The sequence below is a fragment of the Manacus vitellinus genome, unplaced genomic scaffold (assembly GCF_001715985.3).
Source record: "Manacus vitellinus isolate BGI_N305 unplaced genomic scaffold, ASM171598v3 scaffold_50_pilon, whole genome shotgun sequence".
Lineage (NCBI taxonomy): Eukaryota > Metazoa > Chordata > Aves > Passeriformes > Pipridae > Manacus > Manacus vitellinus.
Window position 1 is genome coordinate 707808 of NW_021940612.1, and position 72089 is coordinate 779896.

General features: G+C 40.1%; 1 protein-coding gene and 1 long non-coding RNA gene across 2 annotated transcripts; one reads left to right on the forward strand and one right to left on the reverse strand.

The window, feature by feature from the left end:
* Nucleotides 1-4302: 4302 nt before the first annotated feature.
* SH3GL2 (SH3 domain containing GRB2 like 2, endophilin A1) lies at nucleotides 4303-23667 on the forward strand. Its single transcript, XM_029962926.1, has 8 exons — nucleotides 4303-4370; nucleotides 6560-6632; nucleotides 10831-10974; nucleotides 12818-12951; nucleotides 14025-14183; nucleotides 16396-16499; nucleotides 19688-19818; nucleotides 22178-23667. Exons 1-8 carry the CDS (start codon nucleotides 4362-4364, stop codon nucleotides 22375-22377), a joined length of 954 nt encoding a protein of 317 aa, XP_029818786.1. The 5' UTR covers nucleotides 4303-4361; the 3' UTR covers nucleotides 22378-23667.
* Nucleotides 18909-33891, reverse strand: LOC108641098. Its single transcript, XR_001921756.2, has 3 exons — nucleotides 33761-33891; nucleotides 33193-33266; nucleotides 18909-21110 (listed from the first exon to the last, which is right to left on the reverse strand). It is a non-coding gene; the product is annotated as an uncharacterized LOC108641098 (long non-coding RNA).
* Nucleotides 33892-72089: the final 38198 nt, after the last annotated feature.

Genomic DNA, 72089 nt, shown 5'->3' on the forward strand with positions numbered 1-72089 from the left:
AACTCGATGATCCTTGTGGGTCCTTTCCAACTCAGCATATTCTGTGAAACCTTCACCATGTGTACACAGACTTCTTTCCATTAAAATGTGTATTTCTCACTACTTTGTTTTGAAAGTCTTTCTTGTGTTTGCAAAGCTCACAAGGCATCACAGCGTTTTAGAGCCTGTTTGAGAATCCTTAACAAACCTGAAGATATTTCTGTCACTGTGCTTCCTGACAGTGACAGGCAAAAGTCAAAAAGGTAAAAATGGCATGGAAGAATTATAGAAACCTATGGAGGAGATGCTGAGTACTCAGGAATGAGAAATCATCTGCATGACTTGCATTTAATGAGCATGAACTACAGGGACTGTTATTTTTCTGCATTGTGAATTTGTAAGCTTTATTCATTACTGTTTCCCATAGCTGTCATATTAATAAATATTTTCTTTCTACCACCCCATCCACTGTGTGACGATTTGATAGGACTATACTGTCAACAGCCTTCTTTTTAGGGAAAGAAATGTTATGCTGTGAAAATGTATTTGGAGCTATGAATGCATTCAATAAGGAGACTATTACTTTTCAGCCTTACTGTGGTATGACTGCTTTGCAAACAACATTCAATTTGTGTCATAGAGAAAGACAATGTATTGTGGTGGTAATCTATTTAAAGCTGTTTTTCCACTTCTGTATAGAAGCAAAGCTGCCATTTATACATGCTGCCAAACAAGTATTTAATTAAATTAATTGAGCTGCAAACTCAGGTGACTTCTAGCATAGTTTAATGCTGATCTTACTGCATTTTCAAGTTTGGGTAGTCTCATAGGTTTTCTGGTAGCAGTTGTTTGACCTCTGAATTATTCAGAGCTCTGGTACAATGCAGCATCAGAGTACTGAAGCAGATTATTCTCGTGGAATAGATATCTAATGCATGTTTGATTTATATTGGCATCTTATGAGTAGTGAGAGACGACAGCATCAGAGTCATATCTTTAGAGGACTGGTGTATAAGATATTGTACAAGTGATCGTCATGTATTCTATAAAAAACAACTGGAATTTTCAGGATATTCACAGTGATTGCACAGGCATATTTTGTCCTCCGTGACATGCTGCACCATGACACAGCAGTACACCAAAAAAAAAAAGTTTAATTGCACAAATATATGAAAAATTGAACAAATGGTTTCATAACTAAGACCTAACAAGTTTTGTTGTTTCACATGAAATCCATCTACCAAACCCCATTCCTGTCACTATGGCTTATATTCCAGCTCCTGTCAGCATTTACCAAAAAACTTTTTAATATTAACTGCCAGGAAAAAAAAAGTTTATTTTTTTCCTAAGTGTAGGAATCATGCCAATTTTGTTGTTCTACTGAAACCATTCTGATCAGCAGATGCTAAATTCATATTCTGCCTGAGTGGAAATGGAGTCTTTATAAAATTCAAATTTGCTTTAAGGAACATAGCATTGGTTTTCAGTCAAATAAAATATGGAGATCCCAATAGTAAAACATGACATTGTTAGGGTAGAAAAGTCTGTATATTTTTTGATTCACACAAATGACATTCTCTCCTCCCTTAAAAGGCCTTTCATTCTGTTGTAAAGCAAGAACTAGAATGTTAAAACCTTGAAATGACTTGACAAAGGAGATTTTCAGTTCCTGGTTAACAGTAGCTGTTAGCCTGGTGATGTTCTTGACTGCTTCTGAAATGGTTAGCACAAGAGCAGATCCTGAGCTCGTGTAAGCTGGCATAGCTTTATGACCTGTGATAATCAAATCTGACAATCTTAGGTACTGATGGAGTGGTAGCCTTAGTATAATGCTTTAACAGTTGATTTGGAGGATGAATATAAAAAGACTGAAAAATATCTCTAAATTTAGTCAACATAATGATGACATAGATGTGGCCTCTGTTGCAAGTGCTTAGGCTGCCTTTCTCAGGCTCACTGGTCCCACCTGACCACTTTAGATTATGGCCTTGCAAAGGAGGTTTGCTATCCTCTTTGAGCAGATTACCCCCTACTGTCCTAAAGGGCAAGAACTTGTAAGGGTTTAACTTTTTTTTTTCCCTTAAATTTGAATTCTTGATTTGAGTTCTCATCTGTGCATGAGTGTCTGTGGCCTTTAGGGAAAAAAAATCAAAACCAAAGAGTATTTGAATTTTCAAGTGGGATTTTTGTTCAGCTGTGCTTTTCCTGAGGTCTGTCAGTGCTTTTCCAAACCAGATTTTTGTCTGCATAATGGAAGGGAAGATAGTTCGTTGGCAGTCTGTGGTGTAACTATCCTGAAGGAAGAGTCTTCTCCAGCTCCAGAAGAGCTGAAGACTTAACAGCTCATCTCTCTCCTTTGACTCACCCTGGTTGTCTGTAACAGTACTTGACACAGAGTTTTACAAATTAATTTTCTGCTTAGCACATAGTTTTGTTAGTCACCTTGGGTGAGTGACTCGTGGTGGTGATTGTGAGCTAGTATTGACAAAGTGACCAAAAACTGAAAGCACGTTTAGAAGAGAGGGTTGACCTGCCTTTTTGACTTCGCAGTGACAACTCCAGCAGACTGTAAGGCTGCAGTTTTAAGATTGTCGTATGTTCCTCAGTTAGAGTAATGATGAATATGAAGGGAATGAGCAATTGTTATGGTTTATAGATGTGAATTGGGACGTTTAGGCATCTCTGGGAATAAAAAGTTATCTTTTTGCAAATCCTCATTAACTATGAAAATATCTCAAAGTGATGAAATGTAAAGCTACAGTCAAAGAGGGCTGGGAGATTAACTACCTTTGGGTACTTTGTATCCTCAGAGTTGAACTACAGTTATAAAAAAATCTATTTTCAATATTTAACTACTAGCATATTAGCCTACTGTTGTTTTTTGTGGTAGAATGCTGCTGTGCAGATTTAGCCATGTCATCTGTAGTAGGATGTCCATTTGCAGAAGATTGATTCATGAAACTGAAAATAAATAGTACCTTTTAGAGCACTGAATCTGTCCCTTGTCCAATGCAGAATGGCTCCTAACAGTACCTTGTTTGACTTCTCATGGGGCTTCACTAGTCCTGGTAAGGCACAAGTGCAGTAATAGAGACCACACAAGCTCATCTGCATTCACAGTATTGATGTTTCACTAACGCACCATTTGGGCTACTAATTTGCAGGATGCTGACAGAAAACAAACAGCTGATAGCTATTTCCTATTGCACAGAATAATTACAGCCTGCATTAGTAAGTGCTTGGCTATGATGCACTTCCAGCTTTGTTGTAGTGAACTGGAGTGAATTTAAAATTATTCAAATGTTTGGATTTTATTAATGTCGTGTGAGTGATTGACTGTGGGTATTCTTCCTCTTTATACTAAAAAAGAATCTATAGAAATGAGTTACCACAGTCATTGAATCCAAGAGGAAAAAAAATTTCTTTTGTTTCTCCTTGTTTATTACTGGAGTCACTTCACTGAAATCAGTAGTTAAAAAGTCATATGTATGATTAATTTCCTACGAGGCATACCATCCCAGTAAAAGATTAGTACAGTCACTGGATCATATGCACCTGACTTAGTTGTGGAATTACACCACTAAAAGACTTTGTGATTGACAATGAAATTGCTGAAGTCCATTTTAAATGGTGTCTCATAGCAGTTATCGTTCAAAGCTGTTACTGTCAATATTACTGACTGTAAAGGGAGACATGGTCCATTGTGTTCCACTGGATTAGAGAAATGAAGCAGTAGCACAGGATAATTTTCCAATTAGTTTTCAAACTGAGTATTTTATAAAAAAACCAGAGTATTTGCTAAAGACACAACACCAAACATCCCTTTCATTCTCTCTAGATATGTCAGTTGGGTATTTTATATATAAGTCATGTTACCCTCCAGCTCCTGCTTGAGTGTGTGAATGTAAGGATTTTTTTAAATCAGTCTTTCTCTGTCTGTCTGTCTCTCTCTCTCTCTCTCTCTCTCTCTATTTATAAACTCTTGATTTTTGCTGGTGAAGGTCTGCTTGCGGGTTGAGTCTGTATTGGAAAGTTCTCAGGCATGGATGCCTCTTGAGTTAGGCCTCGGAAGCTTCTAGGTGCTCTGTGCTTAGGTGTGGTTTTTATTCTTGGTCAAAAATTGTGTCTCTGAGGCTTAGGTAGTAATATATTATTTCTGATTGTTTAACTTAAAAGTGTGTTTGAAATGAGTTTTTCAGAAAGAATAATAAGTCTTACTGTCGTAGTGACTTAACAGAAGAAAACCCAACATTTCTCTAAGAAAATGCTGTAACTAAATTTTTCATTTGTTGCTGAATCTGTTGTACTTTTTTTAATTGCAGAAAGTGAGTGAAAAAGTAGGAGGTGCAGAAGGAACCAAACTAGATGATGATTTCAAAGAAATGGAAAGGGTAAGTCTAAATACAGATGCATATATTCATTATTACCATGCATTTTTTCTTTCAGGAATTTCAAAGTTTTTGTCCCTAAATCACTCAAAAAATTTTTGAAAGACTTAACTTTTATTCAGCAGAATGGAGCTTTCCATTTCCTATTTCTGCTTCTTTTCTAACTAAGGCATGTGTAGTGTATGGCATTCTTTATAACACACATATTACATTCAGAGATTGAGGCTGATGTCAGCTACAAATTAGCTTCAGTTAAACCACTGCAGGGGATCTCTGGAAACTGAGTCTATCTACAAGATGGTCGTTTCAGTGGCAAAGGGTGCTAGCAATTCTCAGATCCTTGAGTGACAGGTCAGGAGGAGCAAAAGCTGTCTGCTGAAGTGTATTGACAGCAGCACTGGAATAGTCATTCACAGGTTCAGATCCTGTTAGGCAGCCTCCGCTGGCAAAATGCCTCAGGTTAGGTGGGCCTAACTCCCCATAGGAGGCTGCTTGGTGAGCCTGATAGTGGTAGCACTGAGTGTTTCGGTGGAGGGAAACAAAAATAAAAAAAACCACAGCTGTATGGGGCAGTGATAATATTTCAGCGGACAGAATTAGTAGGGGCAGATTTTTTTCTGGCTTCAACTTTGAAAGGTACTATCAAATCTTGTAACACAAGCTAGTGCTAGGTGATTTATAGGGTATGTATCTGATATAAAACTGATTAAGAGAGCGGCTGTTTATCTGTACATTTATATAGTGAGACTAGGAAAAAAACCTTGGATGGGAAATAAAGGAGAAGGGCATATCCTTTGTACTTCTTACAGAGAAAGTACCGAGTTGGTTTCCCCCCTCCCACTCAACTTCCCTTTGTATATGCTGCAAGTATAGGCACTCCCACTGGAAGATGTTAATGAAGATTCAGAAAACTGGTGTAAAGTTTAGAGTGGAAAAGAGGACATTGTCGGGGTGAGTCCCACATAAAGCTTGTGGGTGGCATGGGTTGGCAGCCCAGGAGATAGCACTGAGACCTGAGAAGGGAACAGAATAAATTCATCAGTTGCCTCCACACTCCCCACCTGGCCCTCTGTCCATTGCCAGCTTTCCTGCAGGCAGTGGACATGATCCTTCTGCCCATTCCTAGCCTTCTGTTCCCTCACCCTCACTCTCCTCTGCAGCCTTCTAGCCATTTCTGGGTTCCCTACCAGGCAGTTCAGCTACTTATTCACCTAGGTCTGGCAGACTTGTCCTGCTTCTTTGTGTAAAGCATAGAGCAAGACCTGGCAGATGGCAGTGGCAACAGGAAACAGGAAAGACGTCAGTCACAGTGTGGTGCAACCAACCTACCTTAGGTGTTCTTTTTTTAAAATAGGAACTTGCCATTATGGTGAAGGAGTTCTCTCTGTGGGACACAAGCTACCCTGCAGAGAAATGCAATGTGTCCTTATAAATACAGACCACACAACAGGTTACAGGGATTCCCCAATCTGCCAAAGCAGCATTTTTTCTCTGAGACCTGATACTGAGAGGGAGAGTAGTTGCATACTTTGCTACATTCACTTTAGAAAGCAGATAGGGAGTGCTTTGTAAGAAAGCAAGAATTCTTATTACAGAAGAAAGTAGAAGAAAGTAATGCTGTTTGGTTCTAAGTATTTTAAAATCCTAACTACGGGAGTCAGCCAAGGGACAATAAACGGTCAGTGCATCCATGCTGATAGGTTTCTTGAAACTGAAAACTGAATGAATACCTAGTCTTCTCCATCACAGTTTTACCAGACCTTGCTCTCCAACCATAGTTGACTGACTTCTGCTTTCCTCTCATTTTGCCAGTTATTAGGGGATCAAAGATGGCCAGTTCCCCAAAAAGTTGTCAGTGACTGTTCTATCAAAAACTTTTCCCTATTGTGGATGGTTCCCAGGGTGATGTAAAGAATCAACACTGTACAGTGAGTTGTATCAAATTTCTAACACACCCTGAGATGCTCTGTACTAATGGCTTTGAGAATGGATCTGCTAGAAACTGAAATGGTGTACTCATGCTTTAGTAGTTTTTTAGGGATTATCATCATTCTCATACCAGGCTGTTCTCAGGGACATAAAAATAAATTATAAGAAGAATTAAAAGAATTTATAAGAATAAAAAGAGAGAAAAATATCTTCCTTTTGTCTAACTTTTCATGTTTCTTTTTGTTTAACACTCTCTCCTTCAGAAAGTGGATGTTACCAGCAGGGCAGTTGTGGAAATAATGGCAAAAACAATAGAGTATCTTCAGCCCAATCCAGGTAATGTAATTTCACAGTCTTACAGTACTTGCAGCACTTTTTGAAAGTACTCTTTCTCACCAGTACAAAAGTCTGACAGTGTAAAATCTCACCAGTCCTCACTGATGCAATTAAGGTTAACACAAGATTGGTGAAGTTATTGTGAAATAACAGAGATGAGTACAGATTTCTGTGTCATGGGTATGGGCACAGGGCAGGCCAATCAGCCCACAGGTGGGGATCAGGAGAGACACAGTAAGACTGTGTGAGGCATCTCTTACTGTCTCAGTCATTCACCATGTGAAGGTAAAGGACCAGGCAGTCCTTGCAGACCATGAAATAAAGGCAAAGTTCTGAAGCAACTTCCTCCATGGCACAGGAAGAGATAGCACTTTTCATCTGGTCCTCTGGTGATTTCCCTTATTAGAGTTAGTAGAAAAGGAAGGGTGCAAAAGAGTTGTTGATACCATACTGGTGAAAAGGAGAGAAATGGGTATAGTCAGAGATGACTCAATTGAACCTTCAAAATAGAAATCAATGAGTGTTTTCCGTGGGGAAATGAAAGAATTGGTTTGTGATAGGGCTGATGGAGAGCTACATGTTCCTCTTTTGCCAAAGATCCTCACAAGGAGGGGTGATCTGGACCTGTAATAAATATGTAAACTATTAAATTGAAGAGTATGAAGATTTCTGTAGCAATCTAGGAACTACTGTAAGTCAACGCGAGTATCACTGAGGGGCAATGGAGTTAACTTGTGCAAAATCAAGGTGAAGGTTAAAATTAGGCCCTCTAGCTACCATAAGTATCTTAGAGTGTCATGGAAGTACAGACCAAATTCACTCATTCACACTAAGGAATATATATTCCTAATAGCTGGAAACAAACTTGAGCTGGTGTGAAATATTTCAGCTCCAGTGTGGTATACTGAAGGACTATTGCTGGTATAGATTAGTTGATGATATTTTTATCTTAGATTACAGAAAAAAAGGGGAAATAATAACTCAATGACGCTGACAGTGAATTGGAAATAGAAAAAGAGAAGGATGATTAGTGTTTACAAGTTCAAGAACTGCTAGAGAGAAAATAATGATGACTAGAATGGTTTCTATGTCAACATATGAAATTCTGTTTATGACACGAGTCCACAGCTTCACTGCTCATTGTCAACAAGTACTCTGCAGGAAAAACAATAGGACTGACAAACATTATGGAGCTAGCGATAAAATTGTGAACTACTGTCAAGCTGCTGTTTTGCAACACTGTGTAGACTGAGTAATAAGCTTTGGCTGTTTGGTGCTTCTCTGACTGCCTTCCTGACACATCTGAGTGGTTAGGATTGCTGTGAATCACGAAACAGGCTCCCATCAAAAGCAGGCAGCAAAATTTCTGGAAGTAGCTAAGTGTATGAATTCAGGCACTTCAGGCTGATGTAGATTCGCAGTGCTGCAGGAAAGAACAGTTTCCATAGTCCAGCTACATATCCCTTCGTCTGCTTGTGGCACATGCAAGTAGAATCAGAAAATTAAAATCATAATAGGCAGGAGGAAGATTTACTTTCATACATAGAAAATGAAATCATGTTATTCATTTCATCAAACAAATCCTTTAACAGCAGTATTTAACAGAAGATTAGAAGTTTACTTGTGTTTGATGGGGAGAAAAGAGATTGGGATGTAGCACACATTCCTTGAAAAGGAAGATGTGCCCTGAAAACACGAATAGGCATGGATAACATAGGACTGTGGTTCTAGAGATCAACTGGCTTCATGGTGTTTTGAAATATCAACAAAAGAAGTATGCATCATGGTCTAACTTCATAAAACAGTTAATTAATGCTGGAATGGAGAAGGAAAAGGATATTAAAGACAAAGGTGAAAGCTATTGAAAGAGATGTTGGGCTGAGATTAGTGCAAATGAAAAAGATAGCTTTGTGACTCCCCAGTTATGAAAAAAAAAAAAAGCTGAAGGAAACCTGAAAATTACTGAAGTTGAACATGATGAAGACTTAAAGGCTTTCCATGCAGATGTATGTGACCATATTTCAAGCAGAAGATATGCAGGATGAACAAGATTGAAAGTACAAAGAATGAGTGATTGAATTCTCTGTTTAAGTTTCTTTCAAAAGCTTTTGGCAGCATTCTTATGATTCACTGTGGTTCTGCTAATACTTAATATTAAGGGAAATCATTAGTGACACCATGAAAGTAAATGTAAAGGAGAGGGAGTGTAACTGGGAAAATAATCAACCACTCAGATCACTTGCATGTGATGCTTTGTACATCTTTGCCTGTCCTTGCTCAGGTTGAAATATAACGTAGAGAAGACAGCACATGGCACTAGCACAATAAAACAATAGAACTGAAAATCTCAAGGTGGGATTTTGAAATTGGCTGAGGACAAACTTACTTTTGCTCCTGTGGAAGTTACTGGAACCAACTTTAGAAGAAAAAAAGAGGAATGAGACCACTGGTAGATGTATTCTAGATTCCTACTAAATTATTATTATTTTAATGTAATCATGATTAAATTATTAGATAAATCATTCAAACATACATTTTTCATGCTTATATTTCTTCTCTTTAGGATATGTTTCTTGCCCTTCCCTTATTATCCTTTCACCTCTTTCATTCTTTTCCATACGTTTTGCTTTCTACTCTTACCTTGCTGTCCAGAATATAGACACTTCATCTTTTTATATTCCCTCTCACATTTTTTCTTTTATTTCTGAAAGTACTCCCATTTGTTCCTGATTTATTCAGCTTACTGCCTCCATTCCCCTGACTAATTTTGTTTGTGCATTAGTGTCGTTTGTGCTTCTGTATTTTCTCATTGCCACCATCATTTCAATACCATTTTTAAAGGCCAGACACTTCATTAAAATGCAGTTTCTTATACTGAACAGTCAGCGAGTCTGCTGACTGCAGTTTTGTAGTGGGTAGAAAGAGAAGGTGTCAGAAAATTCACATGTTGAAAAACATGATCTGATGGCAGTCAAGGGTAGTGAAAAAACTAAAAAAACCCATAATTACTATATGTTAAAAATATATTTTCCTTTCATAGCTGCTTCTCAGACAAAATAAGTTCTATGAGACTTGTCTGATTTTCCTATGTCTGTTTCCATGTCTGTATCTGTGCATACATTTATAAGCCACAAAGTGAAACATACAACAAGAACTATCTCTTGATGTGCACTTTTAACAATAAATGGAAAGAAAAACATTTATTGATTCCAGTTCTAGTGTTTTGTTTTGTTGCACAAATGTGTGCAAGGTTCAGTTTTGACCAATGAAATCGGCACACAACAGTGTGAGCTACTAATATTTTGTAAACAGAAATACTAACTCTCAAGAGCACCTAACAACCTCAGGCCTTTGCAAGTGGAAAGGTAGAGGCATTCATAGCTGTCCTCCTCTAGCACGGACAATAATGTAGTTAAGAAACATCCTCTGAGTTAGCTTGCTGGCAATGGGATTTAGCTGGCAAAATTTGAACTTAAGTAGTGTTAATTAATTCACTCTCTGCAGGCCTTTCAGATTCTGTAATTGCAAAAATTCACTAAAGTACATCATCAAACAAATCACTTCTTTTGTGTGTGCTGTCTTTGTTTTCATCAATTATGATAATTGTGTCGTTTCTTTTGATCTGCAGTTGAAAGTCATATTGAAGTAAGAGTTTCCCCAAACCTCCATAAAAAGCAAAAAGGGTTTCAAAGGTTGTTGGACATCATGTTTGGGGACATAGATTTTATTTAATGTTCTACAACAGAAAATCTTCCAAACATTTAAAAATGGGGGGCACCACAGTTTACTGTTGAGTGTACCTAGTCTGAACCTCTTCTTGAGAGCAAGGCTGTCTCAATCTCTATCTCATTGGCTACCTACGGATTTTAAGATTAAGAATTTGGAGATATCTTACAGATTTTCTTGCCTGTCGTGTGTCAGACATGCTGTCGTGGAAGTGTTTCTAGGCCTACTTCTGTCCAAGTCATTTCAAGGGAAGCTTTGACTTCAGGTGCTGGACAGAGACTCCTCTCTACCCTACCAGCAAAAACAAAATGGCAATATTTCATTCCTTCATTCCAAGGGCTTAGTCCTAAACTTAGAAAATGTCTTTCAAATACATTTTAGGTAGCTCAGATAAGTTTAAACACAGGAGTGCATTCATGACTGTGTAAGCAAACAACTGCATGTTTGTGATATTGTCACTTGCCTTCTTTAGCTTCCAGAGCTAAACTCAGCATGATCAACACTATGTCAAAAATTCGAGGCCAGGAGAAGGGACCAGGCTACCCTCAGGCAGAAGCCTTGCTGGCAGATGCAATGCTGAAATTTGGCCGAGAACTTGGCGAAGAATGCAACTTCGGTAACTTTTTTACTTCCTTTTCCCTTATAGTGCAGTAAACATGATAGTAAAATTTCATATAACTTTCATTATTAAAGGTCTGTGCTCTAATAGAGGATGAACTTCTGCAAGAATCATTAGAATTCTGCTTCATCAAACTGTTCCTTTAAGGTCGGTCAAGGCCTGTTTAAGTACCTTTTGCAGATTTGGATTAGAGAAATTTTTCGCATGAATGAAAGTCAGATTGTTTGCATTCAGACCCATATCCATATAAGTTAACCCTCTGTCATAGGTAGTTGTACTGGAATGGAAGATGTGCATGTACAGACACTGTATTATTGTCAATGCATAGACACAATAAAGCCCTTTTGTCCTCAGAATCCTTATACTAACTGTTATTTTCTTAATAACAGACAAGGAATAAAAGCTAATAGATTTTTAATAGGCTTTGGCCTTTTTTCTGACCAAATTCCACATTTTAAGGCACTAGTGAATACTCTTGTCTTATCTGTCAATTGCTCCTCCCTCCAAGCCCAAATAAGTTTACAACTGAGTTACAAATGTTAAACTGGCTCTTAACATTATGTTCTTCAGCAGTAGACCTATAATTAGAAGTGATGACATTCACAACAGTATACTTTGTCTTTCTGTGGTGTTTTTTTGGCTTCTGTGTTTCCATTTCTCTATAGGTCATATAGGACCCTCAAATACTACTGTGAAAGTTCTATTTTCTATTTGAATCTTCATAGAATTGTTTTCCTGTCATAAAGACATCTACAATAGAAAAAGTACTTTCTTACTTGTTTTATGTGATTTACTAGTTAGCTTGACAGATGTAGGTAGATTTGTGCTAAAGACTACTGTTTGAAGTTTTTTTAATCGGTTGTCTCTCATTTGCTAAATTTCAAACACATTTTTAAAAGGAAGATCAGGAACTAACACAACTTCTACAAATTGCTGTATGCTCCTTGATAACTGCACTAGCAGGCAGTAGCATAGATACGGCAATTATTTTCACATTCTTAACTAATAACAGCTATTATGGCTGCTTGTCCCTTGTCCAGTCTGACAGACTCTCTCATTTTGCAGTGCATTCCTGGCATCCCCTGCTTGAGAAACAAAGCTCCTTCTGATTTCTCACATTTTTTGTTTTTAGACTCTTTGTATTCTTTGAAAGTGGATATTTTTTTCCTCCAACCTACACCTCAAACCAGGAGGGTATGTTCGAGCTTCTTGCTTTTGTTTTTGTGCAGAGGAATTAAAACAGAGTGGTAGCCCTCAAGTTAATCTTGGAGGAAATCTCACAAGGCTACTAAAGTTACTGAAGTTTATGAGCTTGAGACACCTACACTTCAGTAGTCTATGTAATAGACCTCTGAAGTGTAGTAGTACTGTGAAGTCTATAGTTTCATAAAATAAAACTTTGATTAAAAAAAAATAAATCTTTGAAATTAAGAATTTTTACATTTGATACTATTACCAGCCTTACCGATAGAAATGGGGAGACCTAAACTTGAATTAGAACTATTTTTTAATGTACTCTGGTGATGGCAACACTGGAGCAACTACAGATGATTCTATTCTAGCATGTTTCAATAGAGTGAGGAATGAACAAATAATGAGGGATATGGAGGAGACTATCTTGACACAACATGGAACCTCAAATTCAGCTGTATTACAAGGCATGAAGTCTTGGTGGCTGCAGAACTGTAAAATGCCCTTTCACTCAGTGCATCGTTTTCTGTTTCTTTCCTAACTTAAGACTTAAAATGAAATACTAACTGAAGTTTCCATAACTCAGTTTCATTCTACAGTGACTCAAGACTAAGTTATTTTGAGATAAAGTGTGTATCTTTTCTTTCAGGACCAGCGCTTGCTGATGTGGGAGAAGCTATGAAGGAGCTTTCTGAGGTCAAGGACTCTTTAGACATGGAAGTGAAGCAAAACTTCATTGACCCACTTCAGAATCTCCACGACAAAGATCTAAGAGAAATACAGGTGTTGACCGCAATGCAGCATTTTAACAATGCCAAATGTGTGGACTGCGTATATGTTCAGAATTTCCATTACTGGTGTAGTTTAAAATGGGCATTCAGATTTGCAGATGACCTGATTTTAGTCTCTTCTGGCTTGAATTCTATTTTTCAGTTCTGTCTCTCTAGTTGGTGGTTTAGAAAGGGAAAGATCCAAATTCTAATGTTTTTTGATAGTGGCATCATCAAGGTTATGCAGGCATGAACACACTATTCTAATCTTACCATTTGAAAGCTCATTTCACTACATAGGTGTAGAGGTGTTTACATTCCATTCTGTAGTGTATGGCAGATGCTTGTATGTGTAGTAGCTGCTATTCTGACCTTAGTAAGGCTTTCATACTGTTGACTATATGTGGATGAAAGATGTTTTGAGTCCTTTGATATAGTTTACAAAGTTGATAAAGTTATGTATATCATAATAGATGACAAATTGATTCTTCTGAGGGACAGTAAACACCTAAACTAATCATGCTTTTACTGGTAGCATTAACTTTTGGCCATCTTGACATGGCAGTTGCTAAACAGATTAATGTGAATGTTACATCACTTAACAATCTAGAAAATCTTTAATATAAGATAACTTTCAGATAATTTGGTGGCCTGATAGAGATGATAAAAATATTTTCTGTGTTACTTTGTTTATGAGAGCTGTTACACAGGCAAAAATATAATAAATTGTGCTTTTAAAATGATTTTCTCCTAAACATCTAGGGAAAAAACATAGTATTTAGGAAATTCTGCATCGGAGTTAAAAAGCTAGAAATCTGCATATCTTTTATACAGATGGAAATTGCAGTTGTCCATTCTATGTGGACTTTTTTTAGTGTTGGTCAGTCATTTAGACCATCGCTTCTTAAGTGATACATAAAACCACCTAATTCATGATTCTGTTTCTCCCCTGTGGAGAATGGCTGATATACAGGAAACAGCACATGCTTGGAAGTGTGTGTGAACCACCTGCTTACAGTGCAGTATCAGGAGAGTTGGGGAACATCCTTTTGTTCTGTGCTTGTGTTTGCATTTTTTGTTTTTTAGCATCACCTGAAGAAAATGGAGGGTCGACGCCTGGATTTTGATTACAAGAAGAAAAGACAGGGCAAGCTCCCTGATGAAGAGCTTCGTCAGGCTCTGGAGAAATTTGATGAATCAAAAGAAATTGCTGAATCAAGCATGTTCAACCTTCTGGAGATGGATGTGAGATACCCCTGTTAATCTTTGACCAGAGTCTTAGATATTAGAAGAACTTTCCTCCTTGTTGGACAAAGAGGCTCAGAAGCTGTAGTAAAGTGCAGCATGTTCATATAGGACTAATTTTTTAGGTATTTTATAGGTAACTGAGCTAAAAAATATAAATCCTCTACAACATTGTTATGCTTCCTAACTGCAGAGTGTCACTTACTAAACCAAAATGTCTTTCTTTTTAGAATTATATAAATGTAAGTAATGACTTTTACTTAGTTATGGTTATAGAGTCTGAGCCAAGGCTTTTGCTCAACTGTTTGGGCTCCTGAGAGGATTGGTAAAGGTGAGAAATGAACTCACAGTCCCATGGTCTTTGCTGTAATCAGATGCAACAGTAAATAGGAAAACCAAAGTTAATTTGACTGTTTATATCTGACTCTGCAGCATATGTTTTGCTTATAGACTGGTTAGAATTGAGCATTTATAAGGTTTATCTAATCTTCTATTTATAATTAATGTTGAAATTGTAAAATTAAGTGAGAAGAAACATTTAGCTGTTTTGGAGGAAAAAACATGTCAGGTGAAGTCTGTCTTAACAGAATATATAGTCAAAGGAAACTCAGTGTAAGTATTTCCGTTGATGTAAATTATTGGATTTGTTTTAAGTTTAAATACACACACATGGCTGGGCTTCGCGAATGAAGATTTGGGAAGGGCTCTACCCACGTTTGTTGCAAGCGCGTTGGTGGCCGAAAAGGCCAATATGAGACAGACATGTCCGGTTGCAGAAGGCACAGCAGAAAGACTCCTTAGGTGGTATATTCTGCAAGGCACGATTCTTTCTGTGTTGCCTTTTCTCCTCAAGAGTGATCCTGCGTGTGTTCTCAAAGGCATCAGCAGCATTATAGATGGTGTGTCTCCAGGCTTCCCGATTGGAGGCCAGAGTAGACCAGTTATGTTGATCAATATGGCCAAAGCTGAGATGTTGTTTCAGGGAGTCCTTGTATCTCCTCTTCGGGGCTCCTCTCATGCAGCAGCCAGGGACAAGTTCACCATAGAGCAAGATCTTAGGGAGGCGATGGTCCTTCATCCTTGAGACATGTCCTGCCCAACACAGCTGTGTTCTCATCAACATGGCCTCAATACTTGTGACTGCTGCTTGTTCTAGAACAGATGTATTGGTCACATAATCTGACCAGTGGATGTTTAGAATTGAGCGGAGACAGCGCTGATGGAAGCGTTGTAGGAGTCGCAGGTGGTGGCAGTAGATGACCCATGATTCAGATCTGTATAGGAGAGTAGACAGCACAATGGCTCTGTAAACACTGATCTTTGTGCTTTTTTTCAGGTGTTTATTTCGCCAAACTCTTTTATGAAGCTTTCCAAAAGCACTGTATGCCTTTGCTAACCTCTAAGTTTAAATACACACCTAATCCAATTCTACATTCTGTCACCGGATTGCTGTAGAGCAGCCATAACAAACCTGAAATATTTGCATATAGAAATTAATATTTGCATAAAAGTGAAATATAGATGTGCTGAAATGAAAAAAGTATTAAAGGTTTGTAGTTCTAATCCTTGTAGTAACATCCATCCCCATGCAGCCAGACAGTGCTGGCCTGCATTACACCATTGCAGCCTCGTGTTTTATGGAAACTGTTGGCAATTGCATTGCCCACACAAGTGTTTTGGATGTTTTTTGCCTCATGAAGTAGAATGCTATCTGCCTTCACAACAAATATTCTGCATCCAAGTGTATGTAGTATCATCCTGTTTTGATCTGCTTCACAGGCCAGAATACAACAGAAGCATAACCATAGTCCTTACGGTTTTGTGCCCCTCAGAGGCAGGGTGGGAGAAGGTGTATTATACTCTCATTACAGCCTCATTTACTTTCATAGTGTTCCCAAATCTTCATTCACGAAGCCTAGCCATGATGATGTTGTTTCTGAATGTGGTAGGTCTGTAGGCTGCTGTTCATGCAAATCAGCCATGGAGAGATGATCGGCAGAGAAGAGTTGCTGTTACCATTCCAGATCAGGTCATAACCAGACATGGTAATGAATAAAGACTGATGTGTAACTATTTATTATTAACTACAAAGACAAATCAAGTTTTTAGAGAGATAAGTAAAACTGCCTTTGCAGTGGACAGTGGTCTTTGCTCGCTATTGCTTAGCTGTTAATATTCACCTAACATCTGATGTTTGAATGTCAATCCTCAGATTGAACAAGTGAGCCAGCTTTCTGCTCTTGTCCAAGCCCAGCTGGAGTACCACAAACAGGCCACACAAATCTTACAGCGAGTTACTTCTAAGCTGGAAGATAGGTAATGCACTTTTTGTAAGTTTATTAAATAGATTTTTTGTTAGTTTTGCAGAGGCAGAAAACCTGTGAGTAGAATGCAGCGCTGTTATCTTTCTCAGTTTGGTATTTGTATGTTTATGAAAGCAAGGGCCATTGCAAGCTGGGCAATTGCAAGCTGGGGTTTATATGTTTTGGAAATGCATCTACTTCTGAATATGACTCAGTCAGGACTGAGTTCAGGAAAGCACCTCAGCTCAGTAAAGCTGTTAAATGTAATTTAACTGGAAGTAAGTGTTTATAAATATTGAATTCCATGAGACTTACGACTTTGGATTCCTTACTGTTTGTGCATGTATTCACAAAGTACTCATTCTGAGAGGATATTAATAATTGCTTCTGAAAAAGAGTATCTTGTTGCATTCTTGTCTACCTGAAGACCCTCCTAAGCCAGGTAGTGAGATTGTCCTTATTTGCCACCTTCTTAAATACTCCTTTTTCCAGTTTTATTATAAGATCAAACTTGATACAAGACTTTAATGAGTTTACCTCTTCCCTGCTTTTCTCTAAAAGCATATGCCATTAGAATTGAAATAATATCTTCCTAATAGAGTTTTATAATTTTTAGTTTAGAATTTTTGTTTTCATCAAAAGAGATTGATCAGCTTCCCAGACATACATCCTTCTTCAAGGAAATTTAACATACAGGAAATATTTCCTTAGTCCATATGGTTCTCGAAGACTCTTAGTAAAGGCTGGATATAATTCCCAAGACAAGATAATGTTCACATACTGTGTGAACCTGATTATGCATGATTCTTTGCTGTTTTCTGATGTCATTAGTGTAGATCAAATTACTGGTACTGCTGCGTCTGTCAGTGTTTATTTTCTCTGAGCATACATTCTGAAAACCTCATTCGGTTCTAAGTGTTAAAATTATGATTCGGAGCAGCACTTGTTTTGGTAGGTAGGCTGCCCAGCTGACTGTTTCAGGATATAGTTTGCAGTACTTTCTAAACAACTAACAAAACAATTTTCAGCACTTCTAAATTAATACTGCAATTCATTTACTTTACAAAAGTATTAAAAAATCCTCGGGAGCAGGTGGGTTGTTTTGTAGTCCATAAATTATGCCATTAAGTGAACTTACCTCTCTCTGCAATAGATTTCTCTTCCTGTATCAGTTGAGATCATCCTTTTCCCTTTTGAATAATTTTAGATTTTCAAGGATCTTGCATCAGATTGCTATTATAGTTCAGCTGAAGTACATATTTTGCATAAGCTTACTGTGCATCCCTAATTGCAAAAAGTCTACTGGATAAATCATCCTTTGTTCACACCACTGGACACAAATTAGAGCTCTGTGATATGCTCATGCCAGAGATGAGGCAGGAATGTAGAGCTGTCACTATTTGAACTACTACTCTTTTCCTGATGGTGATACGCAGGTGGAAAGGAAATGCATGGCCCCTGGATTTTGGGGTTTGTTTTTTGACTATATGGAACAGAAAATAAATAATGCTTTACTTTTAAGTTGAACAAATTTTTTACTATTCACTCTCAGTGATGTCTACAGCAGATATTGCCCATTTTGTAAATACTTTTTAAAAAAAGATGGGAATGGAACCTGTTCATGCTGTTGTTTGGCATGGACAATGTCTTTTAACTATCAACATTGTCCTGTGTAAAATATTCACCAAAGAATGAAAGAAAGTAAGAGTTAGATTGCAAAAACCATGAAAAGTTTAAAAATGCACTTGTATTCTGTTTTCTCTGGGCTGTTTAAATTAGACTTCAAGACTTTCTTCAGGAACTGCAAGTGCAAGAATTTTCATTTTTCTCCTAAACATTAATGGAAGATATAAACTTCCTTTAAATACCATGTTTCCAGGAACTGGGATTTTAGAATTTTGGCAACCATTAGGAAACTTGCAGTAAAATTAATAAAAACTGGAAGATCAGCAAAAGCTATTACTTTTAAACTCCCCAATTCACCAAGCAGAAGGTGGATGCAGTTTTCACTATATAGTATCATGACAGAGTGGCTGGGAAGAAGGAATGGTTTCCATGGAGATGTTTCTTTTCTTAAGAAACATGGCCAATGCTGAGCTTTTGGGTAGTTTTTAGCAAGCCACTGGAACTGTCACTTTATAGTTCATAAGCAGAAAAAGATGGTGTTTGTTTCATGGAAGTATTAAGTGTAACAGAACTTGTTTAAATATATTTTTCTCCAAAGCTTTACTGGCTTGAAAATGTAAATTTTGTTAATGAGTGAAACACAGCAAAACCTTTTTATTTAAGGATATTTTGACAGCTTCAATTATTTATGTTTTTAATATGGTTATGAGTTTGGTTATTTTTTTATGTAGAAGAAAAGCAGTCTCTGGGGACTGAGTGATACTAATAATATTGTTATTAGGATCAAAACCTGTTAAGTCTTTTCAATAGATAAATCAAAATGTGCTATCAACAGCAAGTCTAGGGCAGATCTAGAAAAGATTAGAGAAACCAATTTGTCTTTTAAATCTAGAGGTCTTGACTCAAGTATTCTTCCATATGTGGTATTAGAAATATATGTTGTTCTACTTAAGCTGTTCATCCATTGCCTGGATTTTACACGGAAATCTAAAATGTACCCTTTCCTAGAAATTCTAGATATCTCAATTAAAAGAATAAGTTGAAATGAATGATATATAAAATTTTTGAAAGTCAGGAAGACTGGAGTTTTGTCCCTTTGTGAAACAGGTATTCCAGACTGCAAATTAACCAAGCTTTCAACTGAAGTCAGTACATTCCCACAGTCTTCTCCCAAAATGACAAGAGTTGGCACCAACGAGCTGAATAGTTAATGCTTGCCAGGGATAGAAGCAAAATTCTTGCTAAAGTGGGGACAGAGATGTTTATAAAGCCCTTTTGTAAGCATTGATAATCATGTACCAAGTTTTTCTCCATAGAAGCTCTTTGTTATTGTGAGACAAAAGGAAGACAGGCAAAATACTAGGTTTCTGGAAGGAAAGAAAAATTAGCAGCCTCACACCAGCTGTTTTTTGGTAATTTAAATTATTGTTGTAAACAAAATACACTACTCCAAATGACAAAAATTGTTTAGTGTGGATGATTGGTTGATGAGAACTTCAGCCATGGAAATAAAGATGTTTGGTGTGTCTCATCTGCTAACAAGATACTAACTCTTGACATTTAATGTTTTGGTAGAATAAAAGAGGCATCATCTCAGCCCAGGCGAGAATACCAGCCCAAACCCCGTATGAGCCTGGATTTCACAACTGGTGACAATGCACAGCACAATGGAGGAATATCCCATGCCACCACACCCAAACCGTCAGGTAATGGCAGTAACAATGTGAGCAAAAAAGCCATCTGTGTTTGAAGTTTTGTATCAGTGCAGAAGTTGCATGCTTTCTTCTGGAGATTAGTTGTGAGGGAAGATGAAAATGGGGATAGCATAGGAGAGAACTGTTTGAACTGTTGTTTCTTTGTAAAGTGTTCACATCTCCAGGCAGGAGAACAGGAACGGACCGTCCACTGCTTCAAATGTGTCTTTGGGTCGAAAAGGTCTTTTGTAGTAGAAGGTTACCTTGTAATACAGATGTTTACAAAACAGCCATTTAGAAAACCAAAATAACAACTGAAAGTTTTACATGAAGATGCAGAAACCTGAAGCCCACCAGACCTCCATAACCTTATCCTGCTTTTCAGAACCAGGTATTACAACACAATGAGCCTGAAAGTAAAAATCACTGAAAAGAAAAACTCAGCCATCTGAGCTATTTTTTTTGTCCAGCTGGGAGCAGCACAATCAAGATGAAGAATTTACATGAGCGTGCATAATTAATATATTTAATAACTGTTTTTTCATATATATATATTATTTCATATGTATATATACATACCTACTAAGAAAGCCTTATTATTTGTTTCATACCGTAAGGATCTGTTATCCCATGTTATGGTGAGGGTGGTCCTCTGTCCAGACCCTCATGTCAGTTATTCCACTTTACTTCAGTGACAATTGCTAGCATATTCCACCTTGCAAGACTGGATTTTTTTCACTAGGTATTTAATCAGGATTTCCTTCCTTTTCATCCCATCCAGATGTGAATGTTTGATGTTCTCCCAGATACAGACAGTAACAGTCTCTCCATTTGCCACCTGCAACTAGAAATTATCTTACACAATCTTCTAGCAATCTCCTCACTATGCAATCAAGGAAAAGGATACAATAGAGATTCCTTGTTCATAAGTGTGGCTTGACTCTTGCATGCTGAAGCTCTCCTCATTCCACAGTAATTTTATTGTTCACTCTTTTTTGTAGCCGCATGAACACTTGTCTGTGCTAAGGCAGTGCAGACTGATGTTCCTATGTCTCTTCAGCATTCATATTTTTCTCTTCAGAGAGCAGTATTTAGCATTTTCTTCAATAGGGCTTTTTTTTATTTGTTTTTTGAAGTGCTTGTTGGTTTCAGAGAAATGCTTTCTTCTTTGAAAATTCTTGAATGCATGTTTGGGGTGGTTCATTTAAAGAGTTTATTTGCTAATTCTTCTAAATTTCAGCTGGTAACAATGAGGATACCAAATACATGTTGTATAGCTTGTTGGTGTCAGCACAATAGTCTTCCTGACAAAGAAACCAAAATATACTGTGAGTGATATGTAAAGAAAAGAAGTAAGGTTTTATTACAGAATTTAATAAATTAAATCTGGTATTTGAAAAACTTGCTCTGTTGAGATCTATAGAAATGAAATATTTTTGTCCTAAAATAGCTTAAGCATGGGTCTTCTAGCCAGAGTGAGTGTTTGAAATGAATATGCAAAAAATTTGAATCTGAAAGTTATTCATCTTGAAGCCAGTATACATGGAAAAGTAGAACTGTCATTTTGATGGAGTGGCATATGTTGTTTCATTCAGACCACTGGAAGTGTATGAACTTTTACTGTGGAAAGTCAGGTAGGGATATGATATCTTACAATTTAGTGCTACTAAATGCTAAATATTTTAACTAGTAACAGTTTTGCTTTTGGTAGGCTTGAGGCTATAGAGACTTCAGGGGGAGGGAGGATATTTGTTAATTTTGTATAATGTATGAATATCTCATTAACTAATGACTTATAATAATATCCATTAGCCATCTTAAACAGTTTATGGTCAGATGTTCATGAACTAGCATATTAGAAAGCTGTCAATTTCAAATTTGTTCTGAATCTATCCTGCTGGCCCTGCAATCAAGTGTTTTATGAGAAAAGGTCTTTGGAAATGTCTTATTAAAATTCAGAGGATTTCGAGCATATGCAGTGATATTACCTGTATCAGTGAAGTTTTCAAATAAAGGGCAAAGACACAGTTATATCTTCACTGTTGTTTTAAGGTACCCCTTACGCTACTTACCTGAGGTAAATAGACCAAGTGTCTCTGTGCCTGTAAAGCTGAAAATACATTAGGGCTTTTGTGGTGTGGGCCTGATGGTAGCTTAGCTATTTTTGGATTCTCAGACATTTACTAGCTGGAACATAGAGTAACTGAAGGTTACCAAAACTGATGGTTGTCTTCTAATGAAGTTTAGCAGATTATCAAAGAACTGTCATCAGCATATAAGTGATACTTGAAACAGCAAAGTCTGTCATAGGTATAGTGGTAAAATGTTGAGATTTTTAAGCACATTGGTTTTTTGTGTTTCTTCTCCATAGGTGCTCACATGGATCAGCCGTGCTGCCGAGCTCTGTATGACTTTGAACCAGAAAATGAAGGGGAGCTGGGATTTAAAGAGGGTGATATCATTACCCTCACTAACCAGATTGATGAAAACTGGTATGAGGGAATGCTTCATGGCCAGTCAGGTTTCTTCCCCATCAATTATGTTGATATTCTAGTTCCATTACCCAATTAGGATGGCTGATCCACCACCTCTGACACATATAGTTGTGTCAGTACCACTGCTTTCAGAATGCTGCTTCTTACACCTTACAAGTGCAAACTGCAGTGGTTAGAGTCATCAATTCCTAATGAGCGTCTTTGGTTTACATGTTGTCATACTATGTGGTGGTGATGCGTTGTATCTTCTGAGCTAGCATAGCGTGGATTAGTTTATTGACCATGCTGGCCTGGTAGTAACCAGAGCCATTAGTGAGATGAAACTGGGAAGATGATGGCAAGTGAAACAGGTAACTCAGTGAAACAGCAGAAAGTGAAGGTGATCTTGGGAAGATAATGCCTATCACTACTGTATTACTTTTCAGTTTAGTTCTCTATAAAAAGAAGGAAAAATTCTTGCCATTCCATCTTTCCCTTCCTAATGATACAGTTCACACAGGTCTAACATTGACTAACCAGAACTGTATCTTCCAACCAAACTGGCTGGCTGTTTTCACAGAGAGAGCTTATGTGTAGACCCTCTGGTTTCTCAGAAAGTGAACCACTGCACTGTGTGTCCTGCTGCTCTCTGCTAATTTTTGTATTCTTAATTATTGTTAAAAGGCCTGTTTCCATCCAGAGGTAAACTGTATGCTATGAAATGGGGATTCCTGTAGTAAAAATGTTGGACCACAAACCACCTGAATTTGCCCTTCAGGAACTTTTAGCATGCTCACCAAAATGCCAGTACACGGGCAAGACGGGGAATAAAACTGGCATTTATTTAATGTTTCTTGTCAAGTCTTGGCAGAAAACCTTGCTGCTTAAGCACCAGATATCCTTTGTAAACTCATCCACTGAGGAATACAGTAACCAACCAAACATGACCATCACTTCATTTTGTTTCTGTCTACCATGTGTTCTTCGAACATCATTTGCGCATACTCTCTCCTCAATGAGGACAAAATAAAACATGCTATTTTTTGTGTTGAGCAGTTAAAGACAAGTGGCTGTATATGCAGAAACATTTCCCATCTGTTTAGTTGGTTCTCTTGTGTTCCTCCTTCCTGCACTTAGTGTGTACAGTGTCGTGCCTAGCTTCTTGGCATTCTTTTGGTAACAGTTGCAGAAGTTCTGTTAGTTTAGTTATCCAGAGTTCTATTTATCTAAACTGTACAGACTCTATCAGAGGTTTAATGTGCTGCTTCGAATGTGCCACTTCTATACTGGATGATGTGAAATAAAGACAAATCCCTACTGCTTAATGTATAAACTATATCATGGAAAGTATTGTTATTTCAAATAAATGCTGAAAGAATAACTTGAATAATGTTGTGGATTATTGCTTTGTTGCTTTAAAATCTGTTGTGGTAACTTCAGCTAACAAAATTTTTTTTTCAGAAGGCCTATTCGTCATTTCCTGCCCTTTTTTTTTGTCATCATCATTTTGCTTCAGTCGCATAGATCTCATACTTATAATGGCCCCTGTAAACAGGATAAACTGAACACTGAGCACATTAAATTAATGTCCCAATGACCAGCATGCAGTCTTGCGGATACAGGTTATTTCTTATCAAAGAATACTGGTGTTCACAAACTCCCTAGTAAAGCTTAAAGACATGTTAACTTCTAATTTATTTATGGGCTGAAATAAAAACAGAGACACTGTCAGAAGCAAAACAGACTTGATGTGAAGAAAACTAATTGATAGCAATTAAAATATTTTTGTATAGTGAGAAACAAAAAGGAGCATCGCCTTTCCTGTCCCAGTTCCCAAGCTCAAATTCACTTCTGACTCCTCCCCACCAGCAGCACATGAGCATGAGTAATTGGAGGTTTATGGTCAGTCCATAATATCTCTCTACTGATTCTTCCTCCTCATTGTTCTCCACCGTTTCAGTGATAGTTCCCTGCACAGGCCTCAGTGTGAATATCTGCTGATGTGTCATGGATCATCTCCAGCTCATCCTTCTTTAACCTTGATGTTCCCTGTTTCTCACTCTTACTTTCCTCCTCCTCTTATCTCAGCACTGTGTACATGTCCCCATGCATGTTGACACAGACTGACAAAGTGGAAGAAAAGTCTGTCAGAGATGGCACCTCATTCAAGGCTCAGTTCAGTGTCAGGCTGGACAGGGCTCTAAGCAACCTGGTGTAGTTGAAGATGTCCCTGCTCATTGCAGCAGTCTTGGTCTCAGTGACCTTTTAAGGTCCCTTCCAGCCCAAACTATTAAAAAACCACAATTTCTGGAACTTTTTATTACAGTTCTGTACTAAATCCAAGGACTGGCCTCCAAGTAAGTTTCAGTCAGTGACTGCCACCACTGATGGTGGCATACTATAGTTAAGAACTATGTTACAGGTAATTAACTATGTTAATCATTAAGGCCTAACAGTCACACATAGTGTCCTGGCACACCTCTATTTTATCAGATTATTATTACATAGCATTTGTGAAGGGCATGCAAACATAGGACAACAACCTTAAAGATAATTTTGCATGATTTAGAGCAGAAGGGCAGTTGGCATGCAGTGCTACCCCACCCTGCTGAGGGGCCCTGTTTTTGAGATCTAGGGAAACGTACTGTATTTCGACAAATGGGGCCTGAAGGAATGCACAGAATAGTCAAAAAATCTGTTACATGCCATCACATGATAACGTGGGCCTTGTCTTGACATGTTGCACAATTCTTGGCACTTCCATATTGTTGTGTTCTCCGTCTCGCACAGCTAATCCCTAAAGAACAGTTTATTCCTCGGGTGGTGAGATCAAAATCTGACTTGGCCAAGGGAGAGATTACCAGGGCTGAGAAAAGTTTGTATCTAAAGCTTCAGTGCTAGGATGAAGAGGATGATCTAAAAAGCAGGAGGCTGTTTGGTTTTGCATATCAGGTAGTTCAAAACTTTGTCTGAGGAGTCCTGTGACTCTTTCATTCTACAATCACATAAGACATGTTGTTGATGGATACAGCATTCTTTTTTCACTTGGAGACTTACAGCTTCAGTCATCCTGCCGCCTAAGGTGTATGTTTTCAGAACTATTTAAAAAATGTGCCATGGGTACCTAATTACCAAACCTGGCTGTAGAACGTCTCCTCACAGAGGAAATTAGGAAGTCTACCAGTGCTGAGCTATCAGCTGCCAAATATAGATAAATATTTTAGTTTTGATGTTGGATTATTTTTTCTGTTGAACCCTAAGGTTTCATGAAGCTTTTACCTTCTTGGACTTCCTTTTTTATTGCAAAATGGATCTTTGTGAAAAACATAGCAAAATACCCCAACAGTTCCCTACGCTCTTCTCCATTTAAATAAAGAAGTGATTGAAAAGGTGTTTTTTTCTTATTTTAAAATATCCTCTTCCCTCCAGAAAGAAAGATGGTAGTCACACCTGGAATATTGTATTTGAATCTTGGCTTAGCGATTATACAGACAACTCTCCCTTTGCAGATAGTCATACTGCTTTTCTGGACAAGACTTCAAAATACTATGAGGACTTCTTTTCTGGTTTCACAATTCTAGGTCTTGCAAATCTTTATGGACATCACTATACTGAGTAATAGCTCCCTAGTGAGTAATAGTAATGTAGCCTAAGCTGATCATATCCCACAAAGGCAGGGATTAGGGTTTGTGTAGGTCAGTGTGGAAATGGGTCTTCTTCCCAGCATGGGGGTAGGCTGATTTTAAGATAGGTAAATGAAATAATGGATCTGGGCATATTCCTAGGTAACACTCTATAAAAGCGAGTACATTCTATAGACATGCTTAATTTTCTATAAAGCACCAGTAGGTTGTCTTAGACTTCAGCTCAGAATTCCTAGAATGTTCTGTAATTATTTTACTGCTTTTAGGCTTTTAGCATTCTGGTAGTTCAAGTGCAGACTTGGTGCAATTTCCAGAAGGCTTTGCTGTCTTTCCTTGCCATTTGGTCTAATGTGTTGCAGAAGATGGGAACAGTGCAGTGCACTGTAGTGTACAGATAATTTCTAAGCTATTTAATAGTATTTCCTTGGAGATACAGCACAGGGGAGCAGATCAGAGAAACAGCAACTTCTGCCATGCCTTGCTAGAGCTGCTGGTTTTTGAAAGGTCTGACAGCTCTGAGACTCAGAGAACATCTGCCTTTCAAGTGCTTCTAGGGCAGACAGTGGACAAGCTGAAGTCCTTGTAGTAAGAGCCCTCTCCTGGCCCATAGCTCATTTGGTGGGTTAGTGGCAGCCAGCCTCAGGCTTCTTGTACTCACTTGCTCAGGGCTTGTCTTTTTCTTCACCCTTTATGAAACCTGGAATTGAAAGGAAGCACTAACAATGCAGGGAAACATAAAGGGGTTCAAGCACCTGTGCCTCTGCCCATCTGCGAGCTGTGAGACTCCAGGATGGGCTCTCTGACAAGATCTGCTTTCTCAGTACCTGCAGAAACACCCTGGTCCTGCTTTGGGTCACTGAAACTGGAGGATTCACTGATTTATCCAACTACCATGCACAGTGCTATCTATGGGACTTTCCTGCCCCTCAGAAGTCATAAACCTGTGGCATTTCCTTTGCTAAGAGCATTCACACAGGCAGCAAGATCCTTCAATAGGCAACAGCTGTAATAAACATCACTGAGAGCTTTTTTATTAGGGATTCTAATGATCCCCATGGTCAGTCTGTCTCCTCCCACACCAGAATGGCAAGAGGTTTGCTGGGCACATGAGAACGGATGCAGAGAGAGAATGTGGCTTCAAGTAGGGACCCTGTCCCTGGGCATTGCAGGTCTGCACATCCCTGGACTATAGGCATGTTTGGCACACCATAGCTATTCCTATTTTATCTCCTTGCTGCAGTGAGCATCAACACCAGGGCTGCAAGAGTGACCTCCTATAGGCCCGTGTTAGCTCTACTCTAGGTGCTGAGTACAGGGGAAGAATCACTTCCCTGGTCCTGCTGACCACACTATTCCTGATGCAGGTCAGGATGTCACTGGCCTTCTTGGCCACCTGGGCACACTGCTGGCTTCACATTCAGCTCCTGTCAGTCAGTACCCTCAGGTCCTTTTCTGCCTGGCCACTGTCCAGCCGCTCTTTCCCCAACCTCGGGGACAACCCCAGTGCTGTCTGGGGTTGTTGTGGCCAAAGTGCAGAACCCAGCACTTGGCCTTGTTGAACCTCATGCTGTTGGTCTTGGCCTATTAATTCAGTCTGTCCAGGTCTCTCTGCAGAGCCTTCCTACCTTCCAGCAAATTGTCACTCCCCCCAATTTGGTGTCATCTGCAAATTTGCTAATGGTAAACTCGATCCTCTTGTCCAGATCATCACTAAAGATATTAAATAGGACTGGGCCCAACACTGATCCCCAGAGGACACCACTAGTGACTGGCTACCAATTGGACGTAACACTGCTAACCACCATTCTCTGGGCCTGGCCTTCCAGCCAGTTCTTAAGCCAGCCAGTTCTTAAGCCAGCCAGCATCTGTTCAAGCTGTGGGCTGCCAGCTTTTCCAGGAATATGCTAAGGGAGATGGTGTCAAAGGCTTTGCTGAAGACCAGGTAGACACATCCACAGCCTTCCTATCATCCACCAGGTGGGTCGCCTGGTCATGAAAGGACATCAGGTTGGTCAGGCAGGACCTGCCCCTCCTAAATCCATGCTGGCTGGGTCTGATCCCCCGGCTGTCCTGTAGGTGCTGTGTGATCACACTCAAGCTGATCTGTTCCATAACCTTGCTGGGCACTGAGTATCAGGCTGACAGGCCTGTAGTTTCCTGGATCCTCCTTCCGGCTCTTCTTATGGATGGGTGTCACAACGGCAAATTTATAGTCAACTTAGACCTCCCCAGTTAGTCGGAAATGCTGATAAATGATGGAGAGTGGCTTGGCAAACTCTTCCAACTGTTCCCTCAGCACACTAGGATGGATTCCATCTGGTCCAAGTGGCTCAGTAGGTCACTAACTGCTTCCTCCCGGATTACAGGGGGGCAACTCTGCTCCCCATCCCTGTCTACTGGCTCAGGAGGCCAGTTTGTCCTGAGTACGACCTATCTTATTGAAAATTGAGTCAAAGAAGGTGTTAAATACCTCAGCCTTTTCCCCATCTTTGGTGACTATATTTCTCCTCATATCCAGTAAAGGATGGAGATTGTTCTTTGCCCCTCCTTTTGCTATTAATGTATTTATAAAAACACTTTTTATTATCCTTTACAGAATTGTCCAGCTTGGGTTCTAATCGAGGTTTCACCTTTCTAATTTTCTTTCTGCGTAACCTAACGACATCCTTAAATACTTCCTGAGTTGCCTGCCCCTCTTTCCAAAGATGATACACCCTCTTTTTTATCCTGAGTTCCTGCAAAAGCTCCCTGCCCATCCAGGCCATTTGTCTTCCTCACTGGCTCATCTTTCACATAGCTTGCTCCTGCGCCTTCAAGATTTTGTTCTTGAAGTGCATCCATCCTTACTGGACCCCTTGTTTTTTCAGGGTTGTTTCCCAAGTCACTCTCTGAATCAGCATCCTGAATAGACCGAAGTCTGCCCTCCAGAAGTCCAGGGTAGAGGTTTTGTTGATGCCCCTTCATGTTTCACTCAGTGTTGAAAACCTCATCATTTCATCGTCACTGAAGCCCAGACAGCCTCTGACCACCACATCTCCCAGAAGCCCTTCTGTGTTTGTAAGCAGCAGGTCTAGCAGGGCCCGAGCCCTGGTAGGCTCACTCACCAGCTGTGGCAAGAAGCTATCATCCATACACTCCAGGAACCTCCTAGATTGCCTCTTTTCCACTGTTTTGAGTTCCCAGCAGACATTTGGCAGGTTAAAGCCTCCTACAAGCACAGGGGCCAGGATCTTATAATTCATCCACGTCTTCATCCTGGTTGGGTGGTCTATAACAGACTCCGACCAGGATGTCGTCCTTGTCGGCCTTCCCCCTGATTCTTACCCACAGGCATTTAACTTTATCATCACTAACCTCAAGTTCCACAAAGTCAAGAGACTCCCTAAGATACCAAACTACCCCTCCACCTCTCCTATTTCGCCTATCCCTTCTGAAGAGCTTGTAGCCATCCATTGCATCACTTCAGTCATGTGAGTCATCCTATCATGTTTTCATGATGGTGACTACATCATAGTTTTCCTGCTGTACAATGGCTTCCAGCTCCTCCTGTTTGCTATCCATACTGGGTGCATTGGTGTACATGCACTTCAGCTGGGCTGCTGACTACACTCCTAGCTTGGGCTTATCACCCTTAGGCTCATCTCTGGAGAGCCTGGTTTCACCCCCTTCAAACCTTCAAACATGTTCGCAGCTGGAGCTGCAGATTTCCCAAATTTTTATTTTTTTTTAAGACAGGTAGAACATCCTGGGTTTCTGATGAAAACAGTGAAGTCACAGCACTGTAAAAGTTAGCTGGTATATGCTGTGCATCAGAATACTTGGATGTCCACAGGCCTTCAGTTCTTGCTGTAGAAGCTGCCTCCAAAGCTTGGCTTTTCCATGTGTCAAGGAGAGGAAACTAGTTACAACTCTGTGTGACTCTTACACCTGTAATGGTACTCCATATGAAGTACTTAGTACGAGACATCTAATGGTGGACATGACAATACACAGCTTGCATGATTGACGCTGAGTTGATTGCATAAGGAGAATTCCACAAATACCTTGGCTAGATTTCAAACATTTAACATACATTCTGAGCACCTACGTCTAAAGTTTGGTTTCTTGAAGTGCCCACTGAGGTTCCACTTAGCCCAGTGGCCATTGCAGGTTTTGTTTGTAAAGTTCCTCTGTCTATATTGCCCAGAAGGACTGAAGCCCTGGCAAAACTCATCTATAACCCTATGCAATTGATGAGCTAGATAATCCAGTGCAAGCAGAACTCAGTGCAGTATACAATCATATTTTCTTAATTTATATTGAGATTTGCTGGACAATTTGATCTTTAATACCTGTCAATCAAGAATTGTAAGCACTAACTAGCTGGGCAGTCCCAGTCAAACATTTCATATCCCCATCTTCCTGGATCTTCCTGAGATCACAAGAATAGGAAGAAACCCAGAAGGTCCTGGGTAGTAATGCAGGAAGTATCATATGTCTGAAACTTCAGCCCATGCATGATGAACATGGCAACTTTAGAACAGGAAGAAAGGAAGTTCAAACAGCTAGTAGGAAGTTTTGCAACCAGAACTATCCTCTCTTATTGCTGAATTTTCAGGTGATGCTGGGAAATGAATACTTCCTAAACTATAAGGGAGCAGCAGAGTAAGAAAAAGGGACAAATTTTATTTATCGTCTATTCTTCTAGAGATGGAACTTTTATTCCTGGAATTTCTCTGATTTTAGCCTGTAAGTGAAATATAATCAGAGGTGCTTCTAGAACAAATAGTGATACAGAGAAAAGCATACTTTACTTCTTCAGCATGAGAAGAAGCTCTTTTCCAGTAGGCTATAGTAGCTTGTTAGCAGCTCCAGCTACTTTAATGCAAATTTGAACCATGAGGAAAAGATACAGTAAGACGTAGACATCAGCACACATCAGTGGTGATGTCCAAAGGAAACTGCAGATGCATCAGCTTCATCAATCCTACAGTGATCTTCTGATCCAATGTTGTACACAGTTCCTGTGTGATGAGTGGGGCAGACAGAATTGAATCACGGTGTGTGCAGCCTCATTTCTTCAATGCTCATATTTGCCATAGCTATCTCTGCTGTGTGTAAAGCTGAGATAACTGCTAAAAATGGGTATACTTCCAGAGGCATGGGACATTATAGATCATTTCACCATGTCCTCAGCATTCCTTCTCCCAGAAACTGCTCCTTGCTTTCACTTTGGAGCTTCAGGAAGTTACTATTTGCTTTGACCTGGAAGTCTAGTAGAGTCTCTTGGGTTTCCCAAAATCACTAAGGTCACATCATACCTGATCTGTTTAAGGTTGTAGGATGGGACTCAGCATAGATTTGATTTCCCATGCTGGCACCGTTGCCAGAAACTGGATAGCGCATTTAGTTTTAATTCTCCAACTGTACAACAGGGCTGATAATAAATCCATATTTCACAGAGTGCTGAGGATATATATTAATGTGCATAAACTTCTCAGAGACTTGAGGAAAAAAGTCTGTTGTTTTCTTTGTACAACTATGTTATCCATCCAGCCAAAACAAAATTTATGCTTTTACTCAAGGCCAGACATTTTGAGAGTTTAAGAATATTTACTGTGTATTAATACTCTAACCTTCAATTGAGAGTCTGAAAACAGAATAAAGCTGAAGGTATCTTCTACTGAATACTGGGATGTTGTTTGGCAACCAGGGGTATTAATGCACTGCAATTTCAGAGGTGTCTGGAGGTCACAACTTCAGCACTTCACTTGACTGTGAAGCCAACTGGTGGTGTGCTCTCCACATCCTCGTGTCAAAAGGCCTGCCAAGTAATAGTGCAATAAGCATCAGTGGTTCTATTTCTATTCTTATTCTCAGCCTGCAAAAGTAATAAATAATCCCCATCTTACATATTTTTCATTTCATTATGTCTAAAGTAACTTTGTGGAATTCTTAAATTCCCTGTAACCCAAGAAAAGCTCTCACTTTCTGCTACTCTGATATTAAAGTAAAAAGAGAGGCATGAAGTCTACTTATCAGGCCTGTATGCACACTTCAAGAGATTACCAGGAGTAATCTTGCTAACTAATAATACTATTCCTGGTAATTAATAATAATAGTAGTTCTGATAACAAAAAAACCACCACCACCAATAATAATAATATTCATAATCAAAATCCTGGTAGAAACTGGAAGCACAGACAGTTGTTAAAATGTTCCTCCTTATGTGGGACACTTGCTGAAGGTCAGCAATCAGCTACTGCCACCTCTGTGCAAGTATTTCCAGTTTGCACAAGAAGCTCTTTATTTGATGGCTGAGGTGAAACTCTTCTTCCTGATGGTGTGCAACTATCAAGCTTTTTCTAAGCTTAGATCCTAGGTCAGCAGCCCATTTTTGTCATAGGGAATTAGAGGAGGGAAAGACTGTGCAAAAGCAGGAATTTCACAATTTCTGCTGAACTTGTAGGCACTGATGAGATGTAGAAAATGTAACAGAACATGCTTAATTCCTATTTTCATACCTTGGAAAGCCTTTTATCAATTGATGATGTATAACATTGCTGCATTATGAATATTGTTCACTGGAGAAGCCAGACTGTTTCTTCAAGCTACATACAGTGTATGGTACCATCACCTTTTCAAGACGTGCGAGAGATCTAAACCTGTTTTTAATGAGTCCAGCATGTTTCAAATTAAATACAGCAGTTGATCTCTTAGCTTTTGGACCATGGTTCTTGATGCATTACAAATACCTGATTTTTGTTACTGTTTGGTGCTAATACTGTGAGACAGTAGAGGGCACCCTGCCATTTAATTTTAGTGTTAATAACTTTTAAATAGATCCGTTTTCTTTCTGACATTAGAAGTTTTAAAGGATACTGTTAACAGACATAGTGATTTCTATAGATAATATCCATTGTGCAAAGATAATTGTGAAAATCAACTTTTTCAATATCTTCCAAACCTGAATATTAAAATTTAAAAAACCCCAAGCACACAAAACTGTAAGCTGTAGAAATCTCTAAAGCTCACCCCACCTAATATAACCCCATCTAATATAACCCCATCTATTATATTATCATATTGTAGGCAATTTTTTTTCATATTGATCTTAAGAATGGCTTAATAAAACATGCCTAGGGGTTGAAAAGTCCAGTAAAAGAGTTGAATAGCACCCACATCATCCATCTGTCCTGAATGAAGTTATTTTTAGCTGTCACTTAGCTACAGATCCTTCCAGCACAAAGCTTTATATTTCAGCTTCATGATTTCAATCAGGCACATACATGCTTATACTTAGCCTTTTTCTTCCCTTTCCCCAGTATAATCATAGAATTGCAGATGCTGACCTTCAGAAAACCTAAAATTAAAAAAGAAAAATCAGAATAACTTCTGAAATTGTTCATTCAACACAAACAATTCATCACAAAATACATCTGTCAGCCTCTAGCTAGAAGGAGACTTGCTTACTTTGGGCCAAACTGTCTCAAGGAATATATTAGAATATAAAAATTTTGACAGTTCATAGCATCTTTCATCTGAAGTTTCCTAAATATTTCACGTATATTAATTGAGGTTCCTTCTAGTAGCAAAATTTTTTATTATACCAGGTTTTTATTATATCACGTTGTGCTGGTTTAAAAGTTAACCAGCAGGGGAAATGAACTCAACTCAAAAGAGAGATTATAAGTCAGAATAACAATTTAATAAAATAATACTATAAGTACAATTATACAGACAAACAATTGGTCTTAACCCACAAAACCCAAATGTATAACCCAGCACCCTGGGGCATGAACAAAGTGGTGTTCCTTGGGCCCCCCTGAGTCCAAAGTAAAGGGAGAGGAGAAAAACCTGCTGGTGGGAGAGCTGTTGCAGTCTGGTCAAAAGTGGTGATTGTAGTCCAGTTTGAGGGTGATGGTCTCAGTCTGGTTGAGAGTAGTGATCTGCAGTCTTCCTCTGGATCCCACGAGTGGTAAAAAGGTTCCAAAACTCCAAGTTTATATATTCTCCAGTTCAGGCAGGAATGCTCAGTCCTTCCCTCAGAGCGGGGAATTCCATAAAAGGGTGTGAGGACAGGAACATCTTCCAATCTCACAGGCCTCTTAACGCCTAGTTTATAGCCTGAGGAGTCAGGCTGCTCTGGGCAGATGGTGTAAATGGTCTATTGATAACAGTTTCTGGGAAATGGCATGGAAGGCTATAGAATACACAGTTTCAGGTTACACCCATCCAGTGATGAATTGGTCTCAGCTGTTCTAATTAGGACACAGGTTTATACATGAGCCCTTGAGGCATAAGGGATTAACACCCACTTTTTCCAAAATGTGTTTTGAAAGAGTTGTCTCAGTGCTCAATGTAAACTTAGGGTAATTTCAAATGTGTTGTGTTTTGTTTTGTTTCTCTAAAAATGTATTAGGAGTAAGAGGAGGTGTGGGAACTAATAATGTCTAAGAATTTAATTAATTTGTAACTTGACTGCCAGATATAAGTGTGAGAATAAGGAACAGTAAGTGTTTTTAGGAGTAAAGTTGTATTCTCCAGAGATGTCCCACAGGTTATTCATATTGGTAAACATCAAAGCTGACAATACCTCTAAAAATGCTGAAACAAGTAGTCTTCAAGTGAAATCCTAAAATCATCCTCAAAATGAGACTGTAACCATATGCACATGTGCAAAAGGAGACAGTGCATGGAGTGAGCAAATAATAAACTGAGGCATTAGGGGCTTGGTATGGACAAGGCAAGAGGACTTAGGATGCCAAAGGTACAGACAGTAGCAATGATGGCAAATCATTTTCATGTGTGCCCACATGGCACCATCCCAGATATGGCCTCATGTCATCATCAATGCCAGTGCTTTGTAAAATGTGTTTTTGTCCAGCAGCATGGAGAGACACATTTTCCTGAGAGTTTTCCCATCTCTAGCTATCATTTTGACCGATATCATTTTGTCATTTAGAATGAGTTAAAAAGAAAATGAAAGAGTCTGACAAAAAGAAACTAGGTCTTTTTTTTGTCCTCATTGGAATAGAAAGATAAGTAAAGAACATAAGAGTAGGGATAGAGCTCCATGGATACGGGCTTCTGCTTCCACCAGCATACTACTGTTGTAGGAAAGGCTTACATGATGAACTGCAGGCATGACAGTGTCAGCACATTCCTTGCAAGTATCTTGGATGTGCAAAGTAGAAATGATTTGTTGATGAGCTCTGGAAAATCCCTTCTAGCAACCAATCTTTGCCATCTTTATTCCTGAGCCCTTTCAAAGTGTCATTAGTGACAGCAATTGTTTCAGCTAATGCTTTGTTCCTAAAGACCTAAGGGAATTCCTTGCAGTTAAACCCATATGGATTACAAAACACAGGGTTTCCAAGGAATAGGCCATCTCAATGCCAAATTATTTGGATATTCTATGTTGTGATAGATTTCCAAAACCTCTGGACAGTACAGATGGCAAAATATCTCGTGATGGTTGAAAGCAAATCTTTTTCATACAATGTTTAAACTTTTGTTCTTTTCCAAATATTTGATATTTTTGTCTCCAAAATCTTTTTTATATGCTGCAAGAGTATTGCAGCCCTTTACTTAAGCTGCCTAAGGATAATTAGCCATGGCTGACAGGCAGGCAAACAAGAAAGCATGAACTGAGTGGAATGAGCCATCGTATGGACCATGGATCAAAAAGTGCCAGGAGAACAATGCCTGAAACAGCTGGAAAGGCCTAGTGTGATAACATTGTGTATCCATTTGAGACAGCATGTGGCCATGAACACCCCCAGCAACAAGAGTTTGGGAAAACTGGTACATGGACAGCTGGCAGCACATAGAAACAGAGAATCCAGGATGAAATGGTGAAAACATTGTCTGCCATGCCCTTAGGCACACCCTGTCACAGAGAGACTAGAGGGAGTACTGGAAGGAATGTCACTTTTTCTGTAGCCTCAACCTTCTGGCATGAAATCATGTGCATGTGCACGTGTGTGGACAGCTCTTTACCTAACATGGCCTATCCCACTGTTTTGGTCCACTTAATGAAGAAGTTAACTCATCTGCATCATGTTATCTGGTGTTCCTTTTCCCACACAAGATTATGTTATTATCAAGGAATAGAAGTTATCTTGCTTCAAAATATTTTCTCCCTTTTTGTGGGAGATGATGTTTTGTTACATTTAAGATATTTTCTGTAAATGTCTCAGTATTGGACAATTTTCCTTTGCTTTGTTAAATTCTTGCTTTTGACCCAATATGGAGACTGAAAAAGTTTAATGTTCTGCTCTCTGTTTTTGAGTGATCCACTGAAGCAAAATGACTTCTGTTTTCTCTCTTATAGATTCTCCATGCCATATTTTTCCTGGATTTCTGTAGAAAACAAAGCATATGACACAAAAAAAACCTGAAAAAACTGTGGGAATATTTTTAGCTTTGAACACTCTTCAGGTGTTTTATTTTGAATTGGTATTCTAAGAAAAATGCCACTCGAAACAATTTATAATTAAAAAGTCATATTTTTTTCTGATAAAAATAAGCTTTGGTAAACAATTTTCAATAAGCTCTTGAGTATCTCTGTAATTTAAGACTTGTTGGGCCACAATTAAGAAATACAGGCTGTTATAGAACCATAGAATCATAGAATGCCTTGGGTTGGAAGGGACCCTCAATATCATCTAGTTCCAACCTTCCTGCTATGGGCAGGAGTGTTATTCACTAGACCAGATTGCTCAGGGGCCCATCCAACATGGCCTTGAACACTTCCAGGAATGGGGCATCCACAGCTTTTCTAGGTAACTTGTCTGAGTGCTTCATTACCCTCTGAGTAAAAAATTTCTTTCTGATATCTAATTGAAGCCTGCCCTTTTTCACTTTAAAACAATTGCCCCTTTTCCTGTCACTCTCTGCTTGTACAAAAAGTCTCTCTCCTTTTTTATAAGGCCGTTTAGGGTAGTGAAAGGCCACAAGGAGGTCTCCCTTCTCTTCTCCAGACTGAACAACCCCACTTCTCTCAGCCTGTTTTTGTTGCAGGTTCTATAGCCCTCTGATCATCTTCACAGCCCTCCCGTGGACATATTCGAACAGATACACATCTCTCTTGTATTAAGGACCCCCGAGCTGAATGCTGTACTCCAGGTGGGGTCTCACAAGGGTAGAATAGAGGAGGAGAATCACTTCCCTTGATCTGCTGGTCATGCCTCTTTGTATGCAGTCTCAGATGTGATTGGCCTTCTGGGATGCAAGTGCACACTTTTGGCTCATGTCCAGCTTTTCATCCACAAGAATCCCCAAGTCCTTCTTGGTTAGGCCATTCTCAATGGCTTGTCCCACTCTGTGTTTATATCTGGAATTGCCCAACACAGGTGCAATTCATTGTACTTGTTGAACTTCATGAAGTTCTTGTGGGCCCAGTTCTTCTCAATTTTGTCGAGGTCCCTCTGGATGGCATTCCGTCCTTCTGTTCTGTCAGCTGCACCACTAGCTTTGTGTCATCTGCAAACTTGCCAAGGGTGCACTTGATCCCACCATCAGTGTCATTGATGAAGATATTGAAGAGCACTGGTCCTAAGACAGAGCCCTGAGAGACATCAACTGTCCTTGGCCTCCACCTGGACATAGAATCATCAACCACAACTCTCTGGCTCATCCAGCCAGTTCCTTATCCACTGAAAAGGCCATCCATGAAATCCATGTCTCTTCAATTTGGAGATAAGAATGTTGTATGGACCGTATGAAAGGCCTTACAGAAATCTAGACAGCTAACATCTGTCAGTCTTCCCTTGTTGACTCTTGCCATCACTCCATAAAAGAAGGCCACTAAATTGTTCAGGCAGGATTTGCCCTTAGTAAAGCTGTGCTGGCTTGCCTCAGACCACCTTGTTTTTTATGTACCTTAGCATGTCTTTTAGGAGGATCTGGTCCATGATCTTGCCAGGCACAGAGGGGAGGCTTATCAGATCGTAGTTTGCTGTATCTTCCTTTCTCCCCTTTTTAAAAATGGGAGCAATGTTTCCCTTTTTCCAGTCACTGGGGACTTTACCTGACTGCTGTGACTTTTCAAATATGATGGAGAGTGGCTTAGCAACAACATCAGTCAGTTCCCTTGGGACTCAGTTATGTAAGATGGTGTCCATAACTGCTTTGATATGCAAAATTACTGGACAACTTGCACCATGTCTTTTCAACTTTTCTAGTTTTCCAGTCTACAGATTGAAGCCTCTTATTTTATATTTTGCTCATGTTTTTATGACAGGTGATTTTTGGTTTTCTGGATGATGCACACCTATTTGTTAAGAAGTTTGCCTTGAAGGAGAAAATGTTGATAAAGATAATACCAATTTCTGAACCTCTGTTATTTAGACTATTCTTTTTACTTCCATTTTTTCCTGTCATCACATCTCTTTTGCGTATTCACTGTAAACCCTGAGAACTCATGTTCCAAAAGAGACTGCACATAGTCACTCCTTTTCATTTCTTCTGGCTATGTATTAGAATAGCATATGTAACTCTTTTGCATTTAGCTTTGTCCTCATCTACTTAACATTCTGTAAAACTTCACGGAGCTTTTTTATTTTTGTAGTGGATGCTCAGACAGCAAGGGATCTAGCTGAAAAGCACTTTTTAAAGTTCCCTAAATTTGTAACTCCTGCCTGTACTTAGTAGTGCACTACCACAGGTTGTGTGCATCTCCCCTACTTTTGAAATATTTTGATCCTATGACTAGACAAATAGTTACTTGACTTTATTTCTACTTGACTATAGAATTCAGTACAGAAAGAAGATGGAAAGTTTTTTAAGCACTATGCCTGACGTGGTGCAGGTTCTACAGTAATTTTAGTTACCAATACTTAGCAGCTACAGACACAATCATAATACACATAATACCCAGTATATATTAGTCTTGGTCTGAGTAGATTTTCTATGTATTTTCTGTAATAATATATTATTGAGACTTGCTTTTAATCTCCAGTACTAAGCTCTGTAATGACAATTTGTAGTGTAAGGACAGCCTTTAAAGGCTGCTGCTCAAACTCACAGAGAAAACAAGTAACAGTCGAAGTGTCTTACATTTAGCTACATTCAGAAACAACTAACCCTTTGCAGTTGGTATCCTTGAGGTCAGCACTTCTGCAAACTGGATAGTTGAAGCAGAAAAAACAGTGGGCGGGTCAGCTGGCCACTCAGTGTCTTTGACAGTAGTAACATCCACTCCTGTGTCCACCAAACCTTTGAATCTGGGTCTGTCTATCTGACAAGTCATCATTGGTTGTGCCCCAGAAGTAGTTTTTGCCCAGAATATTTGAGGCTCACTTGTGCTCCCGAAAGCCCTCGAGCCTCTTTCCCCCTCCCCAGCCGGTGATGTGCTGTAAAAGGGGGTTAGCTGTGCAAGCCATTTTCCCTTAGGTATGTAACAGGGAGGCACTGGGGTCCATGTCATGATTTGTATCTCACTGTGGGAGTCAGAGTCAATCACTCCAGGTAAGACAAACAAACCCATCCTGGTCATTGATGATCATCCAATTAAAAGGGCATGGACTCCTGGGCCTAAAGGTTCCCAAACCCCTGCAGGGATCAACACTATGGTGGTAGATGTCAAAGTTACTGGCCCTCTAGAGGCCAGGTCCAGCCCAGTGCTGCCTGAGGTGGCGGTGAGCAAATCGCCAATCTGTTTTCTTGGGCCGTATTTATTTGCTGAATCAGGGCACTCAGCTTCACACCCCATCTGCAGTTTCCCTGATGGGAAGGGTTTGTCCTCAGGTCAATTTGACCTTGAACTTCATTAGACCAGCGTTTCCCATGGTGACGTTTTTGGCATACTGCCGAGGGGTGTTTCTTTGGGCAGTCCTTATAAAAATGATCAGAAGCACCACATCGGTAGCAGCTGCCTCCCCCTCTTGCCCTATCCTGTAATCTCAGCTGGGCGCTTAGGCTGTTGCTAGAGAGGCTGTGTGATGTTCAACCAATCCAACACCCTGACATGCTTGAACCATCTCAGCAATGGTGCAGCTTTCCCTTTTAGGGATAGCCTGCAGAGCTCGCTTGCAGTCTGGATTCAAATTCTCATAAGTAAACTGCCTAAAAAGCAGCTCTCTAGCCTCCTCATGTTCTACCTGCCTGTTTAAAGATGCCTGCAGCTGATCGAGGAACTGGGAGAAGGATTCAGTCGATCCCTTCACCTTTGTGAAGGACAAGTTGCTATCCCTGTTCGTGCTAGGGATCTTTCTTTTTGCCCTCAAAGCCATTTTCGCGATCACTTCATATATCTCCCAGGGGTAGCCTGTCTGTGAATCAGCTGTCACGTAGACCTCCTCCCCTGCCAAATCATTGCAAGTCATGCCTGCCTGCAAACCGCCTGGGTCATTTGCATACTCTGTGCAATTCTCCCAAAAGTCAGTTAACCAGACACTGTACTGGGTTGTTGTTAAAACCATCTTCAACGGCATCTTCCAATCATGAAGTGTAAATACATAAGTGGTACTCAATGTCTCCAAATACAAAAACGTATGAGACGAGGAAACTCCACTCTCTTTAACAAGTTACCTCAGTTCCTTGGTCACCTTATAGGGTAAATTTTGGAACTGAGGCTTTTGGCGCAGGTGGTATATAACTGGGCATGCATTAACAACTTTCCAGTCTCCTGTCCGCATTGCTTCCTCGTGGCATTTTTCCCACATCCCTGCATTTGTGCACTTGCCCTCGCCTAGAGAAACCACCACCGAATTTTTTTGAGCTCTGTTCAGTGGTGCATCCTCTAGCTGCATTCTGTGCTGAAGTCTTGACACTTTTATAAATGTCTTGCTTTTTTCCAGGATGCATTCCTGAGTTTTAGAACAAGCTAGTGCGAATGCTACCACAATCTTCCTTGCTGCAAGGCAGTTTCTGATTATCCCTGTTACAGGGAAAGCCCCATGTTCCAGGTGCCAGATGTGGCTTTATTAATCTAATAAATAAATAAACCCACATGACCCAGTGGCTGGGGCTTCCACCAACCAAATCCGTTCATTAGAAGCAAGCAGCATCTTTTACATGCACTTCAAAACAACACATGGTTCTCTTAGCCAACCACCATGGGACTTGCCCCTGCCCATGTGTATTAGAGTACTTTGGGGACTACATCTCTCAGGATGCTTAGTCCAGCATCCCTAAAACATGTTCCCCACAATTTACCAGTCAAAATATTTTGTGTAAGCTTCTGTGTGGTTATGCTTAACATAGTTTCTGACATCTTGAAAATGACTGAAGTATGGTTAACTATAATGACAAGATATCATGGATATTTTTACTTTTTAAAACTTTTATCTTAAAAAAAATAATGGCTACATTTTCTGGCCAGCTTTTCTTATTTTACAGCTACAGAAATTCAGAAATCTTCCTTAATAATTCTGTGCAAGTGGTTTGACATTTAAAAAAATTGATACTGGAAATGTGTGGTTGATCTTTCAAAATTGATCAAAACTACATTTCTTATATCTGCTTAGGCTATCAGAAACATTTGAAGATTTGTGAAGTTTTTCTTTCCTCATCTTTTACTGTCTGTGTTCTTTCTTTACCTCTACAGTCTGTTGATGCATGAAAAGAAATGAGCAGTTTGCCCCATTCAGAACTGGTTTTCTTTCTGGACTTCTGTTAGGGGATGATAGACAGAGATCATAAAAAAAAGTGTCATGTGCATGAGTCTGCTACCTTTAGAGCTGCTTCCAGCAGTTCAAAATAAATACTACACTTCCATCCTAACAAGGATGACAGTAATTTTCTGAGGTGTGTAGTAAATTGCAGAGAGGTGTTTTTTGTGACACTGATGCCAATACCTTGCATACACCTCTAACATCAACACTTACAAAGAATTGAAAAATGTAAATGTGGGAAAACACTTACTAATTGCTTGAAGATCCAATCCTTCTTTAGCTTAATAAGAAGCAGGGACAACCTAAGTCTGGTAGAAAAAGATAATTGTTGGTATAAATGGAATAAAATAGAGAACATTTTGGGTCTAGTAGATCTCATAAAAAGAGTAAAGAAAGGTTGTTGGCCAAAACATGACAGAAAAAAAATGCATCCCCAGTCTGTAGGTAAGTGGGTCCCTTCCAAACTACAGAGCCTGACAAGGCACAGTTTATGTAGATGTAGTTATGAAGTGACAATTGAATGAAATCCTGGGCCTTGAATTAATTTCTCTATTTGTCTAATAACCCCTACCAGCCTGAAAGACAAGAAGCTGATAATGAAAAAACCAAAGGGAATTGGAGAGTAGAGAAAGAAATGAACATGCCATCAAAGAAGATACAGATAACAGGGAAGTAGAGCAACATGAGAGTAATGACTTCCCCTTGATTAAATAATGGTTTATTAATAAGAATTTTTGTTTGGAATATGTGAAGAATGCTTTAAGTGATATATTATTCAAGGCTTTCTCTCTACATTTCTCTGTCTTTTCTCAAAAGGGTGGGTCATTATCCCTTACTGTGAATGGGTCATTATCCCTTACTGTGAACAAGTCAGGCAGACCAACAGTGAGACTCAGCTGAAGGTGTTAATGGAATCTGAAACACTCATATCTCTCTGGTGTGCTGTCAAAATCAGCTAAATATTATAATAGTTTATTATCGTAGCTAGTCTTTAATGGTGATGTAGTCCAGAGAAAATATGTTATACAGAAACTTACAAAAATGTGATAATATTTAATGTATTATTTAAATTGCAATTATGAGTAAAAAAAAAATCAGAAAAAAAAAGATACGTAGTGGAGGTTTTAGCTACGTGGCTTCTCAGTATGATTTAGTATGATGTAATTGCCTATGACCAACAGTTTTTACTCAAGTGCTTCAAACAAGGGGAGAGCTTAGGGAAATGTCTAGAACACAAGTATTATAAGGAGAGGCTGAGGAAGCTGGGGTTGTTTAGCCTGGAGAAAAGAAGGCTCAGGGGAGACCTCATCACTCTCTACAACTACCCGAAAGGAGGTGAAAGGAGGTTGCAGCCAGCTGGGTGTTGATCTCCTTCCTCTCTCAGGCAGCTATCAGTAAGACAAGAGGGTGTGGTCTTAAGCTGTGCCAGAGGAGGTTTAGGTTGGATATTAGGAAGAAATTCTTTACAGAGAGGGTAATCAGACATTGGAATGGGCTGCTCAGGGAAGTGGTGAATTTTCTGTCCCTGGAGGTTTTTAAGATGAGACTGAATGTGGCACTTAGTGCTACGGTCTAATAACCACAGTGGTGTTGGATCAAGGGTTGGACTTGATGGTCTCGCAGGTCCTTTCCAGCTCCGCTGATTCTATGATTCTAAGATGTTGTTAATGTTTCATCTACATTTTCTATATTTGTGGTTCACAGTAACTATGCAACATTCATGATCTCATGGAACTTTGTTGTGATTGTAAAAAATTAAAAAAAAAAGAAAAAGAAAGGCTAACTCTCACAAAAAAACCCTGTAATACTTGTATTTTGGCATATTTTTCTTTGGAAATTTCTAGTTAGTTCCTCCTCACTCCCACTTGGTCTTTTCTAGTGGAAGATTCACACTTGTGTAGTTTAAAAAGAGAATCTAGCACAAGGACCTTTCTATCATATTCAGTTTTGTAAATAGTTTCACCTGGCATTATAAAGTAAAACTAGCATTTTGCTTCCATAATCCCTGTATTGAAAATTTACCCGACTTCATTCATTTTGTTTAATGACATACGTATGTTTCTATAGTACATGAAGAACAATATATTCACGTATATTCAAGTAATTTGACAGTTTTAATGGATGCTTTAGTCCCATTTAGACCTGAAGAATGTCCTTCAACTGTGTTTGGGTACTTGCAATTGCATGCCAAAGCAGCACAGTGCAAATTTATCACATTTAAAATCTCTGCCTAGCTGGCATACAAGTACTTTTTCTTTTCTATTTTCTGTTACGGAAAACATTCCTAATGTCAAGCACTACTAGCACACCTCTGGCTTCTCTGCATATTTTCATTTTACAAAAGAAGCTGCATTGTTTTATTTCTCTGTCTTTTTTTCCCTTTTTTTTTTTTTTAGGTAACTAGGGAAGAAATTCCTTGTACATTAAAAAGATATAACAGATGAGTAACCTTTGGAATAAGTCAAGCAGCTTCTTCAGATAGCATAAGCGAGTAAAGTATATCATGTAAGTCTCATACAGGTGGTTAACTAAACCATATGCAAGACAGGCTGATAGATGACAAGAATAAATCTTTTAACAAATTATCTATGGGCTCTTTTTCATGCAGAACTAGGAAGACTTTCTTACTTCCAGCTCTTCAACAACTTTTACAACAGGCACCAGGCCAAGATAGAAAGAAGTGGATACCTGAAAGTATTTAATGCAGTGGAAGGGGGTTGCATAGCATTCAGGCAAACTGAGAAGAATCTTGGTGATGAAGAGGGAAACGCTGTTTGCATTTGGAAGTATTCAGTATGTTGCTTCATTTTTTCACTTGTCCTCAGAAAACACCTATTATGGATTTTTTTTTTCACTTCATCATTAATATCTTGAACTCAGTGCATCTCAAAAGTAGCTCAAGAAAAGGTAAATTTGAGTTATAAAGTTTGGAGGCAGAGAGATATTGATAGAGAGGAAAAGGAAAATAATGCCCAGAATCTTTTGTCTATTTTAATAGCTGCACCAAATTATCTGTTAGAGCCTACATCACAGTATCTGGTGTCTAATTATTCAAACTTCATTGTCTATCTCTTTGAAAGATTTTTAAGTTTTCCAATGTATTCTATGCATCTTAAAATCAGAATTAATATTCAATTGCATGGGTAGTAGACAGTAAAAATCCTCATTGCTGTCCATTGCAGGCTCATGTCCAGTAGTATACCCAAGTCCTTCTTGGCAAGGCTGCTCTCTATCTGCTCCTCCACCAGCCTGAATTGATACTGGGGGTTGCTGTGACCCAGATGAAGTGCCGTGCACTTGACTTTGTTGAACCCTGTGAGGTTCTCATGGACCCACTACATAAGCTTGTCCAGGTCCCTCTGCATGGCATCCTATCCCTCAGGCATGTCAGCTGCACCACTGACCTTGGTGTTGCCTGCTAACTTTATGAGGGTGCACTCAATCTCACTGTCTATGCCATTGATGAAAATACTAAACAGAACTGGCCTCAATACAGACCCCTGAGGGGCAGCACTTGTTACAGATCTACATCTGGACATTGAGCTGTTGACCACTGCTCCCTGGATACAACCATCCAGACAATTCCTTGTGTACCTAATAGTCCATCCATCATAGAATCGTAGAATCATAGAATCGATTGGGTTGGAAAAGACCTCCGAGATCATCGAGTCCAACCCTTGGTCCAAATCCAGTCCATTTACTAGATCATGGCACTCAGTGCCATGCCCAATCTGCGTTTAAAAATCTCCAGGGATGGTGAATCCACCACCTCTCTGGGTAGCCCATTCCAATGCCTGATTACTCTCTCTGTAAAGAATTTTCTCCTGATATCCAACTTAAATTTCCCCTGGCGGAGCTTAAGCCCGTGCCCCCTTGTCCTATTGCTGAGTGCCTGAGAGAAGAGACCAACCCCCACCTGGCTAGAACTTCCCTTCAGGTAGTTATAGACGGCGATGAGGTCACCTCTGAGCCTCCTCTTCTCCAGGCTAAACAACCCCAGCTCCCTCAGCCTCTCCCCATAGGACTTGTGCTCAAGTCCCTTCACCAGCCTCGTTGCTCTTCTCTGGACCCGCTCCAGCACCTCAATATCCTTTCTGAACTGAGGGGCCCAGAACTGAACACAGAACTGAACACAGTACTCAACACACGTTGGTGTGGCCTCACCAACGCAGAGTACAGGGGAAGGATCACTTCCCTGGTCCTGCTGACCACACTATTTTTGATACAGGACAAGATCCCATTGGCCTTCTTGGCCACCTGGGCACACTGTTGGCTCATGTTGAGCTTCCTGTCAATTAGTACCCCCAGGTCCCTTTCTGCCTGGCTGCTCTCCAGCCACTCTGTGCCCAGCCTGTAGCACTGCATGGGGTTATTGTGGCCAAAGTGCAGGACCCGGCACTTGGCTTTATTGAACTTCATCCCATTGGAATCAGCCCATCTCTCAAGTCTATCCAGATCCCTCTGCAGAGCCCTCCTACCTTCCAGCAGGTCGACACTCCCTCCCAATTTGGTGTCATCAGCAAATTTGCTGATGATGGACTCAATCCCCTCATCTAAATCATCAATAAAGATGTTAAACAGGACTGGACCTAATACAGACCCCTGGGGAACACCACTAGTGACCGGTCGCCAGCTGGATGCAACTCCATTCACTAGCACTCTCTGGGCCCGGCCCTCCAGCCAGTTCCTAATCCAGGAGAGGATACACTTGTCCAAGCCATGGGCTACCAGCTTTTCCAGGAGTATATTATGGGAGACAGTGTCAAAGGCCTTGCTGAAGTCCAGATAGACCACATCCACAGCCTTTCCCTCATCCACCAGGCGGGTCACCTGATCGTAAAAAGAGATCAGGTTGGTCAGACAGGACCTGCCCCTCCTAAACCCATGCTGACTGGGTCTAATCCCTTGTCCATCCTGAAAAACCATCTCTCTTCAATTTAGAGAATAGGGTGTTGTGGGGGACCTTATCAAAGGCCTGTTACAAAAGTTCAAATAGATGACATCTGTAGCTCTTCCCTTGTTCACTGATGAAGTCATTCCACCATAGAAAGCAAGGTCGCTCCACCACTAAGTTGGTCAGGTGAGAATTGCCCTTGGTGAAGCAGTGCTGGCTGTCTTGAAATAATACTTCACTGTCCTCCATGTGCAAACTGTATTTGGAGGCCAGTAACTAGCAGTGTACCCTAGGGGTCAATCCTTGGTCCAGTCCTATTTAACACCTTCATAAATGATCTGGGTCATGGAGCAGGGTGTGCCCTCAGTAAAATTGTGAAAAGTGACAGATACGCTAGAGGGTCACGTTGGCATTCAGATAGATCTCATCAGGCTGGAGAAATGGGTTGACAGGAAGATCAGTAATGAGAAGTGCACAGTCTTGCACCTAGGCAGGTGAAGTTCTGTACACTACTACATGCTACGGGCAACCCAGCTGGAAAGCATCTTGGCAGAAAAGGATTTCAGTATCCTTGACCATGAGTCAGCACTGTGCCATTGCAGTAAAGAAAATAAATGGCCTCCTGGGCTGCATTAAACAAAGGATTGCCAGCAGGTAGTAGGAGGCAACCCTTTTCCTCTATTCAGCACTGGTGAGTTCATATCTGAGTCAAGTTTTCTGTTCTGAGTTCCTCAGTAAAAGAGAGACATGGCTGTACCGGAGAGAGTAGAATAGAGGACAGTAGCAGTGGAACTCTTGGGCAGCACCCCAAAAACTTCTCTCCCACCTTGACCTGTAAATTAACTGGACAACAATGTAATTGGGCAGCCACATTATATTCAAAGGCAAATGAGGAAAGCAATATGAAAGGTGAGTGGAAGTAGCCAGGCTTTCACCACAAACTGCACCCACTGGAAGCAGATAATTACATTGTTTTTCAGGCACCCTATACTTAGCAGAATAACAGTGTTGACAGTGGAACTTTCGTCTTTAGGGTTTGGAGTTTACATCAGTCTGAGGTGAATGGATGTAGGTCTATACACTTGAGAACTTGCTCCTGAAGATGTAGAGCTGAACTGAGCAAATCTCCCTGTGACAAGGACAGGTGTCTTTGTGTACAGCATTCAGTTGGAAGCTGACAGTGTTTTGGCATTCCAGGGTGGGGGAATGGTGGCTCTCTTAAAGACAAGCAGAAGGCAGAAGTGGAGGGCTGTGCCTGTCTCCAGATCCAATGTTCCATCTGAATGAAATGGGCCAGTGTTTTTATGACCCTCAAATGCTACCAGGTTCTGACAACTCCTTTCTGTGGTGAAATGGGGGGACTACTCCTCACGCCAAAGGATTTTGTGACGGAACTTAGGCAAGAAAAGGCTATGGGAGCATTGACTGCTTTTGCTCTGTTAGGAAAGATTCTCGTGGTGGAGAGAACAATGGAAAGTCTGAGGAGGGTCTCAGCCTTCCTCAGGTAGAAGATAGCAGCTTTGAGAAGATAGCAGCTTTGGCCTCTGGGGAACCAGATGGTTGTGGGGCCAACACAGTCTTTGTTGTGCTTTTGCCACCCCGATGGATGCCTTTCTCCCATCCAATCCTATTAATGCTCCTCTCAGCCAGAGTCAGGCCCCTGCCCCAGCAGGTACCATTCCTTTGGCAAGACACTTGCTGGGAAATGAGCACTTCTGCCCCAACCTCTTGCCCACATGCATTCACTGTCCACTGGCAAAGTGAAGGTCTGGGTCAGCTCTTTCTGCACAGCATAGGTGAATGTCCCCAGCAGATATTTGTTTTCATCTGCCTCATTCAGTCCCTTGGATGCAAAGCACAGGGATGCAGGTCACATTCAATGTGACCATGAGGAAATGGTCATGTCAGATCTGGGCCCATGATCCCCACCCAGTTCCTGCAGCTCCAGCACAGTCTTGTGCAGGATGACATGGGGCTGAGTCTCCTACTTGTGTGTTGCTGAAAGGCCCAGAGGTGTTGAGCCAAAATGTGCTAAGCAAGCCTCAGGAGAGGTGATACCACACTGTATCTCCATTGAAATACACCCTCAGGGAACAGCAATTCTTGGGAGCACACAAATCTCAGCAGATGTGCAGGGAGTAGCAAATCTCCCTGTGGCCAGGTCCCAACCCCAATGCCCGGCAAAGACAAACATCAAAATCTCAGGGGATACTACTGACAGTCCCCAGCAGATAAGTTATCTTTGAGGTATTCGGTATGGTGGTGGCCATCAGTTGTATATCTGTGGGCAACAAGATTGGGTCCTTGCTCTGAGACCCTTGGAAAGGCCAGCAACATCCTGGGAAAGCATCTGGCTGAAAGCAGATGGCAAGAGCAATGACCATGAAGGCGTGATGGGGCCCATGTGTTCCTGCACAGGCAGCACACAGGCAGCACTGTGCCGGTCGCTGTTTCTGTTCCACATGTGTGGCATGCTGGGAAGTGTCAAAAGCACCCAGCCGTCTTGCTGGCCTGGGAAAGAGAAAAATAGCCAGCCAGTGGGAAACATCTGATACCCCATACCTAAGACAGGGCTTTGATGAAAGCGCTCTTTTTACCTGGCACTCTGCAGCCACCCCCACTCTCCTGCTACCCTGTTGGGAGATGAACAATCAGAGCTGTGGCAGGGAAATAGGATCCTGAAGGAGAAGCTCCTTCACCCAGCAGTGACCAGGAACAGTGGACAGGAACCTCAGTTCAGCTCAGCCCCTTTCTGAGGGCAATTGCTGTTTTGTAGAGAGTCAAGCCCTGTGTGAGACCTCAGGTGTCAGGGACCAGGCCAGTGCTGTGGCCTTGAGCAATACCACCGGCCTGAGAGTAGATGCCCCATGGCTTGCTCCCAACTTTATTAGAGGCAAGAGAACCCCCACTGACAGTTTCTTCAACTCTACCTCCACAAAGTTCTCCAGAAGGAGTGGAGCACACAGGAACCAAAACACCCTGCAGGGCCGTGCAGATCTGCTGTACAATCTCTGCAGGTCAATGGCAGGCCCTGAAAGGAGCAGAAAGCAGCTGACTGTAAGAAGCCTCAGGCTTGGCCAACCCGCTGGTTGCAGGCTATTTCTAAGGCTGTCTGCCAGCCCTGCACATAGCACCTCATCCTTGGAAATGTCCCAGGAAAAGGAGGGACACATTTCTGTCCCAGCCACAAAGAGAGGAGGTTTGCAAGCACAGGCAGACAGCAAGCCCCATGGTTAAGAGCAGCAGACTTAAGTCAAGACCCTGCTGAATGGACAGCAAAAGAACAACCTGGCCACTTGCTTTTGTTCCCCAAGAAAGGTCTATGGGGTGGGAAAAGGCAGAAATGCTGTCACAGGGGCATGGCAGGGGCAACAGCTAGGAGTCTGACAGCATGGTTGGGTAAGCCCAAGAGAGCCACTCAGGCACAGTCATATTGCTGTCCAGCCTCTCTTGGAGCTTCTCAGGAGGAGCAGAGGCAGGGGGTCTTGTGACCCTTATTCTTTCCCAGTTTTGAATGCTTTCCTTCCCCTCCAGGTTTAGCAAAAGGCCCAGACAGAATCAAAAGGGTACCGTGCTAGAGAGTGCAAATACCATGGGTTCATCTGCTGCTATGCCACTTAGATGTGCTGCAGGTCAGGAGAGAGGAGAAAGGCTCTTATCATGGGGACCTCAGGTCAGCTGCAGGCTGCTCCAGCAGCATCTGAAAAGGAAAGGCCTCCATTCGAGTCCCAGAGCTTCCAGGGCTTTCCAGACCTGATGGCTCTAGGAAGGCAAGGTAGCTGCTGTTGCTGCTTCTTTTGATCACCGCCTAGAGCCAGAAGGACACGGCTATTTACCCACCCATCTCCAGCAGTGCTCCTTTATGGGACTTTCCTGTCCCACTACAGCAATCACTGACCTGTGACACATCCTTTGTCAGCCTGATCCACATCTGCATCAAAGTTCTGTAGCAGGTAGCAGCTGTAATTCAGCTAATACCTTATTCAGCTAATACCCTTATAAAATCAGGGTTTCTAATCATCCCTGCACAGTCTTCTCCAACATCAAGATGGCAAGAGATTGTGCTCAGAGACATTGCATCTCCAAGAGGTCACCCTCTCCCAGGGCCTTGAAGCTCTGCACAGGCATGATTTCCAGGCACACTTGACATCCCACCATTTCCTCTCACTGATGCAGCAAGCACCAGCATGAGGTTCCACAAGCTGCAAACTCACATTCACTATTGGCTCTGAGGCTGGGAGAACTCTGCATACAGGAAGTATCTTGGGAGCTCCTTGACCTGAAGATGTGGGGGTTTGGAAAGGCCCAACCAGTGTATCTTCTCACACTGAAGGCTGTATTCTGTGCCTCCACACCTCGGCTGGCATAGAGGGGGGCAGCTGGGAGCAAGGGGCTGATCCCCTTGCAGACAGGGCACTGATGGCATTGCCTGGGGAAGGAGAGTGGCACAAGACCTGAGGTCCACCACAGACACCATGGTATCCCACTAAGACATGGAGATGGGAGCAAACTCCCTTGCAGCAGGATGATCCTGGCTCTGCAGGGCTGTCAGGGCTAGCCAATCAGGTAGACTGTGTAAGCAGGGCTGCTGAAAGGCAGCCTGCACTTGCCCTCCTTTTCCTCAGCACTGCAGCACACACGCTCTTGCTGGCTGCTGCCCTGGGACTCCTGAGATCCTTGCAAGGCTGCTGCTGGCTCCTCTCCCTGGCCAAGTAGCCCCTTGTGCTCTTGAAGAAGTCTTTCTCCTCATCATCCTTATAGAAAATGAAGCTCTCCTGCAATCTCACGTGCTCTCCTTCAGCCACAGGAGTGTTACCTGTCTAAGCAAATCTCCTCCTAGAGATACCCGAGAGGAGAACATCTGACAGGGCTTTTTCTCCTCCTCCTCCCACATTTGACGGGATTCACTTTGTTCATCTGAGCACAGTTTTTACTGTGTACCTCAATAGCACTTGTTAATCAAATATCATTAATATCACCCAACTTGGTAAAAAACTGCTGCCTATGTGATAGTTACCACAGCATTTTTTCATCTTGTTCTAAGTAGCAGTTTGATGTGATGCAAATAAAAAGATTTTCAGTGGCTGTAAAACCACAAAAATGGTTAGTTGTGCACTGATTTATTAATTTGGATAATAAACAATGAATTTCTCTATTTGCTCTATTTGGTCTATTTCAGGCAAATATGTATTTATTTATAGTGGTATAACCTATACTGAAACCTAATGTAGTGTTCCAGCTGGTTCAATAGGCATTGTATTAGGACTGAAATCTTGCAGTGACCAAATTGATCAACTCTTCTTTCTCCAGTGGCTTTAACAGGAAGAATTGAGTCCTGATAGTGAAGTACTTGAAACACACTTAAAAATACCTGAAAAATAATCTTCCGGAATTTTCCAATCAAAATCCTCTTTAATCTGCTTATTATATTTCATCTCCTGGTTAGGCTCAAGAACAAATAAGTGAAGTAAAATGCCACGTGCTTTAGTTAACATACTTTTCTGTGTTTCTGTTCTGACCTGATAGGGTTTTAAAAGAGCCTAGATTACTGATTGTTTGCAGTTTGACTTCGAGTGTTGAGTTTTCTCATAGTTGCTATGGAGGCTAATTTCTTTGCAAAAGGAAAGAAAACTCTCTTCTCTCTCTCTCACTTCCTCCCTCCATTGCCCCAACTCAGTGAGCACTTAAAAGATTGTCTGTTGGGCCTTGTCACCTTTCTCTGAATCACTTCACTGAAAATCAAGTAAATATTGAGAAAATGTGATTAATGATTGTAATTTTTATCTGGTGCCTGACTGATGAGACCAACTAATATGCTCATGGATTTAAATAACCGCTGGGTTTGGAATAAAGAAGTAATTTTCAACTAGATCAAATTGGAACAAAAATTATATATTTTTTCTTTCTCTTCAGTAGTGTAAAACATGATTTCCTGCTGAGGATCATCTGGGAGGTTCATCAGATGGGGTTCCTGCTAGATAAGGAAGTAAGGAAGCTATAAGATTTGTGAGACCTTCTGACCTTTCTGCTCACATCCTATGCTTATTTATAGTTGCGGATTTTCTTTATTTGGCTTTAACTTCTTTGTACGTTCTTGAGAAGTGTTGTGGGTTCTCTGATGACATAGAGAACAGAAATCCTATAGACTGTTCTCTAAGCTGATCCTTTTATACAGTGCTTTTTTGATTGCAACAACTGGATTAGCTATCCCTCTAATCCTCTCCAATATTATTTTTCTAAAACAGTCTTACTGACTTGCTGCAACCATGGACTCTAGGACTATACCTAGGAGTATCATTAAATGCTCAGTTACTCATCCTAAATTTCCAATAAGAGTGTTGATTAATTTTGATTGTTATAATTGCTTTGGAGCAGCACTTTTGTTGAGCTATACAAAACAATCCATTTTATTACCAGGCCTGTAAGATTTGAGCGTTTCATTTGACATGGATTGAAGAATTTATTCCTGCTGCTTGCTTAAAGGTTTCTTGTGATTCTTTTTCAATAGCATTTATTCCTTTTCAAAACTAAGAGGCTGCAGAAATGAGACATTTGTTCCCTGACCACCCTTCTCCTTCCTATATCTTCCAAGAAGAAAGCTAGGTAGAACTGTAGAGCGATTTAATGGCTAGTTACTAGTAACCATTTGTTTTACCTACACCTTCAGTGGGCAAATGAGAGATGATCCCTGCTGGTGCATATATCTGCTGTCTTCTTACTTTGATCACAATTACAGATGATCTGGACTTTAGTTATTTAACTAAATCTTCAGTGCAATGTCTCATTTCCATTTCAGTGCTGAATGACTGAAAATCTGGAAGCTAAGTAGCTGGTTCATTGCTCTTTCTTAAGTCCCAGGACTGCAATTTAATTTACTCACCTTGGCTCACACCAAAATTTCAGCCTATGTAAGAAGAAGTCTGTGTTCATATAGAATTCCTTAGTACTGGCTTTAAATATGATTCACAAATGGGTGAGGAAGGATGTATAAAGGTGGAGAAGGCAGCACTGTGTTTAGGATCTAATTTGCATAGCTGGTCAGAACTTGCTCTTTGTGTAATTACTCTGATAGTAGACACAGAGGAGTAAAAACAGGAATTAAATTATGGTCATGGCTTATTACATGGAGCTCTCTTGACCAGGAGAGTCAAAAAGCAAATTTTATTGTAAGAAATTCTTGCAATATCTCCAGTTTTATTTAAAAAGCTCTAACACATAGATGCAACTGGATATATGAGAAATCTTTTAAGTATGTTTCTTACTGTCATAGAAATTTAAAATACTTACAAGATTTCCAAAGGCTTTTTAGAGTATCCAAAAAAAAAAAAAAGACGGCTAAAAAAGGGCATTTCCAACAACTTGCATCTAATTATTTTAAAGAGACTTTATTTTTAAATGGCAGTTATGGACAATCTTCATGGTGTTAGGAGTGCAGTTTGATACATGTCTCTGAAAAGTCACAAAAGACAAGAAAGTATCTGACATGAAAGGAAATTCTATATCCCCAAACTGTCCACTGAGAGAAAAGAATCTGTATTTCAAAGGTGGTTTTATTATCATGCTGCTGTTTTAGCCTTCTGGGTGAAGACCTCTATAAATAAACACAGGTGCTCTGGGCTTTTAACTGTAGCTGACTAGTCTTTGCAATCGATCTCTTCAGTGAAGGTGTAATTGCGTCCCCTGTAGAGGAATGGAAAAGGAGTAGTTTCATTCTATTTCTGCTAGTTTTTCAGTCATGCTACTTCTGAAACACAGGTTTTGGACGAGGTGAGGCACTTGTACAATGTGAGCAGTACCTAAGGAAAGAGGATGGGGCAGCCCAGGAGAATACCAAGCATCTTCCAGACACCAGAAGTATTTGACAGATCTCTGGGGTTTGGCAGATTATTTTTTTCTTTACAGAAGAGGGAATGCTTAAGTCAGGCAGATTTGTTTTGTGGAGAGGCAGGGAAGGAAAGAGGGGGAGAAACAGCGACTACTAATATCAGCTGAGCCCCTGTTTAGAGGCAAAAACTTAACCTTTTCAAACAGCACTTTTCCTGGCTAGGTACTTGGGTCTACTCCACATACTGCATGCATCTACAGGTACGATGTTTATTATAGAAGGCCTCAGACTTCAAATATTTCTGGATCAAAATAATTATTCTCTGAAAAAGTGCTGTCAGGTGCTTTTTATCTATTTCTATATCACATTATATATACGAAATACTTAAAATATCTTTTAAAGCAGTAGCATTTGAAGAGGATAATTCACTTCTCTATGGTACAAATGAACTGATGTGTGTGTGGCAAGCAAGGAAAGAAGAAAGTGCTACTTACTAAGATTTCTATTCAAAAAAAAAAAAAGCTTCTTATCTTGCAAGAGAAAATATTCTGGTGAATACCAAAGATCTTCAAGATTTCTAAATGACCTGAAAAATGTTAAGAATTCTGAGTGACATGTGAGAAACCATGCTATAAAGAAGTGAGCAGTTCAATAGGTGGTACTTTGTGCTTACCAACCAACATAACACTGTATGCAAACAAAACTGATAAAAAGCATTTAGTTGCCTCTTAAATGTCCAGTACTTATTCGTCATACAAAAGGTCCATCCATAAGGACACATAATGCATATACTTTCGGTGGGACTACTAGAGTGCGCACAGTTAAAATTTTACCTAAGTGAACATGCAAATAAGTTCTAAACAAGAAAATTTAAAATTAATTAATCCTGTTCCCTAATATGGTAAAGCATCTCAACATACATTTCAGAATGTTTTATTTTTTACAAAGCTCAATCATTTTAGTTGCTCAGAAACATGCATTTTTTGTGACTGAGCCAGAGCTACAAACTAAGGCCCAAATCCAAACATCTTTAAAACTCAGATACGATCACATCCAAGGATTTGGTTCAGCTCATTATAAGACAGCTGCAAAATCTGGATTCTGATGCAGTAACTTTCTCAGAGTTTGCAGTGTCCAGATGTTTGGTGGGGAGTGTTCCTTCCTTGGATCATTCTAGCATTTGTTTTTGGTCTTTTTACTTTATATATATTCTTAAATTTTTATATTCATCTTATATCTGACATATATCTTTTGAAACAGTAAGCTTTATGCTGACTGTGTTTGAAACACTGAAAGTCCTTTAATTCTGTGGGGGTTTTTTTGTGCAATAGAAACAGAGGATAAGCATGATACTTTAAAGAGATTATCCTTCATGAATTCATTGTGAGATTGTACTATCGGGCACTGTCTTGAATTTAGTCTTGGAATGATCCAATATATCACTTCAGGGGCTGGAAATCTTCAACATCTTGCTACTGCCTTGTAAGACCTACTAAACTAATCACTGCAAATCTAAAACTATGAAGTAAAAATATTTTTCAAATATGCATTTTCAATTAGAAGCTTTATCTCACTAACAAAATGGTGTCATGTTCCTACACAGTTAAAAAGGTGTCATTTGGATTAAAAAATCCAAGAGGTGTTGTTTTCAAAACCGGGACTGTGTAGATAGTGAAGACAACACAGTTTCTGCACTGGTAGATTGCACATTTTCATTTATTATTATGAAGGTTGTGTTCCTCCTTTTGGAACTGATTAACTCTGACATTTGTTATTTGGAGTATCAGCTCCACCCCCCATTTGTTACTGATTTGTTGTTTCCTTTACATATGACAATCATACCAATGAGTTGAAATGTGCCATTGTCCTTGAAGTACCACACCTTTCTGAACTGTTCACGGAAATGAACCTGAGGTAATTCTTTGTGATCTAAACTAATTATATCGCTGAGGTAAGTACATTAATCATAGCAGAGTACACTCCAATAAACTTTGTTTTGCTTTCTGATGAAATTAAGCCCAGAGACCAAAAACAGTCATGGACTTCTAGGTCAATTTATCTAATTTATGAAACAAGCACCCTGTGACAGTAAGTAACTTGCACTAAAAATAATGATTATTCTCCTGACTTTATATTGTAGGCTGTGCAATATGCAAACAAAACCCTCATCTAGGAGGAGCTGTATTTAAAAATAATTTGTTCTGTGGCATCTAGACATAAAGAGAAAATTAATTCCCTGCCTCAAAACCATAGTTCTATTATGCAACAGTGTACTGCAGGTGATGACCATCAAGAGGCAAAGCTGGGAGCACCTCTCAGTAGAGAGCTGGAACACGTGATGCTTCTGCATTCTTACTCTGCTAAAAAGCCATGGGCTGTAAAATAGTGTGTGTTGGGGTGCGGAAGGCAGGGCCATTCTGTGCATGTCTCCCGTGCCCTATGATCAGTGTTCATTTGGAGCGTGCTATGTTCAGTCAGGATGACTTCATTAGCAGGGAACAGTTTCCACATGTGAGACAAGGAGGAGCAGTGCCTTTTAAGTCACAGGGATGTTGACAAAACTGAGCTGCACAGGAACAGTGTGCAGAAAAATGTTTGGCACCAAAATTACACTTGGAGTCCAGCAGTTTAGCTTCTCGAGTCTGGTCAGGCTCTGCAGCCAAAATCACAATGCTCTGACTTCCCAATTTATAGAGACCTTCATGCCTTTATAATAGGTATTAATTTCTCCTCAGGTTAACCTATTTCATGCTGTAGTAGAAGGAACTACTTTCAATACCCTGAAAAGTAATAAATATTTACTTACAAGAACAGCGTAAGATAGAAAAAGAATGACAAAAGTACTGTTTTGGGAGCTGAGCAGCTTCTCCAGCTTCTGCAATTTGGGAAGATCTGAAAGCACGTATACTGGCTAAACTCTTACTAAGCTGCCTAATAACAAGAATCTAAAAGGACGACTCAGGGACTATTTTGTGTGCCATTTTTACTGCAATACTATTGTATTTCAAAAGTAGCCTTATTGATCTCTGAGGTTATTCTTGGATAGTAAATTACTGTTTAAAATATATGAGGAAAAAACCCAAACCCCTAAGCACAGTTACCTTTACAATCTTAGGAAATTCAAAGCAAGTGGTCTTACAGTGGGCCAAGGAATTGCTGGGCTTTTTTTAGGTCTCTGTTCATTTAATCCATCTCAACAAGCAGGGCTCAGTCTCTGGCATTTAGCGACAGTGTCAGGGAGTGTACAGAGTGTACTTCCAGCACCAGAGATGAAGTAGGAGGCTCTTCATTTGCTTTCTTTATGGTTTTGCTTTAAAGAGTGCTTCTAGTGCATCTGGCAATCTCCGTTCACCTACACATAGAGGTAGAGGTATGTTGTACTTCTTCATGTACTTTTTCCTGGCAAGCTGCTCAATGAGAATTTTTGTATTCCTTCTAGCACATAAACAAGATCAAAGGTGACATTTTCCTTATTTCTTAAATTAACTTTTAACTCTTGTAATAATAAATGTTGAACGTTTTGCAGAACAATCAGATACGCATGTTAGTGCTATGAAAAAAGGACAGTTATGCACAAAGAAAGGATGGAGAATTGCTTTGGGTGGTACCATGGAGCTGTGAGTACTGGAGTCAGATGATAATAAAGAGAAATCAGCATAGGCTGAGCAACTGGAAAAAGTTCTTAATGAGTTAGCATCCCAAGAGGCATAGGGAAAACCCTGTCATATGGAATGCTTAACATTTCTTGTTTAACATTAGACTGCAAAATGCATTGAATGATGGAATAATCCTGCTCTGACAGAGAAAGGTACTTACAATCCAACTAATAATTTCAGGGCCACGTTCTCAGCTAGCATAATTAAGCCAAACTCTGCTGAAGTCAGAGACCCACCCTTTCATGCCAGTAAAGGATATAGTTTTCCCTGTTACTCTGAACGTAACACAGTTTTGAATGGGAATCATTAATCCCCATGAAGCAAGAGGCCTATGTGAGTACCTGACTTTCCAGGAGAGTTTTTGGGCTTTGGTTTTTGGTGATTTTTTTGCTTTTGGTTTGGTTTAGTTTTTCCCCTGCAATATGATGAAAGCCTGAACAAGAAAAAGCAAACTGGGTCATGCTTTCTTTAACCCCAGTGTTTGGTGTTTGTTGACTCTCATAGCAGTCTTTGTCCTATCTATGTCTCATGAGGCTGTGTGTTTTTTTTCAAATCAGGGTCTGCAAAAGAGAATTGTACTGAATTAAATCTTTAATTTTTTAATGAATCTGCTTGATGCAGATAAAGACATAAACCCCAGGAACCAGCATGCTAACCACATGCACATTACTAAACTCCCTTTGGTTTTTGGTTTTTTTTGGGGGGGTTGTCTTTTTTTTTTCAGTTTTTGCAGTCTTTCTCCCTACTACTTATACCTTAGACAGCTAAATCTCTCTTCCCTTTTTCTTTCTTCTCTCTACTTGCTACTTCCAATAGCTTCATTCCAACAAATAATAGGCTCAAATGTATCCTGGAAGGCCATCTAACCTTGCTTTCAAGACCTCCAACTTTCGCATGCCTAGCAGCAGTTCACAGTTTATTTGTTCTTCTTGCTAACTGTTTTGCAAGGCTTTGGGGAATTATCAAGACTTACTAGGAATACAAGTGGAGAACTTTTCAGCATGGAATGAAAGTTGCTGTCATCAGGTAAACAAAATTTCATCAGATCTAGTCAGAAATAAAAATTAGGACAACATGAACATGCTGGACTCTGACTCTCATCTATTCACAACAACCATTGGCATTGGGTTGAGTAGGCCCAGTCAGAGCATTGCTTGAAACCCATGTTACGTTAAAAGGGGCAGAAAAGAAGAATTTTCTGTCCAACATGTATTAATTTATTCTTTTGTCTATCAGTGTGCCCCCCAGGACATCAAAGCCTTTTAATGTCCAAAATAGTCTGCTAGCATCTCATCTAATAAGACCAGTCACTTAACAGATTCGCTGAGACGGACAGGACATTTGACACCTTCTATATAGGGACTGCACCTAATAGCAGTAGAAAAACCCCTCAGCAGGTTTCTCCTATGAGTTATTTCGCTGCCAAAGAGACTGTCAGCACCTAAAAATGGACTCACTCTAACAGTTCACAAAATAACGCGTTTATTAATACAAATTGGTGACAATTTATGGGATTCACTGTGTCTGAAATAGGGTCTAACTCCAAAAACACACTTAAACTATGTAGTAATAATAATAATAATAATAATAACAATGCAAAGCATAGGCACACATGCTAAAGCAAAACCAACTTACAAAGAAATAAAACAACTTACACAGAATACTAATACCAGAAAACCTAAGCAGAAACTCTAATGCAATAGCCACTCACAAACTTAAAGCAAAAACTAAAAATACTATGAAGCAAAAGTAAGCTCTAGTTATTTAGAAGCAAGTAAATAGCATGCATAAAACGCTATTTTCCAGCTTCCAGACGTCCCAAGAAGTAGAAGGAGAAAGGTGAACTCGCCAATTACCTCTGCAGAGCTGATGGAATTTCTCCCCCATTTTTGCTTATGTCCACCTCCTTTTATACCTTTTTCTTGGGCAGCTTGAGTGGCTATAGTCAATAAACTAATTTTGGGGTGATAGACAGATGAAACAGGCCCAAGGGTCTACTTCCCAAGTTCCCGGCAGCCAGGATGTTAGTGAAAAAGGCCATGTTATCTCCATATCACTCCTTTCTTCATTTTAATCCTTTTATCAGTTTCTGGGAATGTCTCCCCAGGTGCTGGGGTTTTCCAGGAAACTATCAGGAGGTTTTCTTCTCCTTTTGTGTAGCCCTTCTATCACCTTACAACCGCAAAGGGGAACAGCTAAGTGTGATTTGGTGCATCATGCAGGCAGAGGCAACACACAATTTTGCAAGCATGTTAATATATTTTCAACTCCAGGTTTGGGATCTGAATGGGCTTGACTGTTCTGTCTGTTTCCCTTCAGTCTGGGCAGGACCACTGCATTTGAGAAATTAATTTGAGAAAACTTGCCACCAACACCAGCAGAAATAAGCAGTAGTGCCCTGCAGACACCTGACCTGATCCTTATTCTGACTAGTTGTATGCCTCTGTGTCATAGTTAGAACAGCTGGGACCAGTTCATCACTGTGTGGGTGTAACCCAAACTGTGTATTCTACACCCTCTATGTAATTTCCCAGGAACTGTTAACAACAGACCATTTGCAGCAGCTGCCCAGAGCACACCTGACCCCTCAGGCTATAAGCTGGGTGTTAAGAGGCCTGTGAGACAGGAGGATGTTCCTGTCCTCATACCCACGACTCACAATCACCCATTGTGGAACTCCCTGCCCTGGGGGAGGTACTGGGCATTCCTGCCTGAACCTGAGGGTATATAATCTTTGGACTTCTGGTACCATTTGTTGGATCCAGAGGAGGATCAGAACCTCAACCGGACTGCAACCACCACTCTCGACCAGATTGTGACCGCCACTTTCAACCAGACTGCAATCACCACCCTTAACCAGACTGCAACCAGCACTCTCACCAACAGGTTTTCCCTCTCCTTTCACTCTGAACTCAGGGGGACCACGTGGGGCTCAGCATGGGGGCCAACAAACACCACTCTGTTCGTGCTGCAGGGTGCTGGGTTATACATCTGGGTTTTGTGACTTAAGCCAATTGTTTGTTCATATAATTGTATTTATGGTATTATTTTTATTAAATTGTAACTCTGAATTATAATCTCTTTGGAGTTGGATTCATTTCTCCTGCCGGTTTACCTTTAAACCAGTACATTATGCCACTTTGTCATGACTACTATATATTTATTTATTTTAGGAAAAAGCATTTTGTTTGCTCTTCAGCAGGTTTTAGAAAACCTTCTTGCTTTTAGGGAGCATGGGGAAGAAAGGCAAATTGTAAGTCCATAGCACTTGTTATCTACTTGATAAGCCAAACTGATGCAATGATGTCAAAATGGCTATATAATAAAAAGATACCCTCCTACAAAGCATTTTGCATCCATTCAACCTATTCAGAACCAACCCAGCCTACTGAACTAAAGCTTCCTTTCTGATTTCACCTTAAGGTTTGATAGACTGTAGGTTTTACTCCAAGATAGAAATGCCTTATACAGTGCTCTCTCTTCAGAAGAGACTATCGTGATGTCTAGACTTGATGAGGAGTGCCTATGGTAGCCTTGCAGGGAACAGGAGATGAGGGACACACTTTTGTTACTCAGTGTATCTCCTGGGGTGTTAATGCGATGCTCCTCTTTAAAGTATTCTGGTCAATTTCAGAAATGGCCTTTGTCAGGTCACCAGAAATAGTGCATAATATTGCTTTCCTCTGCCAGGGGAAGGACTGATAGACAGGTTCAGGAGGGAGAGACAGTGGGATACCCTGTTCCTAAGTGTGCATTGATAGCAACGCGTCAGTCCAGGTTCTCTCTATTTAATGTTGAACATCAGTCTTTTATTTTCAACCTGTAAAGAGCCAGCTGCTCTGGCTGGAAAACACCATTTCCTAGTCTAAAAGCCTCAGGGCTAGCAGCATTTCAACTGGCAATCAGATACCTTTGCAGTACCTATGTAACTTTTTCAAACACCTCTAGAAAGAACAGGGCCTTGAGGATACAACCTGGAGGTTGTCTCTGGAAATCGCAAATAACACCATATATTTTGTTCAGAGTGAGTGTGCAGCTTTTTTCACTCTGGTAAAAAAAACTTCCTGGACATTGACATTCCTGTGATGTACATACTTAGTAAAAGTTTCCTCAGTTTCTGCTCTCACAAGCAGAGTTCATCATTCATCATAAGCTTAGTTACTTTATTAGAGGGAAACAAATGGTTATCCCTAAGACTTTCAGATGAGACCTGAACAAATTTGATAAAAGAATATTTACAGAGCAGTTCCTGCCAGCAACAGTCAGACCCCACATTATTTTCAGGCATAACAGAGAGGTAGTAGTTAGTGTTCTCCAAAAGACTTTTTACAAAATAAGTTTTTTCAGAGTTGCTAGACCATGCCAGAGTAGCAGAAAAGGGTTCTTCCAGCACACACCCATGGTAAAAAGGGGAGGCTTTTAAAATATTGGTAAGTACTCTTTGTCATAGACAACCTTCTGCATCTTACGAAAGGTTCTCTTGCTCACTTTTCATTTCTGATGATAGAACATTACACTATGATTCTCTTCTTAAGATCAGCACTGGCTGGATTTATGATAAAGTCTAGCATGAGACCCCTAGTGCCTCAAAATTTATATTTTCTCTGTATGCTGCATATAGAGTGATATCACTAACCTTTAAACAACATTTGCCTCCAGACTGCAAGTAGCCATTCCATTTGGGGTCTGATGACACAAACTCCATAATGTGCTCATCTGCAGACAGCTCAGTCCCTGAGCAATGGCATCCAGTCCCCCAGATGACTCACAAATGTCACAGACTCTGTGTCATGATAAAGGCAGCAGTACTGCAGGGCATGTAAGAGATTGCAAAGTTCAAGGCCTGGGTATACCGTGATGAAGCACACTGTGAAAATGTTAGTGCTACACTTCAGGGTCACACATTCTTTGGCAGTGTCCACATCCTCACTGGTACATTTACAGGAGGACACATGATAAGTCAGAGAGAAGAGATAAACTTACAAATCATCAGTTTTTCTTACAGTGGTGGTGTTGGCTAGGTTGGATCTTTGTCTCAATTTTCCTTATGCAGAATTTAAAATTGGTTTTGCAGTTTGACATTTGGCAGGATTTTTCTTAATATGTTCAGACCACAAAATGACATCTTCTTTCCGCCTTTAATCTACAACATATTAACCTTTTTTGTAAAAATCTGTACATCAGATTGGCTAGCCTGAAGCTTCCTGCTTCTGCTGGAGTCTAAAAAGACTTTTACCCCCTGTTGAAAATGTCAAACCCCACAAATTTTACAGCCCTTTTCCAAAGCCTTGTTCAGTTCTAGGGAATACCAAGCACTCAAAAGGACTCCTTCTTCACTGCTGTGGACGTGGATGCAAACAGCATGGCAGCTTTCTGCACAAGCCTGGCATAAGAGAATCAGTAGCTTGCCTATTACCCTCACAGGAAGCACAGAAGGAGCCCATGAGGGAAGTAGACCTTTACTTTGAAGTTCCCAAGCAGCCTGTCAGGGTGCAAAAAATGAATAGAGGCTACAAAAATCCTACTGACGCATTTTTCTGTCAGTGGCTGGTCTGTAATAAAAATGGCATTTTTTCCTGCTACCAAAAAGCACATTTCTTGGGACCCGCAGTGTAAGCAGTTTGTCTGAAAGTTTTCCACCTCTGATTTTTTTCAGAGTGGCCCTCTCATACACATGTTTAGAACTGATGTTAAAACCCTTCATTTTAAGGTGGTCCATCTTTTTGTTATGTTGTGTAATACACATATCCAAAACTGGGCCCTGACAGAACATTCCAGTTATTTTCATGGTATTATTCAATACAACCATGGAAACACACCCATTAAATCAAAAAATTGTAGGCACTCTATCAATGGGTGGCCATCTAAAAGGCAGGATCCTACTCGACAATCACCATTTTGTAACACATGACAGATTTGACTGTTTTCAGTTTTGGCCAAATTCATATGCTATTGAATAGAAAGGGTTGAATACCTCTTTTTCCTCTGATAATAGCTGCTTGGAGGGAGGAGTGTCACCGTGCTAAGGTTTAAGGAATGTAAACTGGTACATAGACTTGCAAGTAGAGGTCAGTGTAATGCTGGGAATCCCTACAGCAATAAACCTTTACCTTTTTACTGTCCTTTTCTCAGAATCTGTGATGGGTCATCACTATAATCTCTCTCTTCCATGATCTGCAGGCCTCCCTAGGCATTTTTACATCTTGTAACAGTAACTGTTCATTTTTCAAGTCAATAATCTACTGATTAGTTTTATGTCATCAAGTTTGAAGCATTATGCTGTTCCCCCTCCTAATATTCCAGTGCTGGAAGAGGGCCCACATCTTTGATTTTCAGGGGTGCTGTAAAAAAATGGGGGAAATAAATTTTCCTCAAAAACTGAGGAAGACTGCTTGGTTTCATAGATAAAAAATTGAAAGAACATATGAAATGTATATTCGTGCTAGGTACTTTTTTGCATACGAGTTTACCACCTTGGGCGATTAATTGCACATGCCTTTTTTCATTTAGAAGCTGACTAACAATGAGGTAGCCATCATAGCTTTTGGCATTATGTGCTAGCAAAGTGTAGCCCTAAAACTTTGTGTCCATAAACAACTGACTGAATTTGTTGCAATACTTGCATCAAAATAGAGTTTACTGTCACTGTTCCTTAGAGGAATTAAATAGTTCATCTTTTTAGTCCATAATTTTGGATTAGGGGACAGGTTGCAGGGTTCTACAAACTGTCCCACCTATGGCTTCCACAATAATGACAGCCAGAAGGAAAGTTTGATTAAAACACACTTTGCAAAAGAGTACTGACCCAATCTAAAAAACTCTGTTGTATTAATTGCGTAAATGAATAGTGGGAGGATATAAAGAGTCATGCATCCTGACAGCTTCAAGATGGAGTTGAACATAATCAGCAGGTTCAAACAGCTAGCAAAAAGGACCAAAAACTTGATTCATACCCTGAACAAATGTTTCATAAGCTTCAAGCTTATGATTCTGGTCCTAAAGTAACAAATCTGTATTCTTTTATGTAGCATCCAGCTCTGAGCCTCTGCACTGTCCAGTCCCACAGCCCAACATGTTCCATGGCAGGCGTGGGACAAACTGCTGCCTTTTCCACCTCTGCTGCAGTAACTAGTAAGTCCCTTCGGGGAGGTCATCCTCTACCCTAGTGGGACAGTTTTTCACTGGCCTGTGTGTTCAGAAAAGCAGTTTGGACCTAGGGGCTGTGGTGGCTCCCCTTTGCCAATAAGACACTTGGAGTAATGCAAAATCCATTTGGCTTTCCTAATTGGAAATCTTCATTCTAACATTTTTTTTCTCTGCTTTGTGGGTCTGTAAGCGAAGATCTCAGAATGAACAGCTCCACCTACCTTTTTGTCACCACCTAGCTGCTTGCTACTGCTCTACGTTTGAAAATAATCATGGTTTGTGCATGCTAAATCCTTCCTTACTGTGTGTTCCTGCAGTCTGCTAAAACTGGCTTGGCTGCCCTTTTATCAGCAGCATCCCACTGATGTTCTCTGAGAGCACAGGGCTGCAGTGTGTGTTCTGAAGCTGGGGTCTTCTGACAGCATGCCCAGTCCTCCACCTCTTATTTGCAGCATTAGCCTAAAGATATGGAGAAATATATAGCACCAACCACCATCCCACAATGGTGTTACAGGTAGCTGTAAGATCTGCCACAACTACAGGGAAAGGGAGCTTCCCACCACCACCCTCCCTTTCTGCATGATACTGATCTTGAAATCCAGTTTGTGGTTCATAGGCCCATTGGCCATTTCTTCTGGTCCACCCAGTCTTTCTTTGGAACACCTTTGTATCTTTTCCTTATTGTTCCCTCATGCATGTTCTGAAGTTGGCACTTTGCTCTTGTGTTCCACTTTTGCAGACAGAGTGTCTTGTAGCACTGAGCAAAGCCTGAAGTCTGCCTCAGTTGCCTTGTGTGCCCATGCTGCTGGACCGAGTGTGGGTACAGAAGCCTCCTGGCTCCTCAGTACATATATATTTATATATATGTATATGTTGGTTATAAACATATATATTTTTATATCTGAACTCTTCCTGGCCCAAAGGACACAGGCAGGTAGTCACAGGGCTGCCTGAGAACATGTGGGTATGACAGGATCAAGAAATGGCCATCAGACAACCCTAGTGCAGTATGAAAACACGTTAAACACACCATGTTTAACTAAAGGTGCCATAAAATATATGAAAACACATGATTTTCCAGTAACTGTTCTGGTTCTGTTGGTCCCTTTACGCTATGTGGTGTTTGTATCCCAGCTCTCTGAATTAGGTGTTGATTTTGTGGACCATGCCAGAGACACATATATCCATATATCTCCACTTCTTTTTTTTTTTTTTTTAAGTTGGGAACAAGCAGAAAAAAATGGAAGGAGTTGGCCCAAACAAGCAAGTAACATCTCTCTGAAATGTTCTATAGCTTTAGAAAAAAATGGGGTGTAGAAGTTGAAACTGCCTCCAGGCAGCTTCAAGTTTTAGGATTGGCACTTACATAACTGATCTTACTAGGCCTTACTGAACTTGGCAGCCATGTAGGGGTTGTGTTTTTCACACGGATGAACTGTTCTTGAACAATTTCTCCAAAGTATTGAGCACAAACAGGCTTTTCTTCAACATCAAGCATGTAGGTCTCTTCTCGTTCTTTCTCACCCTTTCCTCCCCCCTCCCATCATCCCAACAACAAATGAAGTTATTGTGGCCATGGTGGCAGTGGATTCTATCTTACAAAAAGAAAAAATATTTCTGATAGCATGGTGTTATTAAGAATGGGGTGATGGAAAGAAGTTACTTCAGTTTGGGCTGAGTTGCAACCCACACAATTGCGCCAGAGGGGGAACATATCCGGCTATAGCCACTGTGCTCACAGACTTTGCAGATCAGCAATACCCACAATCTCTCTGATTTAGCAATGCTCCAGTACCAACAGCTTAAATCCCTGACAGGGCTGAGGGAATACTGTGGGGTCCCCACCTGCTGTGCACTGCACCTTCCAGCAGAGAACATGGAAACTGTTGCTCCATCCCTGGGAGCAGGGGAGAACGCTGCTCTGTCCTCCCTGCGCAGCATTAGGAATCAAGCCTCTGGGGGAGAATGGAAAACCATTCTTTTCTGTATATCCCTGGATATACAACGGGCACAGGAGAGGAGGGGTGAAATATCTATGATGTGCTCAGAATGACTATGCATACTCAACCCACCTTTTATCCAACTTTGGGTTGTTTTTGCAGTGGTTTCTGTAGTTTTCACTATATGGGCAGCACAGGGATAAAAAAGGGCATTCTGAAATTCTGATAAAATGGAAGCCATAATTATTGTTACAGTTTCAGAGTGCAATCTTTTCTAAGAAGTATGCTATATAGCTATTGTAAAAGGAACAGGAATACTGGTGCATTCATTTTCTAAAACAATAGCATCCAAATAAATATTAAAAAATACATTTCTGTAGTTTTTGTTGGTTTTTTTTTCATTTGAGGTCATATCAGGCATACAGATGGGGGAAACAATGATATGTAAGATAGTCATTCTTTCTGAATTAGTCTGTGAGGAAATAAAAGCTAACAAACTCTATACATGATACAAGAGTTAACACAAACAGTGAAAACCTGATAACTCCACCTCTCAGAATTTCCTATCAGATTTTTTGATTCTATTGTTTCACTGTGCAGGCACATATACATGAAATTTTGGCCCTACAGATGTTTCATTTTGGTTATAGTCAATCTGATATTTCTCATGTTTTAAGCTTTTATATTCCTTGCTATATTTCTTACAGCTGCCTTTGTTAATCTCCTAATTTAATATAAAATCTATTTAAATGTGAGGATTTTGCTTCCTGCATTTGTGCTAACAGAACCATTTACTTTGAAAGCATATGTTATTCGTGTTTTCTGATTTGGGACAGTAAGGCACCAAACTACTTTTTAACATATGGAGAATCTATTTTACCAAATATTACAACCATTTAACATGAATGTCTAGTTACTCAACTCCTTGACTTTTTTTAATTTTTTTTTTTTTACAAAAAGTAGCAGCATTGAAACAATAGCGAATTAACTACCTGAATATCAGAGATGTTAGGCTAGTCAAGCTTCTTAAAATAAGAACAGCAGGTGTGTCTGTACATTTGAAAATCAGACTATAAAAGCAAGGGAAATGAAGCACAGCAGCTTTAAAGAACATCTGAATGTAAAATGAAGGCAGGGAGACACTTCCTAAAAAAGCTCCATACATTTGTGCTTAAATAAAACTGTTCCTCACTGAATAGTGGATATTCCCCATAGGACATTCTAGCATGATGATGTAAAGTGGTTCGGGTGTGAGAGGCCGTACCATGAAGCACAGGAAATAGTTGAAATCTTTTGATATGTTTATAATACTAAGTGGAAAATGGCTACAGCTGAGGTTGTCAACTACTTCACAGTCTAGCAGATGGTCACATTTCACTGTCAACATTTCTCTGAAATTGCATATACAAGCAAGGAATGTGCAGGCACATTCTGCAGCTCATGCTCAGGATATTTTTTTAAAGAAATTTGCTTTCAGCTTGGAAGTTTTGCTTTGTTATTCCTCATCTCCTCTATGAGGCTCCTGAATACTCCACACACACTTCTAATGTGTCTTTTCTTTTCACTGGTAGGGTATGAATGCTCTTTACTGTACAGCCCACCTCTACCTGCCCCTGCAGTCTTCTTTGTAAGGGAAATGAGGGCAAGTAGGGGGATGACACACAAGCTGCTCTTACCAGCAGCTGGGAAGTGACCACAGTATGTATGTGGATCTAGGAATCTTATTCCTTGGTTTAGATGCATTTATTGGGTGTTCTTCAATCACTAAGCAGAACCCAAAACAACATCTGTCCAAAGATAATTAATACATTATGAGTATTAAGGCAACTACATAAAAAAATGTAAATTCTGGGAAACCATCTGAGAAACATCAGTTTGAGAGATCTTATACAACACCCAATTTAAACGTAAAGCATATTGAATACATGTGAAGAGTTCTTAGGCTGAATGACAGACAACTTTTCTATCAAACAAGTATTTTAGCATTCCAAATTATCAATACCTGTAAAGGTCTCTACTACCTCTAGTTTATCACCTTCCCTGTCCCTCCCTAAATTTAACTTGCAAGCAAGCCACTCCTCATTGCATCCAACAAATATTATTATTATTATAGTTGAGATATCAAAATACTATAAAAATATGTTTTGTGAATAAGAAAAAGTAGTAGACTGTTCCCAGAGATTTTCTTTCTTTACACTCAAAAGACTTTAGACCTTGCTTAATCCTACAGCAGCTACAAAACAAAAACCAGTACTGTAAGGTTCACCACAAACACATCTGAACCCTGAACTGAATGGGTTGTCATCTAGGTCCCTTTTGTTGTAACTACAGCATTTAATATCCTGCTTTGCAGACGCTGCTGAGCTTTTTGGGCTGGAAGTCAGCTTAAAGAAGACAGAAGTTCTCTATCAACCAGCACCTCAGGAAGTCTTCCATCATCCCCATATCACCATTGGCCAATCAGAGCTCAAATCAGTCCAGCAGTTTAATTACCTAGGTAGCCTCATCTCCTCAGATGGTAAGATTGATGGAGAGATAGACAACAGGTAGCACAAGGCAACAGTGCTTTTTGGAGTAAGAAGTTTCGAGAAAGAAAAAAAAGAATCAGTGTTTACAGAGCCATTGGCTGTCCTCTCTTTTATATGGACTGAATCACAATCTACTGCCACCAGCTGCGTCTCCTAGAATGCTTCCATCAACGCTGCCTCCGTACAATCCTAAACATCCACTGGTCAGATTATGTGACCAATACATCTGTTCTAGAACAGGCAGCAGTCACAAGCATTGAGGCCATGTTGCTGAGAACACAGCTGTGTTGGGCAGGGCACGTCTCCAGGATGAAGGACCACCGCCTCCCTAAGATCTTGCTTTATGGTGAACTTGCCACTGGCTGCCGCATGAGAGGAGCCCCGTGGAGAAGATACAAGGACTCCCCGAAACAACATCTCAGCCTTGGCCATATTGATCAACATAACTGGTCTACTCTGGCCTCCAATCGGGAGGTCTGGAGACACACCATCTATAACGCTGCTGCTTCTTTTGAGAACGCACGCAGGATCACTCTCGAGGAGAAAAGACAACACAGAAAGAATCGTGTCTTGCAGAATTTACCACTTAAGGAGTCTTTCTGCTGTGCCTTTTGCAACCGGACGTGTCTATCTCATATTGGCCTCATTAGCCACCAGTGCACTTGTAGCAAATGTGGGTAGAGCCCTTCCCAAATCTCCGTTCGTGAAGCCTAGCCATGATGACTATAGAGAAACTAAGTGGTTTGTTCTAGTTTTGCTGTAGTTTTCATCCTACCAAAATTGAAAACCCATATAGTGTGGAACAAAATAATTGGAATTGGTAAGAATGTTTTCAACAGAATCAGAGCCTCTGTGCTAGTCCAGTTCTGCCTGAAATTTTTATCTATAATGCAACACTTACTCAGAAGACAGAATGCATGGAAAGGGTACTACTATGGGGCTTAAAAATACAGGAAAAAGAGATGGTTATTCAAAAATTCTTACAGGAAACTGTAAAATGATATATATAACTTCATGGTGAGTCTTTTTCAAGATATTAAGGAAACACTACTTACTGCCCATAAAAGGTACATTCTGTGGCCCGAAAGCTAGGCATGAAAATGTTCACTATTTACTAAACCTACCTTTCTCCATGCAAGCAGTTTGGTATATGTGAATTTATAATCTCATTGAAGGTAGGGTAAATGCCCTATATATAACAGAAAATCCCAGTCTCCTATAACAAGAACATCTTTCTTGTCACAGAGTTCATAAAATAGCTGTGAGCTTGCCTGTAGCCCATACCTCAGTATGAGTGTAGCAGACAATCACCTATTTAGGCAATTAAGTTAATTTTTCATTCTGACCTCTATGAATTGCTTACTACCAATGACACTATAAAGGGCAGATATAATTCATATCTGAATGATCATTATGTATCACAGGTGCTCGTTTTCATTGGGTTCTTGTCTTTTGTGTCAGACAAATGTCCCGAAAACTTAGGTACACATTAGATGAAGGAAGTTCCAGTCTCACTTGACTGTTTATTACAGAAGAATTACTTACCCAAGAAAATGTACTTATACTTTGGAAGTTGTATATCCCAATTTAAATATAATGTGGCTTGAAAGTGATTTTTTAAAATTAATTAGATCTGACTTGCTTGTTTCCAGCTTACAAACAAGTTACCATATCTCTGTGAGCCTTTCTTTCCCAATCTGTGAAACAGACATCTTTATACTTTGATTTGCAATGCATGGTGAACATTCCTAATGAAAAAACAGTGCCTAGAATGGTATTTTGAGGTTGGTCCATATGAATGCATTTTTCATTATTTTTTTTTTACAGCATCTGATTATTGCCAAATCACTATTAACAAATGCATATCTTATTACCTGCTCTTTTTCTGCTTATTTTTGAAAGACAGTTATGAACTTATTGGGTTGAGTTGTTTTTCCTCATTGTAATACGGACACCCAAATTTAAATCAAGAATACTGATACTGTTCATGACAGATGATACTTCAACAGCACTGAAAGATATCATATCCACAGAATAGAAGCAGTGTCTGCTTCTACAGTTCTTCCAGAACCCTACAGTTCTGGAACCAAACCTGATCTACATGCACCAACATCCTGAGAACAGGACACTCACTGTCCCTGCTTAATCTCTTCTAATACTATCAAAGAAAGTGGTTCATATAAAAAGTTTTTTTAATAATAGACATTATTCTCTTAAAACTGCCCCAAAATGTCTTAAGAACAACCTACTGTTGTTTTGCTGTGAATTGCTAATATATTCCATACTGGAGAGATTCAAACATAGTCTTCTGATGTTTCAGAAATAAGAGTCTGAAGTCAGAGTAGTATGTTAGAATAATTTAGCTTCCTGGTATTAAATCAGAGGAGAAATATTTCTGTATTTCTTTTCTGGAATGAAACTGATGAATAGTAAATGACAAAAAAATATTAAAATTTAACTGTTATATTTCTCTCTTTCTCTTTATCTATCTATCTACCTATCTCTATCTAGCTATCCATATATATATATACATCTATAATATTTGGGTTTTTCCTTTCCCCACAAACCTAGCTTTAA

Bases quoted from the DNA above. Each gene is read 5' to 3' on its own strand.
- SH3GL2 (XM_029962926.1), top strand. The intron at 10,975-12,817 runs GTAACTTTTTTA...CTTTTCTTTCAG, and splicing joins TGGCGAAGAATGCAACTTCG to GACCAGCGCTTGCTGATGTG. The intron at 19,819-22,177 runs GTAATGGCAGTA...TCTTCTCCATAG, and splicing joins CACCACACCCAAACCGTCAG to GTGCTCACATGGATCAGCCG.